This window comes from Crotalus tigris, unplaced genomic scaffold (assembly GCF_016545835.1).
Source record: "Crotalus tigris isolate CLP2741 ecotype Arizona unplaced genomic scaffold, ASM1654583v1 scf7180000017975.10810073628:1450386, whole genome shotgun sequence".
Lineage (NCBI taxonomy): Eukaryota > Metazoa > Chordata > Lepidosauria > Squamata > Viperidae > Crotalus > Crotalus tigris.
This window is the reverse complement of record NW_024096754.1, coordinates 741790-802737: the sequence shown is the minus strand read 5'-3', so window position 1 is coordinate 802737 and position 60948 is coordinate 741790. Positions and strand designations below refer to the sequence as shown.

The 60948-nt window shown below is 46.5% G+C and overlaps 4 protein-coding genes across 6 annotated transcripts in view; 1 reads left to right on the top strand and 3 right to left on the bottom strand.

Annotated features, from left to right (window-relative positions):
• Positions 1–228: 228 nt before the first annotated feature.
• Positions 229–13412, bottom strand: LOC120308988 (carboxypeptidase A1-like). The gene is made up of 11 exons (XM_039345743.1): positions 13266–13412; positions 11066–11147; positions 9144–9278; positions 8131–8232; positions 7892–7993; positions 6747–6848; positions 5738–5848; positions 5539–5629; positions 2772–2971; positions 2441–2525; positions 229–738 (listed from the first exon to the last, which is right to left on the bottom strand). The coding sequence occupies exons 1-11, from the start codon at positions 13328–13330 to the stop codon at positions 551–553; spliced, it is 1263 nt and encodes a 420-aa protein (XP_039201677.1). The 5' UTR covers positions 13331–13412; the 3' UTR covers positions 229–550.
• Positions 13413–18443: 5031 nt separating this feature from the next.
• Positions 18444–37462, bottom strand: LOC120308987 (carboxypeptidase A2-like). Its single transcript, XM_039345742.1, has 12 exons — positions 36981–37462; positions 32899–33111; positions 31894–31975; positions 29604–29738; positions 27913–28011; positions 26862–26963; positions 25425–25526; positions 24604–24714; positions 24240–24330; positions 22643–22842; positions 21426–21510; positions 18444–19386 (listed from the first exon to the last, which is right to left on the bottom strand). The coding sequence occupies exons 2-12, from the start codon at positions 32961–32963 to the stop codon at positions 19199–19201; spliced, it is 1260 nt and encodes a 419-aa protein (XP_039201676.1). The 5' UTR covers positions 32964–33111; positions 36981–37462; the 3' UTR covers positions 18444–19198.
• A 2964-nt stretch (positions 37463–40426) lies between these two features.
• SSMEM1 (serine rich single-pass membrane protein 1) lies at positions 40427–43822 on the bottom strand. 2 transcript variants are annotated; one of them, XM_039345689.1, is made up of 3 exons: positions 42709–43822; positions 41759–41816; positions 40427–41217 (listed from the first exon to the last, which is right to left on the bottom strand). In XM_039345689.1, the coding sequence occupies exons 1-3, from the start codon at positions 43096–43098 to the stop codon at positions 40796–40798; spliced, it is 870 nt and encodes a 289-aa protein (XP_039201623.1). In that variant the 5' UTR covers positions 43099–43822; the 3' UTR covers positions 40427–40795. The 2 variants fall into 2 exon arrangements, with proteins under 2 accessions (XP_039201623.1, XP_039201624.1); XM_039345690.1 differs by having other exon boundaries at positions 43563–43822.
• Positions 43823–45232: 1410 nt separating this feature from the next.
• Positions 45233–60948, top strand: part of TMEM209 (transmembrane protein 209) — a 26658-nt gene continuing 10942 nt past the window's right edge. For both annotated transcript variants that reach the window (XM_039345740.1, XM_039345741.1), the window contains exons 1-8: positions 45233–45362; positions 48150–48289; positions 48999–49057; positions 51788–51919; positions 54220–54458; positions 56860–57064; positions 57961–58136; positions 59818–59889. In XM_039345740.1, coding sequence (XP_039201674.1) covers positions 48153–48289; positions 48999–49057; positions 51788–51919; positions 54220–54458; positions 56860–57064; positions 57961–58136; positions 59818–59889 — 1020 coding nt within the window. In that variant the 5' untranslated portion in view covers positions 45233–45362; positions 48150–48152. The remainder of the gene's footprint in view (positions 45363–48149; positions 48290–48998; positions 49058–51787; positions 51920–54219; positions 54459–56859; positions 57065–57960; positions 58137–59817; positions 59890–60948) is intronic.

The window sequence follows — 60948 nt, the reverse complement described above, 5'->3', positions numbered from 1 at the left end:
CGTGTCACCCCTGGTCCTTCTTTAGATTGGCCCTACCCAGTTCCTGCACCCGTTCTGGATACGTTTTAGTCTCCAGGCCTTTAATCAGTTGCTCTTCTTTGCCAAATCCTGAAATCCAGTATTTCATAAAAGGATTTCACCAATATCCTTTTGCCTCCCGTCACTTGGACTTGTTTCGTTCAAAAAAGTGTGTCAGGCACACACACACACACAAAATAGGTCCATGCGTGACAGTCCAATTAAACTGCTTTATTGCTGAAAACAATCTTGTCACTCTGTCAGCACCTGTTAGGAGTTAGATAAAAGTCAGTGGAATTCAAGGGACATTCGATTAAATTCGCCTGCGACTATCTAGAGATGCCAAGCTGGTTCCTCTTTTGACTCCACCACCTCCCCCAGGTTCTCCAACACCGCCTCCTACAGCTAAGCAGCAGAATTGCAGCAGGAGCAGATTACATGCAGGGGGATTATTCATCAGAATCAGGCGCAGAATCAGAAGGCAGATGTGGGCGGAGGGCCAGGCCGTCGCCCTGAGCCCGGCCCCTCCAGCTTAGTAAGGGTGGTCCCGCGTGTGCTCCATGATGACCATCAGGGCGAGCCAGGTCTCCTCTGCCGTGGGAATGATCTGGTTCGCCGGGAGCAGGAACCCGTGTCTGCCCTTGTCTCTCAGCTCAAAGGTGTAGGAATATTTAATGCCCTGGTCGTAGGTCCAGTCAACGGTGCCTCCACTTGCTTGGTCTAGAGCCGGGAAAGGGGGGGGGGTGCAAAAGAAGACGAGCTCGTGAAAAGCGTCTCTGCTCTCGTCTACCCTTAGAAAAGACGTGCAGAACGAAAGCAGCCATGGCCCCTCTCTCCGTTCGAGCACTGAGGATGTTACCTAGCTGGGTCATGAAAGGTCTGCAAGAAAGCAGTCAAGCTCAGAGAGCACGATGGACTCCATGGTCTCCTCCTCCTCTCCGTCACCCCCTCTCCCTTCTAACACTGATGGTGTTACCTAGTTAGGTAGTGAAACGTCTGCAACCAAACGCAGCACCAAAAAGCTCACAGTTGTTCTTCCTTTCCTTTCTTCCTTCCCTCCCTCCTTTCCTTCCTTCCCTTCCTTTCCTTCCTTCCCTTCCTTCCTTTCTTTGCTTTCCCTTCCTTCCCTCCCTCCTGTCCTTCCTTCCTTTCCTTTCTTTCTTTCTTTCCTTCCTTCCCTTCCTTCCTTTCTTTGCTTTCCCTTCCTTCCCTCCCTCCCTCCTTTCCTTTCTTTCTTTCCTTTCCTTTCTTTCTTTCTTCCTTTCCTTTCCTTTCCTTTCCTTTCTTCTTTTCCTCCTCTCCATAAACCCCACTCCCTTGTAGCACTGCACTGATGATGTTATCTAGTTAGGTCATGAAACATCTGGAAGAAAGCCCCCAAGCTCAGAGAGCACCACAGACCCCAGACATCCGATTCCCAATCCAATCAAGGAACCACCAAGATCATCCCCATCACATGACACCAGGCACTGCAACTATCATAAAGAATGGAATGGAATGGAACGGAACAGAACAGAACAGAACAGAACAGAATAGAATAGAATAGAATAGAATAGAAAATAGGGAATAGAATAGAATAGAATAGAATAGAAAATAGGGAATAGAATAGAATAGAATAGAATAGAATAGAATAGAATAGAATAGAATAGAATAGAATAGAATAGAATAGAATAGAAAATAGGGAATAGAATAGAATAGAATAGAATAGAAAATAGGGAATAGAATAGAATAGAATAGAATAGAATAGAATAGAATAGAATAGAATAGAATAGAATAGAATAGAATAGAATAGAATAGAATAGATAGGAATAGAATAGAATAGAATAGAATAGAATAGAATAGAATAGAATAGAATAGAATAGAATAGAATAGAATAGAATAGAATAGAATAGAATAGAATAGAATAGAATAGAATAGGGAATAGAATAGAATAGAATAGAATAGAATAGAATAGAATAGAATAGAATAGAATAGAATAGAAGAATAATAATAGAATAGAATAGAATAGAATAGAATAGAATAGAATAGAATAGAATAGAATAGAATAGAATAGAATAGAATAGAATAGAATAGAATAGAATAGACTAGAATAGAATAGAATAGAATAGAATAGAATAGAATAGAATAGAATAGAATAGAATAGAATAGAATAGAATAGAATAGACCTTGGAGGTCCAAGCAAGGGACCCTCCACCATTTCTGACAGACGAGTCAGTTGACAAGTGTCTTGAATTTTGACCCTGTGACCACGGGGGATGCTGGAACGGTCCTAAGTGTGAGAAATGGTCCTAAGTCCCTTTTTCCAGTGCCACCGTCACTTCGAGCGGTCCCTAAACGAATGCTCCTCATCCTAGGAACTCCCCGCCACCCCTTCCCCTCTCGGATGGCCAACGGCCTCTGCCTTCCCGTCAGTGGGACTTACAGATTGTGGTGATGATGCTGCCGTATCTGTACTTGGTTCCGTGGAGAGATTCCAGCGCGGTCACGGCCTTCTTTGCCAGGGCGTCCTGGGAAGGGACACCGGGATGGGGGAGGAGAGGACCAGGAGAAATTTAGAAGGTTTTGGCTTTAGTTAGGGGTCAGCAGAAGACGACTTGGGAATAAATAATCATCATCATTATTATTATTATCCCCAACCGGTTGGGTTGTCCAAGCATTCGAAGTTAGCCCTGAAAAAAGTGACTTATATATTTTAATCTTTTGAATAGAATTATGTATATGAATTTTGGGAGGGTGCTTCTCAGGCGACTTACCAGCTCCAGGTGGTCGGCAGCTTTCTCCTTGGTGTAACCGTAAGGATAGAGGAGGAGCTGGGAGTAGCTGTGGATGGAGATGAAAGCCTTGATGTTGCCGTGTTGCCGTACGAAATCCACAATGGCTTTCACCTCCGGTTCGGACTCCGCGTAAGGTCCACGGTAGGTTTCCGAGCACGGGTTCCCACTGGCGCCAGCTCCTGCAAAAGACCAGCCAGAGGCCTCGATTTACAACCCAAAATTTCTGTTGCTGTGCGAGACAGTGGTGAAGTGTCAAAATTCGCTCCATTTTATGACCTTTCTTGCCAGAGATGTTAAGCGAATCCCTGCAGTTTGTTAGGTTAGTAACACCGTTGTTAGGCTTCTTGCCTCCCATGGACTTTGCTTCCCGGAAGGTCGCAAAAAGGGGATCACGTGACCCTGGGACGCTGCGACCGTCATAAATATGAGTCGAAATTTAGAGTCTGAATTTTGATCACGTGACCGCAGGGATGCTGCTGTATGAAAAACGGTCATAAGTCCCTTTTTCCATTGCGGTAATAACTTTGAACAGTCACTAAATCAGGGATAGGCAACCTTGGCTCTTTTATGACTCGTGGACTTCAACTCCCAGAATTCCTGAGCCAGCATGGGGGAACTTTGGCCCCTTTATGACTCGTGGACTTCAACTCCCAGAATTCCTGAGCCAGCATGGGGGAACTATGGCCCCCTCATTACTCGTGGACTTCAAGTCCCAGAATTCCTGAGCCAGCATGGGGGAACTATGGCCCCCTCATTACTCGTGGACTTCAAGTCCCAGAATTCCTGAGCCAGCATGGGGGAACTATGGCCCCCTCATGACTTGTGGACTTCAACTCCCAGAATTCCTGAGCCAGCATGAGGGAATTATGGCCCCCTCATGACTTGTGGACTTCAACTCCCAGAATTCCTGAGCCAGCATGAGGGAACTATGGCCTCCTCATGACTCTTGGACTTCAACTCCCAGAATTCCTGAGCCGGCATGGGTCAGCTTGGAAACCTCTCCCTTTCCCCTCAGCATGGCTGGCTCAGGAATTCTGGGAGTTGAAGTCCACAAGTCATAAAAGAGCCCAGGTTGCCTACCCCTGTCCTAAGTCCTCCTGTTCTAAGCGATGAGCCTCCTAGACCAGGGGTAGGCAACCTTGGCTCTTTTATGACTGGTGGACTTCAACTCCCAGAATTCCTGAGCCAGCATGGCTCAGCTTGGAAACCTCTCCCTTTCCCCTCAGCCTGGCTGGCTCAGGAATTCTGGGAGATGAAGTCCACCAGTCATAAAAGATCCGAGGTTGCCTATCCCTGCACTAAATGAATGGTTGTAAGTCAAGGACTACATGGCCCATGTCTGGAGACTTGAAGGTGGGACAGATAGTCCTCGACCTGTTGTAGGACTGTCGTGGCCCCGGAAATTTCCGTGGTGATTGTAAATCAACACACCCATGTGCCCGTTCCGATTTTGGAACATTACTGTGGCCGTCATTAAGCCAACATCATGGTTGTAAAGCCAGTCCAGTCTTTCCCACAGGTGTTTTTTTAACCAGGAACTAGCCCACAACTCATTCTCACTAACCTTTTTTGAACCTGTTTTAATTTCTCTGAATTTGGCATAACATTTTGATCCCAGATGTGGACGTGGGATTCACCGGGCGCTTCGACAAAGCGTAATAGAACGGAAATTATTATTTCCCGGGAAGAATAATAATAATAACAACAACAACAATAATAATAAAGTCGGAAGGGACCTTGGAGGTCATCTAGTCCAACCCCCTGCTCAGGCAGGAAATCTTATACCATTTCAGACAAATGGCTCTCCAGTCCTATTTTGCCTAATGCAGCTTAAAGATGTATTTTGCCTTTTTTTTTTTTTTGCAGCTACATCACATTGCTGGCTTACACAGGCAGTCCTCAATTTACAACAGTTCATTTAGTGACCGTTTGAAGTTACAACAGCAGCGTTTCACAGCAGCGTTCCCCAAGGTCACAGGACCAAAATTCGGACGCTTGGCAACTGACTCGTACTTACGACGGTTTGCAATGTCCCGGGGGCCAGGTGACCCCCTTTTTTGCGACATTCCGACAAGCCAAGTCAATGGGGAACCCAGATTCACTAACAGCCGAGTGACTAACTTCACTGCGGTGATTCACTTCAGAAAGCTCGCAAAATGGGGCAAAATTCGCTTGACGATCTGCAACCGTCATAAGTACATGCCGGTTGCCAAGAGTCTAAGTTTGGATCATCATATGAGCCGAGGTGGCGCAGCAGTTAGAGTGCAGTACTGCCGGCCACTTTAGCCGACTGTGTTCAGCAGGTCAGCGGTTCAAATCTCACCGGCTCAAGGTTGACTCAGCCTTCCATCCTTCCGGGGTAGGTAAAATGAGGACCCAGATTGTTGGGGGCAATGTAAATATATATATACATTGCTTACTGGTGTACACCGCTTAGAGAGTGCTTGCACTTAAAGCGGTATATAAGTCTCATAAATAAAAAATTTTAAAAAATGTGACCACAGGGATGCTGCAACGGTCAGAAGTGGGAAAAATAGTCACCAGTCACTTTTTCCAGGGCCGTTATAAAGTTGAACGGCCACTAAGCAGAGGTGGTAAGTCGAGGACTACCTGTAGCCCTTTTGAACCCTATCCTGGTTCCTGGTTCTTGCCCCTGACACTGGCTCTCTCTTCCCATGGAGCTGTCCTGCCCGGTTTCAAACGGTCATCTCCAACTTTGGAAAGAGGAAGTCTCCGAACGTTTTACCTCCGAAGCCTGCCGCCCAATTCCGGTTGGGGTCGACTCCGATGCAAGATGACCCCTCTCTCTTCGACCTGGTCTTGCGCCACATCCGGTTCTGCGAATCAGGAAGGCCCATCAACGAACGTCAGAAGGAGCCTGACGCTAAAAACATGGCACGGTGCACCTCACCTTTGCCACCGACGTCCCCACCACGGAGAGGTACCTTGGTGTGGGTGAAGAAGTAGCCATCTGGATTGGTGACGATCTCCAAGAAGATGTCGAACTGGTTCAGGATGGACGTCAAGGAAGGATCCTTTCCGTGGTCTTCAAAGATCTAAAGAGGATCGGAATGGCTTCAGTGGCAACCACAGATGTGCCTTAACGGTGCTTTTAGGGCAGTGGCCCCCAATCTTTGGGGCACCAGGAACCGGTTCTGCGGAAAGAGGTTTTTCCGTGGACCGGAAGGGATGTGGTTTCACGTGTCGCCTGCATCCCGCGGATATGGTTTCGTTTGTTTGCGTGAACTGGTTCATGGCATGCCACGGACCGGTGCTGGGCCACAGACCCGGGATTGGGGACCCTTGATTTATTGGATCACTATTACGGGACATCCTTCACGAGCCAACTTGTTTTAGGAGCTGAGGTAGAAAAAAAAATCTAGAAAATATCAGATTGGCAACGTCTTTTGATTTTTTTCTTTTAGGATTAAGTGGGGGACAGGAGTGGGACGATCATGAAGTGGGGGGGGCAGATAGGCCAGGCATTCCCCCATTTTTCCTGACTTTGGGGGAAATTACGGAATCTCTAGGGAAAAAACAAGATTTCTGTGGCTAAGCAAGACCTTTATTGAATTTTGCTCCATTTTACGACCTTTCCTGCCACGGTCCTTAAACAAATCACTGAAGCTGTTAAATGAGTAAACTGGCTTTTCATTTGACTTTGCTAATCAGAAAGTCACCAGAGGTGATCACACGATCTCGGGACACTCATAAATACGAGTGTCTGAATTTTGATTCCAGGACTGCAGTGGTCGTAAGTGTGAAAAATGGTCATAAATCAGTTTTTTTCAGTGCCGTTGCAACTTGGAGCAGTCGCTAAACGAGCTGCTATAAGTCGAGGACTACCTGTAGTACAATTGGAGCATCGTCAAGCTGCCAAGCTTGAGAAACCCTGATCTAACCAAGATATGATGGTTTAGCTTTCTCCGTTCACAGAATGTTTGCAGCTGTTACCTTGTTGGCAAACCAGACTCCGCTGGCTTGAGTGACCCACTCGCGGGAATGGATGCCGGTGTCAATCCAGATTGCTGGCCGGTTGGTTCCCCCGGTGCTAAACTGTGCAAAGCAAAGAACAAACAGAGGCCTTCAATCCGAGCAGCCATCTTGGCTTCCAAATTCCTCAACATCTTTCCAGCTGGAGATCCACCAGATATCCTGGGCAGCCACTCCCAGAATTCCCAGCTTCCAACCTTCTGCTTGGAATGCTGGGAATAACAGTGCAATTCGGTGGGAGGACACCGGATTGGGAAGGTCTAATCCAGGGGTAGGCAACCTTGGCTCTTTTATGACTCGTGGACTTCAACTCCCAGAATTCCTGAGCCAGCCACGCTGAGGGGAAAGGGAGAGGTTTCCAAGCTGAGCCAGGCTGGCTCAGGAATTCTGGGAGTTGAAGTCCACGAGTCATAAAAGAGCCAAGGTGGCCTACCCCTGCACTAGACCTTCCCAATCCGGTGTCCTCCTACCGGATTGCACTGCTATTCCCAGCATTCCAAGCAGAAGGTTGGAAGCTGGGAATTCTGGGAGTGGCTGCCCAGGACATCTGGTGGGTCTCCAGCTGGGGGAGGAGGAGAAAAGAAGAAGAAGAAGAAGAAGAAGAAGAAGAAGAAGAAGAAGAAGAAGAAGAAGAAGAAGAAGAAGAGGAAGAGGAAGAGGAAGAGGAAGAGGAAGAGGAAGAGGAAGAGGAAGAAGAAGTGGAGGAGGAGGAGGAGGAGGAGGAGGAGGAGGAGGAGGAAAAATAAAGAAGAAAGGAAAGAAGGAAGAAGTAGAACAACACTGTGGGGTCCTTGGTGCTCTCTGAGCATGGTAGTTTTCTTGCAGACGTTTCATGACCCAACTAGGTAAGGTGATCAATGCTGGAAGGGAGGGGGCTTGCTCTCTGTTTATAGCGTTCACAGAGAACGTTCTGAAGATGGATCATGAAACGTCTTCAAGAAAATCACCAAGTTCAGAGAGCAACAAGAACTCCATAGTTCAACCCTGAGCTACAAAATGTTCTCGTCTCTTGGGACTTAGTTAACCACGTTGAAAAGACACAGCAACTTTTTCCCCCATCCAGAAGTCCACCACCCTCCAAAACGACCATCCAAAGGAAGACTGACCTTCAAGACATAGATTGGGCGTCCTTCTGTTGTCTGGCCAATCTCAATTTTGCTGACCAGGAGGGGTTTCGTACGCACCAAGAGGTCCATGAAGTTATAGATCTAGCAAGCAAAGAGAAGGTGCCAAAATGGTGTCTATATTGATGAGTTGTCTTCTGGAAGTCTTCTCCACTACTGAATTCAACGATTTGGAATCGCGAAACGGGTGAAGACCTCCACCGTGCCTTAATTGTACTTACTGTATCCAAGTCGTGGTAAGCAGCAAAGTTAAAATTTGTGAGTGACAATTCTTGGAGTTGACGTTGGTGCATCATGTGACGCCTCTCCTCATCAATCAGTTTCTGAAAAGGACAACAAGGACAGTCACAAAGGTCAGCTGAGCAGAAAGTTTATATTTCCTCCGCGTTTTCCACTCGTACGTCATTTCACTCCATCCTTCTGGGCTACTGTGCAATCGAGCCTGGATCAGATCCGTTCTCCCGTCGATCTAAATTCCGTGCAGGAATTTAAGGAACATCAACCCCAAACCATGTTGGCCAACTCATCTGATGGAAGAATGGCCTAGAATCTCTTCCAAACTACTGTTTCCATCCATAACATTGACTGAAACACATCTGATGAGCTACGGAAGGACATCTTCTTATCCCAGGTTTCAACGTTGGGATAGGCCCGCAGGGGTAGACAACCTTGGCTCTTTTATGACTCGTGGACTTCAACTCCCAGAATTCCTGAGCCACCTGTGCTGGCTCAGGAATTCTGGGAGTTGAAGTCCACGAGTCATAAAAGAGCCAAGGTTGTCTACCCCTGGGATAGGGTCAACCTCCTATACTACATTTTTTGTGATGAGCCTAAAACATACAGAATGACAGAGTTGGATGGGACCTGAGAGGTCTTCTAGTCCAACCCCCTGTACCATTTGAGACAAATGGCTACCCAATCTCTTCTTGAAAGCATCCAGTGATGGAGCGTCCATAACTTCTCTTCCACTGATGGTTTTCACTGATGGGAAATTTCTCCTTAGTTCTAGGTTGGGTCTCTCCTTGATTATCTTCCGTTACTAGTTCTTCTGTCTTCAGGTTGCTTTGACACCCCCCCCCCCTCTTTTTTGTGGCAGCCCCTTAGAATTACATTTCAATATGGTCTCCTCCACAGTTCGCTGGTTCTGATTTCAGACCTCTGGGATCGCAACGGAGGTTCTTTCCAAGATCAACACGCCTACCTACTTATTTTCTCGCGTGGTCAGAGCACTTACCTGAACGTTGTTGATCATGATGGAGTATGCGATGCCATTGGTCTCCAGGAAGACCTTGACCCCTTGAAGGCTGGGGAAGGGCACACGCACATCTACGGGGAGATCGGGATGAGCTGGTGCTCGCCAGAAATCCAGCTGGCCATAGAAATCAGGAGAACATAGACGATTGTTGACATATATGAACTTTGGAAACACAGCCTACATAACTGACCAACATAGGAACGGCTCTGCTAGCAGCCGGTTACTCATAGAACGTAGAATCCAAGGGCTGGAAGGGACCTAGAAAGCCTAGTCCGGGGGTCCACAAGAAGGGATCTAGAAGGCCTTCTACTCCAGAGGTCCACAACCTATGAGTCACAGCCCACTACCGGTCCACAGCCTATTCCCAACCAGGCTGCACGAGTGACTGGCTGGTGTGCACGTGTGTGTCACAGAGGCTCATGGCCCTATTCGCGTGAGCCAGTGGTTCTCAACCTATGAGTCGGGATCCCATTTGGGGTCGAACGACCATTTCACGGGGGTCACCAAACAACGCAGTCCGCTATTTTTTTCCCCCTTTTCCTTAGCTGTGCTACTCCCTTTTCTTCTATTGGCTTTCGAAAGCCAATAGAAGAGACTCTCTTGAATAGAGTCTAATTCTATTGGCTTTCCAAAGGCAATAGGAATTGTCCAGGCTGTCTCTGCCCTGCTGAGCCCGCCAAAAGTCCCATTCTGCAAACGGTGCTGCACCAGTTGAGTAGTCCTTGACTTACAACCTGTTGAGTAGTCCTCGACTTACAACCGGTTGGGGGTCGCGGCATTAAAAAGGTTGAGAACCACTGGCGTGAGCATTACAGACACTACACGCTTCATTCTCGCAGGCACTCGGGGCCTCACTCGTGTGAGCGTCGTCAGTGCTCTCAACTTCACTCGTGCGAGCAACAGTTGCTCACATGCCTGCCCCTCCCATAAAACCATCCCCTCTTTCCCCCCGCTGCAGGCTGCCAACCTGGAAAGGTTGGGGGGCTCTTTAAGCCCAAGCCCTGCTCCAGGTAGGACACCATCTTGCACAAATGGTTGCCTAGTCTGTTTTTAAAAACCTCCAGGGATGAAGCGTGCACAGCTTTACTTTCGCCAATCGTTCTCACTGTCGGGAAATTCCTCTTTATTTCTAGGTTGGGTCACTATTTAACGATGTCCTACCTGTTACTTCTCGAGATCACCTGAGTGGGGCAAATGGGTGTGGAGCCTTCTTGGAACTGCGGAACGGACCGTGTTGTAGACAGGAGATAGATGATGTCTTATTCCTCCCACTTTGTCGAGAGAGGGCGGTTCAATCCACACCCGTTTGCACCACTCAGGTGACCTTGAGGACGCAGACAAACTTCCAAGTGGCCTCAATGACTTCCTTGTTTTTCTTTGAAGACATTTCCCTTCTCATCCAAGAAGCTTCTTCAGCTCTGACCGGATGGTGGGGAAATGGATGGATTTATACTCCTTGCAGACAGCTGGTCATTTGCAGTCTTTTAGAGAGTCGCTGAGGCCACCTGGAGGTTTGTCTGTGTCCTCGGGGTCAGCTGAGTGGTACAAATGGGTGTTCCAGCCCTTTCAGCAGTTCCAAAAAGGCTCCACGCCCATTTGCACCACTCAAGTGACCCCGAGGACATAGATAAACCTCCAGGTGGCCTCAACGACCCTCTAAAAGACTGCAAATGACCAGCTTTCTGCAAAGGAGTATAAATCCGTCCATTTCCCCACCATCCACTCAGAGCCGAAGAAGCTTCCGAAATGAGAAGCGAAATGTCTTCAGAGGAAAAGCAAGAAAGTCCACCTGCCTCCTGAAAAAGCATCCAACCTGGAGGATCTCCATGGCTGAATAACTTCATTATTCAGGCCAGGAACCCATAGTCCTGATCCTACGCAAGGTTCTTGTTTAACCATACCTGAAGATTCTCCGAAGCTTCCAGCTCCTTCAACTTCTCCACCTGGGCTTCATCAGTGGCTGTGATTCTCAGCACCTGATGCCTGCAGAGACAGGGAGTGGGTTGGGGGTGTCTTTACATTAGTTAGGAAAAGGTCATGTGGTCACCTGCAAATGGTTTGGGTGACATGTCCCCATATCAGCCTCCCCTAGTGTGTGTGGGGTGACAGAAACAGAAGCCCGCCCGCCCCCCAAAAAACAGAACTTTCAAAACAGGTAAAAGCAGATACAGAGGGATGGGAAGAGTGTGTGGGGGGGTGTCCCTGCAATGGCTGGCTGGGCCCAAGAGCTAGGAACTGGGGGGATAGTAAAGCAGCCCCTGAGAAGCTAGGAGTGCATTACTCAAAGCAGGGCACCTTCCGGCACATGTGCCTAGGACAGTGGTTCTCAACCTTTTTAATACCATGACCCCCAACCGGTCGTAAGTCGAGGACTACTCAACCAGTCGTAAGTCGAGGACTACTCAACTGGTGCAGCCCCGTTTGCAGAATGGGACTTTTGGCGGGCTCAGCAGGGCAGAGACAGCCTGGACAATTCCTATTGGCTTTTGAAAGCCAATAGAATTAGACTCTATTCAAGAGAGTTATTCTATTGGCTTTCAAAAGCCAATAGAATAAAAGGGAGTAGCACAGCTAAGGAAAAGGGGGAAAAAAATGGCGGACTGCGTTGTTTGGAGACCCCCGTGAAATGGTCGTTCGACCCCAAATGGGGTCCCGACCCACAGGTTGAGAACCACTGGCCTAGGAGCTATTTTTGAATTTTCCCCTATTTTTCTCGCCCAAGTAGACTAGAATAATAGAATGACAGAGTTGGAAGGGACCTTGGAGGTCTTCTAGTCCAACCCCCTGCTCAGGCAGGAAACCCCAGACCAGGGGTCTGCAACCGTAACAACTTCTAAGACTTGTGGACTTCAGCTCCCAGAATTCCTCAGCCATCATAGCTGACTGAGGAATTCTGGGAGCTGAAGTCCACAAGTCGTAAAGTTGTCAAGGTTGCTGGCTGAGGAATTTTGGGAGCTGAAGTCCACAAGCCTTAAAAGTTGTCAAGGGTGCAGACCCCTGCCTCAGACCATTTCAGACAAATGGTTGTCCAGGTGATGTTGTAATGCTTGCTCACCGACATTAGGTGCCGCTAGAGTGCTTTTTGCATCACCAGGAGTCTTCAAACTTAGCCCTTTTATGACTTGTGGACTTCAACGCCCAGAATTCCTCAGCCAGCATAGCTGGCTGAGGAATTCTGGGCGTTGAAGTCCACAAGTCATAAAAGGGCCAAGTTGAAAGACCCCTGGTATATACTGTCTAAAGCAAAGTTTCTCAACCTCGGCAGCGTGGACTTCAACTCCCAGAATTCCCCCGCCAGCACAGACAGATTACAGCCTCATAAACAGATAATACAAAACAATTACAAATACAAAATACAAATACAAAAGAGCCGAGGTGGCGCAGCAGTTAGAGTGCAGTACTGCAGGCCACTTTAGCTGACTGTGTTCAGCAGGTCAGCGGTTCAAATCTCACCGGCTCAAGGTTGATTCAGCCTTCCATCCTTCCGGGGTAGGTAAAATGAGGACCCAGATTGTTGGGGGCAATGTAAATATATATATATACAATGCTTACTGGTGTACACCGCTTAGAGAGTGCTTGCACTTAAAGCGGTATATAAGTCTCATAAATAAATAAAATAAATAAATAAAATAAATTAAAAAGGCTAAAAGATTAAAGGCAGTAGGCTGTAGACAGGAGCACCCCATGGGATCTCTTCTTCAATCACAGCATTGTTAAAGCTTGGGGGAGAGCCCTTCCCAGCCTGACTTGACGGTCAGACGGTTCCTTATTGCTTCTCCAGCCTTGGGGGGGGCTTTGGGGAATAGGTTGACCCCCCCCCTCACTTCTTTCTGACAGCCCCTTAAATAATGGAAGACTGCTATCGTCCTTCTCTTTATTAAACTAGACAGGACCAATTCCAGCAACCTTTTTTTTTTATGTTTTAGCCTCCAGTCCCCTCATCATCTTGGTTGGGGTTCTGCTTAGAGGTTGGTAAGGGAACCCCCCCCCAAATTGTAAAATTCTCCAGCCACTGATGTAGTTAAAAAAAATCCAAAAATGGCACCAGGTAAACACCCGACCGCCGTGCCCTTTTTCTACCAAACACCCGTCTTTACCTACCCCACGAAGGTGTCAATGGCCAACGCCGCAGCCACCCAAGTCGCCAAGACCACCAGGACCCTCATTGTCACCGAACGGGGCACCAAATGGGACCCTCTTTTCTTCCATCGCCTTTTTATACGCCCTCCTAAACGGGCAGCACGTTGCCTTGAACCTCAACCGAGGACGCCCCAGCCGGCTGTCCGCTGTCTCACGGCTCTGTTGGGAAAGACACACAAACACACATACACACACACACACACCTACAATTTCACCTGGCAGGTGTTTGGGGAACACGCCAGCTGTCTTGATGGGAGGGAGAGCGAGGGGTCTGCTCTGTGTGTGTGTGTGCGTGTGTGTGTGTGTGTCTTCTGCCCAAAACTGTGACAAGGATGGATTTCTTGCAAGCACAAACCCAGCATTATCGTATAGGTCAGGGGTCTTCAAACTTGGCCCTTGGATGACTTGTGGACTTCAATTCCCAGAATTCCTCAGCCAGACTCCCTTTTGTTTGTTAGATTTAAGACAGGGGTCTTCAAACTTGGCCCTCTTTTATGACTTGTGGACTTCAACTCCCAGAATTCCTCAACCAGCCTCCATTTTGTTGGTTAGATTTAAGACAGGGGTCTTCAAACTTGGCCCTTTGATGACTTGTGGACTTCCCAGAATTCCTCAGCCAGCCTCCATTTTGTTTGTTAGATTTTAGACAGGGGTCTTCAAACTTGGCCCTCTTTTATGACTTGTGGACTTCAACTCCCAGAATTCCTCAGCCAGCCTCCATTTTGTTTGTTAGATTTAAGACAGGGGTCTGCAAACTTGGCCCTTTGATGACTTGTGGACTTCAATTCCCAGAATTCCTCAGCCAGCCTCCATTTTGTTTGTTAGATTTCGCACAGTGGTCTTCAAACTTGGCCCTCTTTTATGACTTGTGGACTTCAATTCCCAGAATTCCTCAGCCAGCCTCCATTTTGTTTGTTAGATTTCAGACAGAGGTCTTCAGACTTGGCCCTTTGATGACTTGTGGACCTCAACTCCCAGAATTCCTCAGCCAGACTCCATTTTGTTTGTTAGATTTAAGACAGGTCTTCAAACTTGGCCCTTTGATGACTTGTGGACTTCAGCTCCCAGAATTCCTCAGCCAGCCTGTTCCTAAGTTTGTTTGTTTATTAGATTTATTTGCTCTTAGGAGGTTTTCCATCTAACACCGCTGTTGTACAAGCTGCACAGGCTCCCTCCCTCTGCAATTCAAGGGGCTAGTCCTCACTTTTAAAGCCCTCCCTTGGCACAAGACCAGGTTATCCGTAGGATCACTTTTCCCTAAGGTCTACTGGTCCTATCCAGAGATGGTGGGTACGCTCTTAAACCCTGGGGAATTCTGAGAGTTGAAGTCCACCCCTTGCAAAATAGGGCTGGGGAATTCTGGGAGTGGTAGTCCGCACATTTTAAAATGGCTGGGGTTGAGAAAACCTGGCTCTGAAGCCTTGCAAGGCAATGTTGATCCGTTGCTGAAACTTCCAAGGTCTCTCGGTTTAAAAACAGCCCGGATTAACGGTGAGAAAACTCCCTCTGGTGCAACGGAAGATTTTCCAACCACGTCAGGTTGGTTAATGGTTAACAGTTTGATTCCCCTCCCCAGAGGAAAATTCACACCTGTGACATGAACAGATGCTCTGAATATGTGTGTGTGTGTGTGTGTATGTATGTGTGTCTTAAGTGTTTTTTTTACGATGCACCCGGTCGGCCCACATATGGGAAGAAGAAATCTATATATCTATAATATATATATATATAGATTATATTTCTATAATCTATATATCTTTCTCACTTTCGGTCTTTCTCTTTCTCCTTCCCTTTCTCTCTCTCTATCTTTTTCTCTCTTTTCTTTCTCTTTTTCTTTTTTTCTCTCTTTCTCATCCTGTCTTTTACTTTCTCTCTCTTCCTCTTTTTTTCTCTTTTCCTTTTTCTATTTTTTTTCTCTGTCTTTCTTTCTTTTTCTTTCTTTCTTTCTTCCTTTCTTCTTTCTCTTTCTCTCTCTCTCTTTGTGAATGTACACAGACATTTTTATCACCCGGCAGGGTGTGTTATTTTTAAAATGTTCCAAAGCCACAGGCCAGACCGAATTTTGCCACATCAGCAGTGTCTGAATGAAATCTATCTTTGGAAGCGGCTGACCCAGAGACAGGTGGCTTTGCTGGAAATGTACTGCATGCAAATGCATGCATAAAAATATAATGTATTTTCAAGAGAGATTGGACAACCACTTGTCTGAAGTGGTATAGAGTCTCCTGATTGAGCAGGGGGCTGGACTAGAAAATCTCTAAGGTCCCTTCCAGCTGTGTTATTCTATTCCGCTTTAAAAAAAAAACTTTTCTGCAGAAAAGAAGCTTTGCTTTACAGATGAGTAAACCAGCAGGAAATGGGACTGGCATAGGGCAGAGATAAAGGGCCCATCTGCCAGGTGACACCTGGCTGGATTTTGTCCTAGGCTGGGGGGGGGGGCCCAGAGTGTAGGCAATCAATGGAATCCACCTGTTTTTTGTGTATGTTTCACATACTGCGAACATCCTTGGACTTGACCTTATAAAGCAGGTTTTTCAGTCTCTGCCATTTTAAAATGTCTGGACTTCAACTCCCAGAATTCCTCAGCCAGCATCAGATGGACTCTGACTCCCAGAATTCCCTTTCCTCAGAAGCAGCCTATTTCCTGTTGGGCAGATCCATCCTGGAGCTGATTCCACCACCACCACCACCCCTATTTTTCTGGCCCAAGTGACGTAATGCTTGCTTTCTGACAGTAGGTGGCACTACGGTATTGTTTGCATCCCTGTTAAAGCAGCCTTTTCCAAGTTTCAGTCAGTTAGGATGTGTGGACTTCAACTCCCAGAATTCCTCAGCCAACTTGGCTGGCTGGGGAATTCTGGGAGTTTAAGTTCAAACGTCTTAAAGTTGCTGAAATTGGTAGACCCTGTCCTAAAGGCTTTTAAATGTATGATTTGCAGGGCCTAGAAATCCAGAAGTGGAGGAATTAAAACTCTCTCTGATATTTTAGGGTTAATGATATGTGTGAGCCCGATCAGTGAGTATCTACATCAGGGGTCTTCAAACTTGGCTGTTTTATGACTTGTGGACTTCAACTCCCAGAATTCCTCAGCCAGCATGCCTGGCTGAGGAATTCTGGGAGTTGAAGTCCACAAGTCATAAAAGGGCCAAGTTTGAAGAGCCCTGATCTACATGAAGAGATGTTTTCCTCTGTAATCTTTCCTCCATTAAGCTTCGGGTGCAGCCAAGTCAAATACAGCAGGGGTCTTCAAACTTGGCCGTAAATACAGGGAGTCCTGGATTTACAAGTTTGTTTAGTAACTGTTCGAAGTTACAACAGCACTGAAAATTCCAGGTTGCTTCTCTCCTCGGTTAGTTTCCATCTGTTGTTTCTTGTCCTGCCTTCAGGGGCTTTGGAGAAGGGGTTGACGCCCCCCCCAAAAAATATTGGAAGATGTGTCTCCCCTAGTCCTTCTTTATAATTTGGTTATAAGTAATCAAACCAGCTGTCTCCCCTCAATTTACTAAGCCACAATAAAACTAATCACTGGAAGATCATTGTTGGATATGTTGAAGGACTTTTTTCAGTGCTGTTTTAACTTGGAACGGTCTGTTGAAGGAAAAGTCTTCATCAGGGTCCAAGTCCAAGCCGGGAATAAACAACATGGTGACTGCTTTAGAAAGAAAGCTGCAGTTTATTGAAGAGCAGAGCCAGACAGAAATGTGGCTCTGGGGCAACTGACCACATGGAGCTGGGAGTGGTGGGTTTTTATACCTTCTTGGGCTTTTGTGTTTGGAGTTGTTCCTGTTTGAGGCTTTGTATTTCCTGTGTCATGTACCGTATATTCCGGCGTATAGGGCGACCCGGCGTATAAGACGACCCCCGAGTTCGACGCCAAGTCGCAAGACGATTGACACCGAGTCGCATGCCTAGAAAGTCGTCTTATATGCCGGAAACTACCAGTATTTCTGGTGTATAAGACGATCGACACCGAGTCGCATGCCTAGAAAGTCGACTTATACGCCGGAAACTACCTTATTTCCGGCGTATAAGACGACTCGGCGTATAAGACGACCCCCAAGTTCGGCGCCTGTTTCAATGCTCTCAAAAGTCATCTTATAGGCCGGAATATACGGTGCTTTGACCTGAGTGTGCCCTTTTGGTATTGGTGGGTTCATCCTATTCTCTCTTGTCTTAGAGTTTGGGTGGGGTATGTAGAAGTTAGATGTCTTTGTCTTCTTAATCTTCTAGCTCAGTGGTTCTCAACCTTTTTAATGCCACGACCCCCAACCGGTCGTAAGTCGAGGACTACTCAACCGGTCGTAAGTCGAGGACTACTCAAATGGTGCAGCACCGTTTGCAGAATGGGACTTTTGGCGGGCTCAGCAGGGCAGAGACAGCCTGGACCATTCCTATGGGCTTTTGAAAGCCAATAGAATTAGACTCTATTCAAGAGAGTCTGTTCTATTGGCTTTCAAAAGCCAATAGAATAAAAGGGAGTAGCACAGCTAAGGAAAAGGGGGGAAAAAATGGCGGACTGCGTTGTTTGGCGATCCCCGTGAAATGGTCGTTCGACCCCAAATGGGGTCCCCACCCACAGGTTGAGAACCACTGTTCTAGCTGGAGGGCTCCACCTTCCTGAATGGATTATTACATCTGCATTTCTACAGAGCTGGTTTCTGCTTGGTGGAGGGAGACTTGGGGCTATTAAGAAAAAAACCGGGCATGCTTTTCTGCCTCTTTTAAGATCCTTTGAGGAAATATAATATTCTGCCCTTTTAATATATCCTTCTTTGGAGGGGGGCTGAATTCCCACAGATACAAGATGGGTGACATATACATTTTATCCCTCCATCCCTCCATCTCTACAGTTCAGGGTTGAGTCCTTGGTGCACTCTGAGCTTGTAGTCCCCTTTTTCAACCTTCTGATGAGCCAGGTCCACGGGGGACTTAAGAGCTGCAGCGATTCACTTAACAACTGTGGAAAGTAAGTTTGTAAAATGGGGCAAAGCCAACTTAGCAAGCATCTCGGTTAGCAATGGAAACTTGGGGCTTAACTGTGATTGTAAGTCAAGGACTGCCTGAATAGCCAAAGTAAGAGCAGAAGTCACATCATTCGGAGCATCAGAGTGAAGAAAAAGGAAGACAAAGTCCAGATGGCCACTGGAAGCAGGATTTATTGAGAAAACTGCTGAAGAAACATCTGAAGAAGGTTTAATCCAAAATCTTGGATGTCTCCTCGTCTCAGAAGCCACAGGAGAATTATAACAAAAAGAGGAAGATTTAGGAAAATATTTGCCTTCATTCCTTAACTGATAACTATGCGAGAACTCGGCAACTTTAAGACTTGTGGACTTCAACTCCCAGAATTCACCAGCCAACATGGCTGACTAGGGAATTCTGGGAGTTTAAGTCCACAAGTCCTAAAGTTGCCGAGTTTGGAGATTCTGGGCTAGAACATTTTTGCTCAGTGGCCTTCAGACAAGCTGGGACTCCAACTCCCAGAATTCTCCATTGGTGTCTGGGAATGCTGGGCAATGTAGTCCCAATCCACTCAGGCAGGAAGCTTGCTGCTAAATATGCCTCCCTGTCGTTTAAAGGATTCTGGGAATTGTAATCTAAACACACCAGAGGCCACCATGATGGGATCGTCCGGTATTTAATAAGTCATATCGGATCTGGGCCGCAGAAAATTTAGTGACCACCAGGGGGCAGCAACGGCATAGAGATTTCTGCACCTCTGCTGCCCCCAGTGGCCATTATCTGAATTAACTGATTGGTGGTTATTTAAAATCTGATTTTTTTTCCTCTCTTTTGGGGGCATCTAAAAGGATCTGTCGCTCCTGTAATCGACTTTCAGCTAGCATCAGAATTTGAAGCCAAAATCCTATCTTCTCCCAGATCTTCTTAGTTCTCAGTAGGGGTGATCCCGCACGTGCTCCATGATCTTCTTCAGCCCCAGCCACGTCTCCTGAGCGGTGGGGATGATCTCTTTGGCGGGCAGGAGGAAACCGTAGCGCCCCGTGTCTCTCAGCTCGAAGGCGAAGGAGTACTTGATCCCGTAATCGTAGCTCCAGTCGATGCTTCCACCACTGGCCTGGTCTGGAATGAAGACCATAGGAAAACATGGGTTTAATCCAGGGGTAGGCAACCTCGGCTCTTTTATGACTCTTGGACTTCAACTCCCAGAATTCCTGAGCCAGCATGAGGGAACTATGGTCTCCTCATGACTTGCGGACTTCAACTCCCAGAATTCCTGAGCCAGCATGGGGGAACTATGGCCCCCCCTTGACTCCTGGACTTCAACTCCCAGAATTCCTGAGCCAGCATGGGGGAACTATGGCCCCCTCATGACTCCTGGACTTCAACTCCCAGAATTCCTCAGCCAGCATGAGGGAACTATGGCCTCCTCATGACTCGTGGACTTCAACTCCCAGAATTCCTGAACCAGCCTGGCTCAGCTTGGAAACCTCTCCCTTTCCCCTCAGCATGGCTGGCTCAGGAATTCTGGGAGTTGAAGTCCATGAGTCATAAAAGAGCCGAGGTTGCCTACCCCTGGTCTAACCAAATTCAGTAGGTTGGGATCTCTACTCTACAAGGACATCCGAGTCTTAGACCAGGGGGTCTTCAAACTTGGCAACTTCAAGACTTGTGGACTTCAATTCCCAGAATTCCCCAGCCAACATGGCTTTCTGGGGAATTCTGGGAGTTGAAGTCCACAGGTCTTAAAGTGGCCAATTATGGAGAGCCCTATTTTAGACAAATCTAGAACATCTGCACCATCTTCCTGATGAGCAGACTGTGGCTGTCCCAAAACACCTGGACAGCATAAAGGTCATGAGGTTCTACACCCTGCGTTTCCATTTGCACAACCTTCTTAACAAGGTGGTTGAATTAATGTTTGTTCTGGATTTTAGAGGATCTATTGGGTTATATGCCAACGGGCTACATTCATCCAGAAGAATAGGGAACCTCCCAAACAATCCAGGTTAAAACTAACCCAGCTTCGTATGTGGTAGGAATGCATCTGCTAAGTCTTGACCTGGACTGTTAAGTACGGTAGGTTGTCTAAATAAGGGGTTCAAAAGAATGGGGGGGGAGAGAAAAAAGGGTTCAATTTAAACAGACCAATTTTTTTTTTAAATTTCGTTATCCTGTAGATGCCCTGTGGACTGCAGATACCATCCTGATAAATTTTATATATATATATGGATGGGTGGATATCTGGATGGATGGATGGAGATAGATAGATAGATAGATAGATAGATAGATAGATAGATAGATAGATAGATAGATAGATATAGAGATACAGAGATTAAATTTGTATATATATCACTATATCTATCTATCTATCTATCTATCATCCATATATTTACCTATCATTCATCTATTTACCTATCATTCATCTATATATCCATCTATGATCGATCCATCCATCTATCTATCTATCTATCTATCTATGATCAATCTATTTACCGATCATTCATCTATTTACCTATCATTCATCTATGTATCCATCTATGATCCATCTATCTATCTATCTATCTATCTATCTATCTATCTATCTATCTATCTATCTATCTATCTATCTATCTATCATCCATCTATTTACCTATCATTCATCTATTTACCTATCATTCATCTATGTATCCATCTATGATCCATCTATCTATCTATCTATCTATCTATCTATCTATCTATCTATCTATCATCTATATGTTTGTGTGTGTGTGTGTATGTATATATGTACACACAGACACACACACACACATATAAAATCTATCCATCTGTCATCTTCTATATATACAGCTTCCTGCAACAGGGCAAGGCCTGAGTATCTTCTAAAGGTACTACACTGTCCATAATCCTCTAAAAACGCAACGGGCTGTGACTTCAATTCCTGGAAGAGGACTTCATCTGCACAGACCCATGTTTCGCACCCAGGGCGGCCTGAAGAGGCATGGACGTCCATTCCCAGAATTCCTCCGCAGGCATTAAGGCATGTGGACTTCAACTCCCAGGATGCTGGCTGGGGAATCCACGCCTCTTTGAGCTGCCAAGGTTGAGAAACACTGCCCTGGACCCCTCTGAGCCCCCCCATCCCAAAAGAGTCCCATGCTGAAATACGTCCCCAAACTTACAAATGACCGAGCAGATGGGCCCGACTCTGTAGCGCGTGCCGTACAGCGACGTCAAGGCGTTAGCGGCCGATTTCCCCAACGTATCCTGGGAAGAAAACCAGAACTGTACCATCTGGATTCCCTTGGAAGCAGAGATACTGACTCACCGCGGGAGTCAAAAAAAGGCAAGATGGCGGCGACGACGCTGCAGCCGAATCGCACACACACATCCACACCCATTTTTTTTTTTATGTGCGTGGACTTTCTTAGTCCACTAGGAGCAGAATCGTGCAAGCCGTGGTGTTCCCCGTGAAGTTGGAAGGTGAAGAAGCCGGAGAGTACAGGGCGTCCTTGAGTTACGACCGCAATGTCCATTGCTAGGCAAGGCGGTCGTCAAGTGAATCGTGCCCGATTTTACGGCTTTTTCAAATTATTTATTTCAGTTTATTGGCTGCTGTCTTGACCCAGGGCTATTTTGGGCAGCCGACAACATTAAAATGAGAAACCACTCATGTAGGTATAAATAAAGATGGGGAGGACGGGAGGAGTCCTTTTTTTTTGCTATTGTTAAGCGAATCATGCCGTCGTTAAGCGATTCCGGCTTCCCCCGTTGACTTTGTGGGAAACTGGCTGGGAAGCTCACAAATGACGATCTGGGACACTGCAACCGTCATAAGTACATGCCAGTTGCCAACCCTTCACATTTTGATGGACATGACCACGGGGGATGCTGCAGCAGGTATAAGTGTGAAAACTGGTCATTAGTTACTCGCTTAACAGCTGCAATGATTCCTTTAACCACTGTGACAAGAAAGGTCATTAAACGGGGCAAAGCTCACTTCACAATTGTCTTGCCTAGCCCCAGAAATGTTGGCGCTCAATTGTGGTTGTAAGTCAAGGACCTACCTATATTTGACTACCTCCTACCCACCTAGCCAATAATATTAAATCTACTAAATCTGCATGGCAAAAATTCGGGCTATCATTAGGGGGCAGCAGAGAGTTCTTTTCCCGTATCTCTTTTGCGCCATCTAGTGGTCGTCTGTTGTTTGGCAGCAAATATCTGGTAACCCCTGAACTAAAAAAACCTCAACAGGCTGGCTGGATGGATGGACGGGTGTAAAAACTAAGCGGGGGAAAAAAAAGCGAAACCTAATTAAAATTAACTTGTGTGAATGCAGATGACCTGCGGAAACAGCCGCTCAGCGGAATCGCAAGCCAACCTACGGGGGCCTTACCAGTTCTTCCGCGTCTTTTGGCTTGGTGCATTTATAGCCATAGGGGTACATTAGAAGCTGGGAGTAGCTATGGATGCTGATAAAGGCCTTGACGTTCCCATGCCTCTTGACGAAATCCACAACGGAGCGAACTTCGATTTCCGAGTTGGCGCTGGGTCCACGGTAAGAATCGGAACAGGGGTCGTTGCTGGCACCGGGTCCTGCCATGGTGAGGAATGCAAACGCACCCAGTCAAAACACAACAAGAATCCAAATGTCTGTGGAGATTCCCAGTCGTCCCAAAGGTGCTTTTTTCACGAGGCAATTGGACTTTCTTATTTGAAGATGTTTCGCTTCTCATCCAAGAAGCTTCTTCAGCTCTGACTGGATGGTGGGGAATGGAAGGATTTATACTCCTTGCAGAGAGTTGGTCATTTGCATTCTTTTAGAGGGTCGTTGAGGCCACTTGGGGGTTTACTTGTGTCCTCAGAGTTACCCGAGTGGTGCAAATGGCTGTGGAGCCTTCTTGGAACTGCTGAAAGAGCTGGAACATCCATTTGCACCACTCAGGTGACCCCAAAGACACAGACAAACCCCCAAGTGGCTTCAACGACCCTCTAAAAAAATGCAAACGACCAGCTCTCTGCAAGGAGTATCAATCCTTCCCTTCCCCACCATCCAGTCAGATCTGAAGAAGCTTCTTGGATGAGAAGGGAAACGTCTTCAAAGAAAAACAAGAAAGTCCAGTTGCCTCCTGGAAAACCATCTTTGGGGTAACAAGAATCCAAGGCTGCTTATTCAGAGACTCCAATTTTCAACTGGATACTAAGATGCATTTAGCTCTTATCCCTGTCTAGGGCTGTAGGTCACTCAATAGAAAAATAGGTAGTCCTCGACATACAACTCTTCATTTAGCGACCGTTCAAAATTACAACGGCACTGTAAAACGTGACTTACAACCCATATTCCCACTTATGACCATCATAGCATCCTCATGGAGTATTTTCTGATTTTTTCCCCCCTATTGCTCTGGCACAGGTGGACTTGTAATTCTTGCTTTCTGCCACCAGGTGGCAACAGAGTACTGTTTGCATCTATATGTGTTTGGCCTTCTTCAACCTGGTCAGCTTTAAGTAAGAGGAGGACTACACTACGACAATTAAAACACACACCACACAGGTAGTCCTCCACTTAGGGCCACAACTGGGCCCCAAATTTCTGTTGCCAGGTGAGGCGGTTGTTAACGGAGTTTTGTCCCATTTTTACGACCTTTCTTGGCACAGTTCTTAAGTGAATCACCGCAGTTGTTAAACTTAGTAACACACTTGTTCGGGAATGTGGTTTCCTATTGACTTGGCTTTTCAGAAGGTTGCAAAAGGGGATCCCTTGTCCTCAGGCCACCGCAACCGTCACAAATGTGAGTCAGTTGCCGAGCATCTGAACTCTGATCGCTTGACCAGGGGGATGCTGGAATGCTCGTATGTGTGAACACCGTCGTAAGTCACTCTTTTTCGGTACCGTTGTTACTTCAAACGGTCACTGTCGTAAGTTGAGGACTATCTAAACCAGCATCAGCCAATTCAAGAACTCGCTCCAGGGAAAGCGAAGCCCGGTTTACCTCCAAAACCCGCATCCCAGTTTCGGTTGGGATCAACTCCGACACACTGGCTGCCTGGTCGTCTGGACCGGGTTTTTCGCCACATACGATTCTGGATACAGAAGAGAAGGTGGTGCCATTAGAAGCGACCAAAAAACCAAGAATGAACGTCATTGCAAAAGACTGAGAGACTCTAGATTGATGCTCGTTCATCTTGGGAACTTTAAGAGGAGTGGACTTCAACTCCTAGAATTCCCCAGCCAGCTGTGCTGGCTGGGGAATTCTGGGAGTTGAAGTCCACCCTCTTAAAGTTCCCCAGTTTGACATATATTGATCTAGATTGAAAGACGAGCCATCGCGTTGTAACTGGTGATCAGATCCTCACTGTGGTGTGAGAGTAGACGTATCCGTCGGGATTTGCAACCACCAGCAGGAAAATATCCATTTTGTTGAGGAGGGAAGTCAGCGACGGTTCTTTCCCAAAGTCAGAAGCGATCTGGGGAAACCAAAAAAAAAAAATTCAACATGGGGCGCAACTCCAGGGCCCCCACTTTCTTTGGGGGAAAAGTCCCCCATCTGCCCCGCAAGCATGCTTTTGCAGCTGTCGACCATTCTCAGAAACCCTTTGTGGGTTCACACCCAACTTTCATATACACTCAGTTCACATCCAGCTTGGGAGGGGTGAGGGCTTTATTCCCGTGGAGGAGGGTCAGACTCCCGCCCATAACTCTTTGCCTTGTTTTACACCCCCAAAATACTCCCATTTCCTTGTACACATAAGCGAGTTTTGTTCCATCTTTATTTTTGCACTTTCTTTGAGGAATAATGTTGTGGGTGTATACACCAACTATGGAGATTTTGCAACCTCAGCAAAGAAGCTCATCAGCCCCTCTTTGCACCCCGATATGCAAGTGTTCCTTGACTTTCAACAGTTCATTTAGGGACCATTCAAAGTTACGACGGTACCAAACAAAAGTGATATAGCCTGTTTCCCATTTACAACCATTGCTGCACCTTCTGGGTCATGCGATCAAAATTCAGATGCTTAGCAACTGACTCATATTTATGGCGGTTTGCGGTGTCCTGGGGTCACGTGATCTCCTGTCACAGCCTTTGTCACCTAACCCGAGTGGGCGTGGCCAGTCCCAAAAGTGGGCAGGGCCAGACAGAACCGCCTCCCACCGTAGCCATTCTGTACCAGCTGACCTTTTTAGCAGTCCAAAGAGCCGTGGCCTGGGTCACCCATTCTCGCGCGTGAATGCCGGCATCAATCCAGATGGCAGGGCGTTTGTTTCCCCCGGTGCTGAACTGTCAGACAGAATGTGGACTTTACAAATAATCCTTTTTTAAAAAAAAAAAAATTTTCCAACAAAGCAGCGCCACAAAACGGTAATACCGAACGAGGGCCAGGGGATACCGTCAAATAAAATATCAGTAAAATCTAAATCTAAAATGTATCCCATTAGAGCAGGGGTCTTCAAACTTGGCCCTTTTGGGACTTGTAGACTTCAACTCCCAGAATTCCTCAGCCAGCCTCCATTTTGTTTGTTAGATTTAAGACAGGGGTCTTCAAACTTGGCTTTTTGATGATTTGTGGACTTCAACACCCAGAATTCCTCAGCCAGCCTCCATTTTGTGTGTTAGATTGAAGACAGGGGTCTTCAAACTTGACCCTTTTATGACTTGTGGACTTCAACTCCCAGAATTCCTCAGCCAGCCTCCATTTTGTTGGTTAGATTTAAGACAGGGGTCTTCAAACTTGACTTTTTGATGACTTGTGGACTTCAACTCCCAGAATTCCTCAGCCAGCCTCCATTCTGTTTGTTAGATTTAAGACAGGGGTCTTCAAACTTGGCCTTTTGATGACTTGTGAACTTCAATTCCCAGAATTCCTCAGCCAGCCTCCATTTTGTTTGTTAGATTTAAGACAGGGGTCTTCAAACTTGGCCCTTTTGTGACTTGTGGACTTCAACTCCCAGAATTCCTCAGCCAGCCTCCATTTTGTTTGTTAGATTTAAAACAGGGCTCTTCAAACTTGTCCCTTTTGTGACTTGTGGACTTCAACTCCCAGAATTCCTCAGCCAGCCTCCATTTTGTTTCTTAGATTTAAGACAGGGGTCTTCAAACTTGGCCTTTTGATGACTTGTGAACTTCAATTCCCAGAATTCCTCAGCCAGCCTCCATTTTGTTTGTTAGATTTAAGACAGGGGTCTTCAAACTTGGCCCTTTTGTGACTTGTGGACTTCAACTCCCAGAATTCCTCAGCCAGCCTCCATTTTGTTTGTTAGATTTAAGACAGGGCTCTTCAAACTTGTCCCTTTTGTGACTTGTGGACTTCAACTCCCAGAATTTCTCAGCCAGCCTCCATTTTGTTTCTTAGATTTAAGACAGGGCTCTTCAAACTTGTCCCTTTTGTGACTTGTGGACTTCAACTCCCAGAATTCCTCAGCCAGGCACGCGTGCCTGGCTGAGGAATTCTGGGAGTTGAAGTCCACAAGTCACAAAAGGGACATGTTTGAAGACCCCTGCATCAGAGGGACCATAATTTATTCTGCCAAAATACTGGAAGGTAGGCAAGAATTCGCTCCAAATTTGGGAATAATTCTTGGCTCAGGATTTTAAGATACAGGCCCAAAATATTACCTTGAGGACAAACAGAGGCCGTTTTTCATAGGTCTGTCCAATCCGGAGTTTGCTCACAATCTGAGGGTGCTCAGCCAGGATACTGTCCATCGCTCGGTAAATCTAAGGAGGACATAAAGGAGGAGAGAGGTGGAATTTGGGGGGCAGGCAGAAAAGGATACACACCCCGTGATGTGAAACCATCTCGTACAAAGTTAAATTCACAGGTTTGATGTAGAAGCTGCCTTTTTAGTCGAGACTAGTGTTTCTCAAACTTGGCAAGTTTAAGATGGGTGGACTTCAACTCCCAGAATCCTCCAGCCAGCTTGCTTTAAGATGGAAGCAACTCCCAGAATTCCTTAGCCAGCCTCATTTAAGATGGGTGGACTTCAACTCCCAGAATCCTCCAGACAGCGTGCTTTAAGATGTGAGCAACTCCCAGAATTCCTTAGCCAGCCTGATTTAAGGTGGGTGGACTTCAACTCCCAGAATCCTCCAGACAGCTTGCTTTAAGATGGAAGCAACTCCCAGAATTCCTTAGCCAGCCTGATTTAAGGTGGGTGGACTTCAACTCCCATAATTCCCCAGCCAGCATGCTTTAAGATGGGAGCAACTCCCAGAATTCCTCAGCCAGCCTGATTTAAGATGGGTGGACTTCAACTCCCAGAATCCCCCAGCCACCAATCTTAAAGCTGGCTGAGGACTTCTGGGAGTTGAAGTCCACCTGAGATGATACGCAATCACGTCAGCCTCTCCACAATTACGTGATCCAAATTTGGATGCATCTTCCCATGACGGCTATTGGTGACTTTCCAAGCTGGCTTCTGACCAGCAAAGTCAATGAAGTTCACTTAACAACCAGTTGATTCATTTAACAACCTGCAACGATTTGCTTAACGACCAACACCCCCCCCTCAAAAAATTCGTAAAATCAGGTGTGGGTCAATTAACAACCACCTTGCTTCTGGATGTAAATTCGGACCCCAATGGTCGTCGTAAGTCAAGGACTGCCTCTATATAACGGTCCACCTAAGTGAGAGACCCAGGCGCAGCGCATTCTCAAGTGACTCACCGTGTCCAAGTTATGGTAAGCGCCGTAGTTGAAATTCTTCTGGCCGACTTCCCGTTGACGGCTAAGGTGCATCTCTCGAGCTTCTTCATCCAGCAGGGCCTGCAACAAGAATTGGGGTCACGGGGACAGTCGGATTTGCGCGCAGCAGGTTGTTCGTCACTGATTGTGGGTGAAGTTGTGCGGGCCACACACTCTCACCGGTGGCGATTGTGGAAAAAATTAGTGGGAAGAAGGCTGGGTCCCCCAGCTTGGCTATTCAGAGCAATGTTCCTTAATTTTAACCACCTGAAGATGGGTGGACTTCAACTCCCAGAAGTCCCCAGCCAGCCATGCTAAAATCCACCTATCTTAGAGCTGGCTGGGGAATTCTGGGAGTTGAAGTTCATTTATTTTTAAAGCTGGCTGGGGGATTCTGGGAATTGAAGTCCACCTATTTTAAAGCTGGCTGGGAGATTCTGTTATTGTGTTAAAGCTGGCTGGGGGATTCTGGGAGTTGAAGTTCACCTACTTAAAAGCTGGCTGGAGAATTCTGTAAGTCCATCTAACTTAAAGCTGGCTGGGGATTCTGAGAATTGAAGTCCACCTATTTTAAAGCTGGCTGGGGGATTCTGGGAGTTGAAGTTCACCTACTTAAAAGCTGGCTGGGGAATTCTGTAAGTCCATCTAACTTAAAGCTGACTGGGGGATTCTGGGAATTGAAGTCGACCTATCTTAAAACTGGCTGGGGGATTCTGGGAGCTGAAGTCCACCTATTTTAAAGCTGGCTGGGGGGTTCTGGGAGCTGAAGTTCACCTACTTAAAAGCTGGCTGGGGAATTCTGGGAATCCATCTAACTTAAAGCTGGCTAGGGGATTCTGGGAATTGAAGTCTACCTATCTTAAAGCTGGCTGGGGGATTCTGGGAGCTGAAGTCCACCTATTTTAAAGCTGGCTGGGGGATTCTGGGAGTTGAAGTTCACCTACTTAAAAGCTGGCTGGGGAATTCTGTAAGTCCATCTAACTTAAAGCTGGCTGGGGATTCTGGGAATTGAAGTCCACCTATTTTAAAGCTGGCTGGGGGATTCTGGGAGTTGAAGTTCACCTACTTAAAAGCTGGCTGGGGAATTCTGTAAGTCCATCTAACTTAAAGCTGACTGGGGGATTCTGGGAATTGAAGTCGACCTATCTTAAAACTGGCTGGGGGATTCTGGGAGCTGAAGTCCACCTATTTTAAAGCTGGCTGGGGGGTTCTGGGAGCTGAAGTTCACCTACTTAAAAGCTGGCTGGGGAATTCTGGGAGTCCATCTAAGTTAAAGCTGGCTGGGGGATTCTGGGAATTGAAGTCGACCTATCTTAAAGCTGGCTGGGGGATTCTGGGAGTTGAATTTCACCTACTTTAAAGCTGGCTAGGGAATTCTGTAAGTCCATCTAACTTAAAGCTGGCTGGGGGATTCTGGGAGTTGAAGTCCACCCATCTCCAAGTTGTTAAAACCGAGGAACCCTCATCCAGAGGAACACAAGTAAACCTCTCACAAACCAACACATAAACCCACCCTCACCGTACTCCACCCAATGCCCAGACAAAGCATGATTGTTATTGTGCTTCTTAGGAAGAGGATCGATGGGACATGTGGTCCAAATACAATGCAGGGAGAATCTTTCCATATAACAAATCCCGTTTATTGATTCCCCCCCCCCATTCTATCATTGTACCTGCACATCTTCAATCAGGATGGAGTACTTAATCTGGTGTGACTCCAGAAGGACTTTGACAGCCTGGAGACCAGCAAAGGACACCTGGAGATCCACAGGTTCGTCGGGGTACGAGGGAGACCGCCAGAAATTCAGCTGAGAAGAACGAATAAAGACGGTGAAGGAGGCAAGGTAAAAGCATGGCATAAAAATGACAGAAAAATCCCCATTTCTAAAGGAAAAGGGTACACGTAGTCCTTCTACAACAGTCTGTTTAGGACTGGGGGCTAAAACATATAAGGAACGGTTGATGGAATTGGGTATGTCTAGTTTAATGAAGAGAAGGACGAGGGGGGACATGATAGCAGAGTTCCAATCTCTCAGGGGCTGCCCCAAAGAAGAGGGAGTCAAGCTATTCTCCAAAGCACCTCAAGGCAGGACAAGAAGCAAGGGATGGAAACTCGTCAAGGAGAGAAGCAACCTGGAACTAAGGAGAAACTTCCTGACAGTGAGAACAATTAGCCAGTGGAACAACCTGCCTCCAGAAGCAGTGAATGCTCCAACCCTGGAAGTTTTTAAGAAGAGTGTCAGGAAATTCCTCCTTAGTTCCAGGTTGCTTCTCTCCTGGATGAGTCTCCATCCGTTGCTTCTTGTCCTGCCCTTCTGGTGCTTTGGAGAACAGCTTGACTGCCTCTTCTTTGGGGCAGCCCCTGAGATATCAGAACATGGCTATCATTTCACACGTTGTCCTTCTCTTCGTTAAACTAGACATACCCAATTCCAGCAACCGTTCCTTATATGCTTTAACCTCCAGTCCCCTGATCATCTTTGTGGCTCTTCTCTGCACTCTTTCTAGAGTCTCAACATCTTTTTTTACATCGTGGTGACCAAAACTGGAGGCCCTATTCCAAGTGTGGCCTTATAAAGGCCTTGTAACGCGGTATTAACCCTTCACCTGATATTGATTCTAACCCTCTGTTAATGCAGCCCAGCACTGTGTTGGCTTTTTTGGCAGCTGCAGCACACGGCTGGCTCATATCTAAGTGATTGTCCACTACGACTCTGAAATCCCTCTCCCAGTTACTACTATTGAGCAAGGTGCCACTTATCCTCTTCCATGACTGCAATCTTTTGACCCACTTATTTTGGGGTACAGAAGGCCAACCCAACAAGTGCACACCTCCACCCTCACCAGCCTGTTAGACAACTTGGGTGGAAGTTAAACCAGCTGTTCTACACACTATCATCCCATCCTGGGACGGTTCACATCCTAGGTGTGGGTGGGTCACTTAAGGTCAGCACTGTTAATTTAATCAGAATGCAGGGAGTCCTCAACGTATAACCATTTGCTTAGCGACTGCACCGAAAACAAAAATGACTTATGACCGTTTTTCACACTTACGACCGTTGCAGCATCCCCAGGGTCACACAATCCAAAATTCAGACGCTTGGCCACTGACTCGTATTTATGACGGTCGCGTCCCGGGGATCACGTGATTCCCCTTTTGCGACCTTCTGACAAGCAAAGTCAGTGGGGGAAGCCGGATTCGCTTAACGACCGGGTTACTAGCTTAACAACTGCAGTGATTCACTTAACAACGGTGGTAAGATAGGTCGTAAAATGGGGCAAAACTCACTTAACAAGTTGTCTTGCTTAACAAGAGAAATGTGGGGCTGAATTGTGGTAGTAAGATGGAGGATTACCTGTCCCGGAATTGTTACCCTTGTGCAAATTCCTGCCTGAGCAGGGGGTTGGACTAGATGACCTCCAAGGTCCCTTCCAACTTTATTATTATTATTATTATTGATCATCGCACAGTCAGCCAGATGTTCAGACTGGATTTGGCATTTTATCTACCTATCGAGTCCTTACCCAGGACCTGGGATAGGCAGATGTGGATGTTTGATGGTATTACAGGTATCGTCGCAGGATGGAAACAGTTCCTAGTAAGGCCGCCTTTTGCAATTGACTAATAGCAAATTTGTCAATGCCAATGGTGTTCAAGTGGTGCTCCAGTTGTTTTGGGATTGCACCCAAGGAGCCTATGACTATTGGTACTACCCTTGCTTGCTTTTGCCACAGTCTTTCTATTTCTATTTGTAGGTCTTTGTATTTTGTTATCTTCTCCAGTTCTTTCTCGTCTATTCTGCTGTCTCCAGGCACTGCCACGTCCACTATCCAGACTTTTTTGTCTTTCTTATTGACAAGGCACCTATTACTATTGGTACTACCCTTGCTTGCCTTTGCCAGTCTTTCTATTTCTAGTTGTTGTTGTTATTGTTGTTATTGAATTATTATTAATTCACACACCTGGAGATGTTTCAGGCTTCCCAATTCTTTCAGCAAATCCACCTGCTCCTCGTTGCACGGCTTCAGGTGGAGAACCTGGTCACTGAAAGAGCCCAAAATCAAAGCAATGGGATTAGTGGTTTGTCCAGTTTGCCCCGTTGTTGGGCGTTGTGTATTCATTCGCCCCGGTCATTGGGTGTCGCCCTTTAGTAGGTAAATCCAACTGGCGGTGGAGGCCGTTTTGGGGATAATTACACCATGAACACAAGAGGGGGGCCATTTGCACAGGTATTACCAGGCAGTCCTCGACTTACAACTGCAGTTGAGATCAAAATTTCTGTTGATAAACAAGACAGTTGTTAAATTATTTTCCCATTTTATCACCGTCCTTGCCGCCGTTAAGGGAATCACTGCCATCGTTAAGTAAGACAATGGTGAAGTGAACCTGGCCTCCTCGTGGACTTTACTAATTATGTAAAACTGCCACCCTTCCTTTCTATTTGTCCGAAACGGTATAGGGTTTCCTGCCTGAGCAGGGGGTTGGACTGGATGACCTCCAAGTTCCCTTCCAACTCTTGTTTATTCCGTCTTCTGTGTTTTACTGAACTCGTGAAACACACGACTATAGTAATCCACAATCAAGCAGGCCACGTGACCGCTCAGCACAATGCAGGAATCCAGCCGGTACCTACCAGGTCTGAAATCCTAGGAGAGTTTGAAGGAGCCCTGAGGTCATCTAGTCCAACCCCTTGCTCCCTGCAGATGTCCGAATTAAAGCAACCTCCGCAGAGTTGTAGCATCAACTTTCCCTTCAACAAATCCAGGAAAGAGAACCCACCAACACACCACACCAGGGGTCTCTCAAATTTGGCAACTTTAAGACTGGTGGACTTCAACTCCCAGAATACCCCAACCTGGGGCATTCTGGGAGTTGAAGTCCACCAGTCTTAAAGCTGCCACGTTTGGAGACCCCTGCCCTAGGCAACGGGTGCATTCTGACCCAGACCAGCATACAAGCCAGCTTACCCTACAAAGGTTTCCAGGCTCCAAGTGACCCCAAGCAAAGCTCCCAACCACAGGATCAGCTTCATGGCGGAAAGTTCCAGAAACAGGAGAATTGAGGTCCAGGTGGGCTGTATTTATAGGGACCGTGTCCCCGCTAATCTAGTCCTAGGTCATGTTCCAAAAGGGCTGCATCTGCTCAACTTCCCAGGTACGAGCAACGCCCTTGCAGGACTCCTGGCCAAGAACAACGCAAGAGCGATAATGAAAGGTTAGAAGCATTGTTTGATTAGCAATACCCGTGTAGCCACACACCCCATCCTCCGTCCTCCAATTGCCCAAGGCTAGTTCGGCAAGAGTGGATGTGACTCACAACCTTTTTCTCCTCCTCCAGGCGGGAAACACATATTTTTCAGGGGAGGTTGAGTTGTGGGTCCAGCTAACCACACAAAAGAGTGAAATAACAGCTGAGTCAGCTTTCTTGTTGTCTTCATTCGATGGGGGCAACAACTCTGAGGGGCAGACAACTTAAAGCAGGCTGGCTGGGGAATTCTGGGAGTTGACGTCCACCTGTCTTAACCCGTGATGGCTGGGGAATTCTGGGAGTTGGCATCCACTCCTCTTAAAGTAGGCTGGCTGGGGAATTCTGGGAGTTGAAGTCCACTCCTCTTAAAACAGTCTGGCTGGGGAATTCTGGGAGTTGAAGTCCACTCCTCTTAAAACAGTCTGGCTGGGGAATTCTGGGAGTTGAAGTCCACTCCTTAAAACAGTCTGGCTGGGGAATTCTGGGAGTTGAAGTCCACCTGTCTTAAAGCGTGATGGCTAGGGAATTCTGGGAACTGAAGTCCACCCATCTTAAAGCAGGCTGGCTGGGGAATTCTGGGAGTTGAAGTCCACCCTCTTAAAGCGTGATGGCTGGGGAAATCTGGAAGTTGACATCCACCCATCTTAAAGTGGCTAAGTTTGAGAAATACTACGTTAGAGCTTATCCTCTCCCTTACTAAGTTTTGAAAAGATCTGGCTTTCTGCTGGACCAAAATCCCTTTGGGTTTGATTGCTAATAGGATCTTGTGTTATTGTAACTATACATTTCTATGTATTTTGTTTTTAATCCAATTAAAGTATCAGTTATGTCAGAAGTAAGTCTTCATCCTGGTTCATCCAAGCCGGGAATAAATAGGCAACATGGAGACTGCTTTGGGAAGAAGGTTACAGTTTACTGAAGAAGCAGAAAGATGGTCCTTGCAGGAAGGAGCAGAGGAGATGAGGGCTTGATCACATGGTCAGTAGGTTTTTATACCCTCTCTAGCCTTGTTTGCTCTTTAGAAGGACAGATCCTGAAGTTGAAACTCAAGGACTTTGGCCACCTAATGAGAAGGAAGGACTCACTGGAGAAGAGCCTAATGCTGGGAAAGATGGAGGGCAAGAGAAGAAGGGGACGACAGAGAAGGAGGTGGCTGGATGGAGTCCCTGAAGCAGCAGGCTTGAGCTTAAATGGAATTTAATTTAAATTTAAATGGAATTGAAAAGAATGGAGGCCTTTGAACTATGGTGCTGGAGAAGACTCCTGCGAGTCCCCTGGACTGCAAGGCCATCAAACCGGTCAGTCCTGGAGGAGATCAACCCTGACTGCTCTTTAGAAGGCCAGATCCTGAAGTTAAAACTCAAGTTCTCCGGCCACCTAATGAGAAGGAAAGACTCACTGGAGAAGAGCCTAATGCTGGGAAAGATGGAGGGCAAGAGAAGAAGGGGACGACAGAGAAGGAGGTGGCTGGATGGAGTCACTGAAGCAGGAGGTGTGAACTTAAATGCATTCCAGAAGATGGTAGAGGACAGGAAGACCTGGAGGAACGTTGTCCATGGGGTCGCGATGGGTCGGACACGACTTCGTAGTTAACAACAACAACAACAACAAGCCTTGTTTGGAATAGTTTCCTGTTCCTGTGGCATGAACCTTGAGGCTATTTCTGAATGATTTTCTAGGCCTTGATATCTGTGGTTTAATCCTATTATCATATCCTGCTTCCAGGTGATGGGGCTAATGACTCCTAGAGTTTGGGTGGGGTATGCAGATTTTCTCTTTGTCTTTTTGATTGCTCTGGCTTCAATTTTCTGATGGTTTACATCTGCATTTGTATGGGCCTAGCTCTTGCTTGGGGCAGAGAGATAGATTTGGGGCCAGGTTTGGTTTTAAAAAGTCCTTTTGAGGAAAAATATATTTTTCTGCCCTTTTTAATATTTCCTTCTCTGGGCTAACTTCCCCCAGTTAATAATGTTCAGAACCGCAGTACCTAATCTCAGCAAATAAATGTGCTGATTTCAACTGCAAAATGAAATATACCACGATCAGGTGTGCAGAACTGCTGCAAGAGAAAGAACAAGCTAGCAAGGTTTATGCATCACATTAAATTACAGTGTGGATTATTCAGTTTGGGTTTAAGGGGTTCAGTGACCCCACAGTTATTGTGGTTTACAAACAGGGTTTCTACTTTGAAGAAATCCACCATAGTTAACAAGCCATGACACAGGAAAGTGTGCAAATGCGGACACTGACAAAGAACACATACACTCAGAATTCAAATGTATTTGCGGCCTGAACCTGTTGCTTCCAAGTGTGTGGGCATTTTCCTTTTCTTGAGAATTTTTTTTTTCCTTTTGTTTTAAAAAAAGGAAGGAACGATGCCCAGTGCTAGTTCTAAGAAACTCAAGACACTTCGGACTGTATTGCCATTCTTTTCCAATGATAAAGTTTATATAAAAAATGTTTTTGGGATATTTAACTAAACACAGAGCTTAAACCTAATGCATATGCTGCACAGCTGTCACAATTCACAGCTTGTCCGGCCTTGGGAGGGGATCTAGCTGGAAAAAAAAATAACGCTGCATGCTGAATGTAGTAAACGCACAGACACACACACAGGCACACAAACTGACACATTCACGACACACATACAGATACTTCAAGGTCAGGCTACAGAGTCTTGCAGCCTACCTTCACTTTTAAAAGCAAAATGTTTGTGTTGCAAGTAATTGATGAAAGTTAGCCCAGAAGGAAATATTAAAAAGGGCAGAAAAATATATTTTTCCTCAAAAGGACTTTTTAAAACCAAACTTGGCCCCAAATCTATCTCTCTGCCCCAAGCAAGACTTTAGCCCTATACAAATGCAAATGTAAAACCATCAGAAAGTTGGAGCCAGAGCAATCAAGAAGACAAAAGAGAAGGTCTGCATACCCCACCCAAATTCTAGGAATCAGCCCCATCACCTGGGAAGCAGGATATGATAACAGAATTAAACCACAGATATCAAGGCCTAGACAAACACTCAGAAACAGTCTCAAGGGTCATGCCACAGGAACAGGAAACTATTCCAAACAAAAGGCTAGGGGGGGGGTATAAAACCTACTGCCCATGTGCTCAATCTCTCTCTGTGCTCTCTGCCCTTCTCTCTCCTCTGCACTTTCCTGAAGAACCATCTTTCTGCAATAAACTGTAACCTTCTTCCCAAAGCAGTCGCCATGTTTGCTTATTTATTCCCGGCTTGGATGAACCAGGATGAAGACTTTACTTCTAACAATTTGGCACCCCGAGATGGGACTCCAAGCTAACCTCTCCAATGGACTGAGACTGGTAAGCCCCATCTTGCCGGCAGCAGACCCCCTTGTGTCTGAGGATGGGTCTCCCAGGCCTTGCCCATGTGGAGCTAGGGTAGTAAAGGGAGTTTTGAGTGTTTGAGCTCAAGGGCTGCTTTGGAAAGAAGGTGAAGGTGAGTACCTCTAAATTTTAACTTTAAAGCCCAGGGGAACAAAGAAAATGTGTGTATTTCTGTTTGTGTGAGTGAGAAGATCTTTTTTTTCCCAATCACAGTTGGATTTTGCTGCTTCTGGCCTTTCCTAGCCGCAGAAAGGATCTGTTTAATTGGCAGAACCTGGAAAGCATGGGGGTTGGTCAGAGCACAGAACCTTTTGTTAGGGAAAAGGGAGAGGCTGTGTGAAAATGAAATGGAATGAGTGAATGAAAGAATTGGATTTGGGCAACTAGCTGGTAAGGCCCTGTAAGCAAAGCAAAGTTAGGAAATTAAGCCTCAAGAAGGGAGCGGCCACTTACCTCCGAGAGCAAGTGGAGGTGCCCACGGACATTAGAGGCGTCCGTAAACAGTGGTGTGAAGCCGGCCGGTCGAAGAGTAGCCAGTACCTTCTAACGAGGAAACCAGAAGTGTCTCTGCAGACCCCTTTTTGGTCTGAAAACGTGGCAGGATCCCTCGGAGGAGCCCACGAACTCTGAGGGATCCAGAGAAGCTCCGTGAGTCCCCTTTTTTTTTGGACTCACAAAATCGTGATAGTAGGAAGAAGTCTCACAAGGAGACTTCTGACGGATCGTGCCCTTTAGTGGTAGGGAAATCCCATTATAGAAACATGGGAAGTTCTAATTCAAGGGCGGAAGTAGGTTTCCTGGTTGAGAGCTTGCTCGGGGCTGGGACAGGAACCAGTTACCTGTCCAGGCCGGAATGGAAAAGAGGTAGGTAAAGAAACTATATGGGGGAAAAGAAAAAAAAATACAGACTTTGCTTAGGGCTTTGCTGGAAAACCAATTTGTCTAAATAAAGGTACTTAAAAGGGAAAATAAGAAATAGTGATTCTCTCTCTCTCTATCTCTTTCTCTCTCTCTCTTCTCTATGCAATCACGTGGTATGTTTAAAATATGTGCCTTCCCTAACTTGAGTTATCTGAAATTTATGGTGGGAATGACTAGGATGTGTAAAACTAAGACTTCTGTTCTCTTGTCTTTGTGTATATATGTTTGTCAAAGTCTGCGTGAGAGGTAAATGACTATTAACTGTTTCAAATCCAAAGGAAAAAGAATTTTAAATTCTGCTAGAAATTATGCTTAAAAATAAGCCACAAAAAGGAAATACCTCACTCTGTTTGTCTGGCCAACAAACAGAGTGAAGAAAAAAAAATGTGTTTGTTTGTTTTTGTTTGTTTGTTTGTTTTTCTCTGTCTCTGTGTACGCTCAAGAACAGCCTTAAGTTACTTGGAGGGATTGTTTTAAGTTTATCTGTTGGAAAAGTTTCACTTGCATTTACTGTATGTGTTTTATCTATCCTTTTCCTGAAAAATGTGTGTCTATCTACAAGAGCCTTTTGAAACTCAAGTCTGCTTGTGTGGGGAAATAATTTTTTAAAGTTACTTTTCTTATCCTATCACTTACTGGTGAAACTACTATGAAGCTTCCTGAAACATAAGCATTTTCCAATCTCTAAAATAATGTTATCTATTTTAGAATAAATGTTAAAAGGCAGATCTTCCTACCTTTGGCAAGTTGCACATCTTAAAATATTAGGCTTTTAAAATTATTTGGAATTTTTAGCATTCTCAAGCTGCCTAGCATTTTTTTTTCCTTCCAAGTTGCAAGTTCTTGTCCTTAATATGTTGCAAATGGTCAAGTTCAAAGGTGAAACATTTCATTTTGTTGTTCCCCATTTGTCTATGTTTAATAACTGCAGTATTAATGCCCTTTTCAAACTGCCTGCAAGCTACCCCCCTTCCAATTCTTTTCCTGTCCTTTGTTCTCCATACCTTTTGTCTTCCTCTCCTGGTAGAGTCCACCCAGAAAGGGGGGGGAGACCTTGTTCTTGTATCTTTCAGCCCTGCAATCCTCTCCCAACCCTTTGGAAGCAGAACACACAGACCCAGATGCTGCCTCCATCCATTTGAGCCATGGAATTGAATTGAATCCAGCCATCCACTAAAAAGCCACCATGCAATCTGAGTGGAACATCTTCCCAAGTCCTACCATTTACCCAGATGCCTGTGAGAGCTGCAGAAGGAAGATTCCTGATGCCATGTGAAGCCTCAGAAGAGAAAATTAGACTGTGGGGGGAGGGTGGAAACTCATTGTAAACTTTTCTTTCTTGCCCCATCTGTATTGTAACAAGCCAGTTGAATTTATTAATGGAGAGATGGCATTTAGGAATATGTGGCAGAACAAGTACTGAACACCTTGGATTTCTATCTGGTGGGAGGGAAAATTTATCCAGAATGTTTGTATTGACTATTTTGTAAAAATAGCTGCATATGCATACATACACCATTCACCCCATTCAGAGTCTATCCCCTCCACCTACCTTTAGTAAAGTTCCTCAGGCTGATTTTTGCTCTGTTGCACCAAAGCTTTGAGGGATCAACTTCCAACAGATAACAAGGGGGAGGAACTAGGCCCCCTCAGGTGATTTGCAATTCATATGCCATGACTAAGGAAGCAATAGGAAAAATCCCAAACTTATGCCCTGAATATTTTGCACTGTTGAGCTCAGATTGCGATTCCTAGAACTCATTATGTGCAATTTAAAGAAAATTTAATAGCCTGGCAGTTGGGCATTACAAACCTGGATGCACTGAATTAAGAGCTAAGGCAGGAAACAACCCTTGAAACTGGGCAGCCAGTGGTCATGTACTAAGGAGAACCATGGCTGTGAAGAATTTTGGGGGGTATGCAAACTTGACTGGAAGCTAAAGGGGACATCCAACATTTAAGAGAACTAGCACAAAACATTGGGCACAACCAGTCATCCTGGAATCTTTCCTGGCTCTTTTCATGGTTACCAGACTTCCATTGGTTGAAAATTCTTATTGTTAGTATAATCACAGTCGCAATAGGTGGAGCCCTCCTTTGTTGCCTATGCCAATTAGCACCTTTAGGGTTAAAATGCCTAAAGGTCTGCACAACTCCCATCAGAAGCAAGGGACAGAGCAAGAAAACATCTCTTATGATGTGCCAAATTGATCACCACTACCGTATATATGAACCAGTTGGGCTAATCACTGATACATCAGTAATAGCCCAAAATGGGGGAATTGATGAGAGTTGGACACCCCCTCCCCAGCCCAACTAAGAAATAATCTAGGAACACCCCAACTAAACTGGGTCAACAGCAGCCTGAGGCTAAAACAGCAAACACTTGACACACACAATGAGGAACCAGCTAGCAGCAATCAGGACACAACAATAAAAGTAATTAACACCTTTTAGGCAAGAAAAAGGAACTAACAATAGTCACAAACCAGCAAATCAAGAAAGACAAATTTTAACTCACCAATTAGAAATGGTAAGTTTGTTACCAATCAGAAATGACAAGTTTGGAAACCACAAAAGGGTATAAAAACCCCTGTTTAAAGATCACTCTGTCTAGCTAGCCGGGGACTCGAGCTGAATTGTCACTCAACGCTGATCCTCGAAATAAAACCTCTTTCTGGCAGCTGGCTTCACGATCTATTCTGCACTGTGCCGTCAAGGAGAATCCCGGCTGGAAGAACCGAACGGGGGAGTTCCTCCCAACATAATGAATGTGATGCCAAACTAGCAAGATCCAGCAGTGTTGTTAGACCATTGTAAAGTCAGACAACGCCCACCAGAGGTCCCCCAACTTGGCAACTTTAAGATTTCTGGACTTCAACTCCCAGAATTCCTCACCAAGAGTGGGGAATTCTGGGAGTTGAAGTCCTCATGTCTTCCTGTCTGGCTGCCTTGGGCATTCTGGGACTGGAAGTCTCCACAGCTTCCTGTCTAGCCTGCTGAGGGATTCTGGGAGTTGAAGTCCTCACATCTTCCTGTCTGTCTGGCTGGGGAATTCTGGGAGTTGAAGTCTTCACATCTTCCTGTCTGTCTGGCTGGGGAATTCTGGGAGTTGAAGTCCACAAGTCTTAAAGTTGCCAAGTTTGGGGAACCCTAATGTCCTTTAACCAATCTACACTTTTACAGCCATGTGAAAAACACCACCATTACTTACAATGCATCGCTATCTTTTATTGATACGAGTCATCCGGGGCTCCAGCCCAGCAGGCCCACCGGCCCACCTAAAAGTGCCCCCCAAAGTGGCTTGGCCAGCACGGGGATCCCCAAAAAGCCTCTTTGACCAGGCCTCAGTTTTTCTTGCTTTGCAAGGGTAAATCTTTGTTGTAAAAGTGCTGCACCAGCCATTCGCGCGTCCGCTTCGCTTTGCAACGCATGCAGGGCTGTTGCCTCATCCAGGAGGAATCGGGGTCCCGGGGGGTCTTGGCCGTCCGCTGCTGCTTCTTCTTCCGGCTGGCCAGGCTGACACTGTCGCCCGTCTGGCTCCACTTCCAGGAGGATAACTGGGAATCCGGGCTGCCGGTGCCCGAGGAATCGCTGTCGCAGAAAGTCTGCTGGCTGAGCAGGGAGAGACGCTTCTTCAGGCGTTTTTTGATGGGGGGCGAGACTGGGGGTTCCCCGGCCTCCGGGTTTCCTTTCCCCCCAAAGATCTTCCTGAACAGACCACAGAGGGTGATCTTGCAGTGACACTGGCAGCTGCACCCTTGGCCCCCTAAAAGCAGGAGAGAAAGGGACAAATTGCAGGTGGTCCTCAACTTACGACTGTTCGCTTAGCGACCGGAGTTACAACGGCACTGAAAAAAAAGAGACTTACGCCCAGTCTATCCACATCATTTGTTAATTTATAGTATAAAACACGGGTGTTAATTTTAAGACCACTGGATTTCAACTCCCAGAATTCCCCAGCCAGCATGCTGGGAAATTCTGGGAGTTGAAGTCCACAGGACTTCAAGTTGACAAGATTGCATGGCTGGCTGGAGAATTCTGGGAGTTGAAGTCCACAGGACTTCAAGTTGACAAGGTTGCATGGCTGGCTGGAGAATTCTGGGAGTTGAAGTCCACAGGACTTCAAGTTGACAAGGTTGCATGGCTGGCTGGAGAATTCTGGGAGTTGAAGTCCAGAGGTCTTAAAGTTGAGATGGTTGCATGGCTGGCTGGGGAATTCTAGGAGTTGAATTCCAGAGGTCTTCATGTTGACCAGGTTGCACACCCCTGATGTGAAACATGCTGCTTGAAGGAACATAAGTGTTTACCTTTTGAATGGGCCTTCCAGTTGCAGGTCAGCGTTCCACAAGGTTGTCTGAGGAAAAACTGTGCCAGGAAATACGGAAACTTGAATGATCAATTTTGAAAGAAACATGAAAATGCATAGGAGAAAAACATATCATTTTTGCTTTATTAGTTTACAGTTTGAGGGTCCAGTATCGTGTGAACTTAGCATAGTGGGGTTTTTAAGAACCATAGGCCGCGTTCGCACCACATTCCAAACCATTGTTCCCTCAACAACGGGCTTAGCATGTGGTGTGAACACAGCTTGTGGTTTTGAACCAGCTTTTAAGACGAGATTTGAAGCCCTGGTGGTTCCCTTTGGGACATGTGGAAGGGACGCTGACAAGACTGGCCTACAGGTAGTCCTCGACTTAACGACCACAGTTTCTGTCGCTAAGTAAGACGGTGGTTGCGAGTTTTGCCCCATTTTATGACTTTTCTTCCCACCGTTGTTAAGTGAATCTCTGCAGTTAAGTTATGAACACGGTTGTTAAGTGAATCTCGCTTCCCCTGTTGACTTTGCTTGTCAGAAGCTCGCAAACGGTGATCGCATAACTCGGGGACACCGCAACTGTCACAAATATGAATAGGTGGCCAACGCCCGAAATTTAATCATGTCACCATGGGGGTCGTAAGCATGAAAACCGGTCATGAGTGACTTTGTTCAGTGCCGTTGTAGCTTTGAACGGTCACTAGGCGAACTGTTGTAAGTCGAGGACTACCTTTATGATGGACTGTTTGTCACAATGGCTACTATGAGGCTCCACGTGCAGCAGCAGTCTATCAGCATATTCCTGCAACCGCAGCGGCGGATTTGAGGGCTGGCTGCATGAAACTTTCTTGGATGTTTTGGTTGCCCGTTTTGGGGACAACGTGGCCGAGCTGATCCAGTGGGGTTTTTATGGCTTGAGGTCCTCTCCTCAAATAACCTTACCCTCTTCGCCCCAAGGGAGCCGAGTTTTAGAAAGATGACGGCCAAACAGTAAAAAAGCAGCATTTCTCCCAGGAACCAGCAAACCTCCTCATCTTCCTCTTCCTCTTCCTCACAGGGGATGTCCTTGCGGGGGGCAGAGGGCATCTGCCCCTTGTCAAAAGAATGCCACCAGGAATAAAGAAAAGGGAAGGCCATTTGACAGAGAGAGAGAGAGAGAAGGAGAGAAACTTGCTTTGCAGAAATGTCCAAAATCCTGGGCCAAAAGTTAGAGAGGCGCCCAGGAAAATGGGAACTAAGGCAGCAGTCCAGTGGCCAAGGCAACGGATTGTGTTGACACGGATCGTTTCCCAAGCGGTGGCCTGCAAGACCTAGAACCCTGTTCCGGAGCATTCTTGTAACCACGGAGATGACCAAACGTCCTTTGAAGAACCTGTCCACTTTTGGGGTCTGCCTCAGAAGACTAGCCTTAGGTGGAAAAAGTCAAGGTCCAGCGTGGTGCCGCATTTGCTTTCTCATAGAGGCTTCTGGGAAGTTCTCAAGCAGGAGATGGAGACCCACGTCTCTTCCACAGTTGGTCTTCTACAGTTGATATTTGGAAATACGAGGCCCTCAACCTAGACGTAACATGGAGTCTTCACGGCTGATGGCACTCAATGGACTTGTCCTTCATGAATTTATCCCATCTCTAGTTAAAAGCTGTCCAAGATAATGGCCCACATTATTGTTCTTGTTGGAAGTTCAGGAAATCTAGGAATCGGTTTGTTGAGTCAGGCCAACGCCTATCCTAGTTCAACATGTGGTTTCTCCTTAACTTGATACCTGCAGATGTTCACCAGGAGAAGATGGAGACTCACCTCTCTCCTCCTATGGTTGATGTTTGGAAGCATGCTAGACCCAACCTAAAGGTAACATGGAGTCTTCGCCCTTGTGGCACCTGTCTTTTTGAGTGTATTCAACCTTCTCTCAAATTGGCCATCTTGGTGGCCATCACATCTTGTAGCAAGGAATTCTGCCGATGGAGGATGCGCTCTGCATATGGATTGTTGCCCATGGATTGTTGCATAAGATCGTTAGAAACGCCTGGCAACCAAATACAGGTTAGTTTGCTCTATCATGTTCCCATATATAGCTACCTACAGTTGTTAAAGTTGGACCTTAAAAACGCAAGACGGGAAGAAAGTCGACTGGTTTGAGCGGTGCTGCTAAAGAAGGCCCCTGTGTATTCCTTGGACAGGAAAGGGGACTAACAAGCAAGTCCTGGAGTGCATCACACCAGACATGTCACTGGAAGGCAAAATCACGAAATTGTGTCTCACTTATTTTGTGTCTCACTTATTGTGTCTCACTTATTTTAAGACCTCACTTGGAGGTCTTCTAGTCCAATCCCCTGCTCAAGCAGGAGAACCTATGCTATTTCAGACAAGTGGCTGTCCAATCTCTTCTTAAAAACCTCCAGGGATGGAGCATCTACAACTTCTGGAGGCAAGCTGTTCCACTCATTAATTGTCCTCACTGCCTCACTGTCAGGAAGTTTCTCCTTAATTCCAGGTTGCTTCTATCAATAATAATAACAACAACAACAACAACAACTGGTTGACTGTGCAGTGATCAATAATAATAATAATAATAATAATAATAATAATAATAATAATATTCCAAAACAACTGGAGCACCACTTGAACACCATTGGCATTGACAAATTTGCCATTAGTCAATTGCAAAAGGCGGCCTTACTAGGAACTGCTTCCATGCTGCGACGAGATCTGTAATACCATCAAACATCCACATCTGCCCAGCCCAGGTACTTGGAAAGGACTGGATAAGTGGGCAGAATTGTCAAATCCAATCTGAACATCTGGCTGACTGTACAATGATCCATAATAATAATAATAATAATAATAATAATAATATCCCAAAACAACTGGAGCACCACTTGAACACCATTGGCATTGACAAATTCGCCATTAGTCAATTGCAAAAGGCGGCCTTACTAGGAACTGCTTCCATCCAGCTTGGGATTGTAAAGATTGGATCAATGGCTTTCAATACCTGTTAAAAGAAGCCATGGTTTAGATCCTGTGTGAACATAATTGGATGGACAGAACTTTAGAACTGTGTGAACATTATTATGGTTAGATAAGGCATGTCTGAGTAAACCCAGTTAGTGATTGTACACTTCGGCTGGATTGTACACTTCGGCTGGATGGATGATTTCTGATATTGTGTGAATGCTAGCATGGTTAGACAAGCCATGGCTTAAGTCTTGTTTATTTCCTTTGTGCTTACATTCTACTCCTTGGAGATCTATCACAAGGGCGGATTCCCCTTGCAACCCTCCCTCTCCATGAATCCAGCCAGGATCCCAAGCTCAGCGCCTCATAAAACATTTTTGAGGAAATCTCCCGAAACCCATCAAAAGGCTTTTGATCCTTTTACATTCTTCCCGCCAAAACGTCAAAGAGAGGCTCGGCCAATCGGAGCTGACCACGAGGACGGCCGCCAGTCCCCTCCTTCGCGCCCGTCGCCTCGGCAACAAAACCCGCCTTCGCCGTGGCGTCCTCGTTCTTCCTCGCATCCAATTAGACTGAGCAGGGAGGTGGAGGCAAACCCCGCTGCGCAGGCGCAGTTCGGGCGAGGAAGGCGAATCCGTGCTGGTAAGCGAGGGGAATGTTGCGGGATTTATTTGGGGGGGGGGATCGATTGTTATTTTCTCCTCCGTCATAGGGAGTGCGCATGCGCTCTTCTCTCCCCCCACGCTGCTTTGACGCTGGGGGGTTCCCTGCCCCGTAGCCCCCTCAAACCGGCCTTAGGTTAAAGAAGCTAATCCAGGTGAGGCCCCGCCTGCCAACATGGCGCCCGCGAGACCACTTGGACCACATTTCCCAGGATCCCTCGCGCCACGGACCGGTCCCCACGCCGCTCTTAAAGGCGCCGTCCCAATTATGCCTGCGTCATTTAAACGCGCCGCGTTTGAGGGGGAAACCCTCCCCATTAAATCAGATTCGTTCGTTCGTTCGTCTATGGCAACCTTGGCTCTTTTATGACTCGTGGACTTCAAGTCCCAGAATTCCTGAGCCAGCCTGGCTCAGCTTGGAAACCTCTCCCTTTCCCCTCAGAATGGCTGGCTCAGGAATTCTGGGAGTTGAAGTCCATGAGTCATAAAAGAGCCAAGGTTGCCTACTTCTGGCCTGGGCGTAGGCCGTTTTATGACTGGTGGACTTCAACTCCCAGAATTCCTGAGCCAGCATGGCTCAGCTTGGAAACCTCTCCCTTTCCCCTCAGCGTGGCTGGCTCAGGAATTCTGGGAGTTGAAGTCCACCAGTCATAAAGCCGCCTAGAGCAGGGGTAGGCAACCTTGGCTCTTTTATGACTGGTGGACTTCAACTCCCAGAATTCCTGAGCAAGCATGGGGAAACTATGGCCTCCTTGATGACTGGTGGACTTCAACTCCCAGAATTCCTGAGCCAGCCTGGCTCAGCTTGGAAACCTCTCCCTTTCCCCTCAGCACGGCTGGCTCAGGAATTCTGGGAGTTGAAGTCCACAAGTCATAAAGCGGCCTAGGCCTAGGGCAGGCAACCTTGGCTCTTTTATGACTGGTGGACTTCAACTCCCAGAATTCCCGAGCCAGCCATGCAGAGGGGAAAGGGAGAGGTTTCCAAGCTGAGCCAGGCTGGCTCAGGAATTCTGGGACTTGAAGTCCACGAGTCATAAAAGAGCCAGGTTGCCTACCCCTGTCCTAAGTCCTTCTGTTCTAAGCGGTGAGCCTCCTAGCCCAGGGGTAGGCAACCTGGGCTCTTTTATGGCTCGTGGACTTCAACTCCCAGAATTCCTGAGCCAGCATGGGGTAATTATGGCCCCCTCATGACTGGTGGACTTCAACTCCAGAATTCCTGAGCCAGCATGGCTCAGCTTTGAAACCTCTCCCTTTCCCCTCAGCATGGCTGGCTCAGGAATTCTGGGAGTTGAAGTCCACCAGTCATAAAAGAGCCAAGGTTGCCTACCCCTGGTCTATGGAGATTCTCAGTCATCCATAGAACTGAAGAAGCTTCTTGGATGAGAAGTGAAACATCTTCAAAAAAAAAAACAAAGTCCAGTTGCCTCCTGAAAAAGAATCTTTGGCATTCATTCATTCATTTTGTTCAAGGCTTCTGTGCCGGAGACAAATTCCTTGTGTGTCTAATCACATTTGGTCAAATAAAGTATTCTATTCATTAGGAAGCCTATTTTTAGAGCTAAGTGTCAGAAAATTAGTAAAAGCATTAGAGAATGTGTTGGGGAAATCCAAGAATTGAAATAGCCAGGATGAAAAGGCAGTCCCAATCGCACAACCTCTTCACATTGTTTAAATCAGTGTTTCTCAACCTTGACAATTTTAAGGCATGTGGACTTCAACTCCCAGAATTCCACAGCCAGCAATGCTGGCTGTGGAATTCTGGGAGTTGAAGTCCACATGCCTTAAAATTGTCAAGGTTGAGAAACACTGGTTTAAATGAAAAGCAGTGTGTGCTCTGAGATACGGGTAATCCTCAACTTATGACAGCTGATCCCAAAAATTTCTGCTCCTAAGTGAGACCGTTAAGTGAGTTTTGCCCCATTTTATGACCTTTCTTGCCACAGTTGTTAAGTGAATTTTTGCAGCTGTTCCCCATTGACTTTGCTTGTTAGAAGGTTGCAAAAGAGGATCACCTGATCTTGGGATGGTCATAAATATGGACCAGTTGCCAAGCGTCTGAATTTTGATCACAAGATCATGGTGGATCCTGCAACGGTTGTTAAGAGTGAAATTTCTTTTCAGTGCTGTTGTCAGTTTGAACACTCACTGAACAAATAGTTGTGGGTCGAGAATTACCTGTGATTAGTTCGCTGCTTCCTTCGTTGGGTTATTGGCGGAGGAGATAGAAAGGTGGGGGAACCAAGGAAAAGATGGGCTGAAAGATAGATTAATAATAATAATCATAATAATAATCATAATCATAATAAAGTTGGAAGGGAGCTTGGAGGTCATCTAGTCCAATCCCCTCCTCAGGCAGGAAACCCTATACCATTTCAGACAAATGGCTATCCAGTCTCTTCTTAAACACTTCCAGTGTTGGAGCATTCACCACTTCTGGAGGCAGGTTGTTCCACTGGTTAATTGTTCTCACTGTCAGGAAATTCCTCCTTAGTTCCAGGTTGCTTCTCTCCTTGATTAGTTTCCATCCGCTGCTTCTTGTCCTGCCTTCAGGCGCTTTGGAGAATAGCTTGACTCCCTCTTCTTTGGGGCAGCCCCTGAGATACTGGAAGACTGCTATCATCTCCCCCCTCATCCTTCTCTTCATTAGACTAGACATCTCCAATTCCAGCAACCTTTCCTTATATGCCCAGAGTTGCTAGGGATACTCTAGAGGACAGCATATACATTTAAGAAAAATCAAATAATCTTCTGTTCTTGCTCTTTCTAGACAATGCAGGGGGAACCAAATCCCTCCGAGTCGCTCATCGACAGGACCATCAAGATGAGGAAGGAAACGGAAGCGAGGAAAGTTCTCTTGGCCTGGGGATTCCTCAACCTGTCACTCGCTGGCATGGTCTACACCGAAATGTACGTTGGAGAGCTTGCTTGAGTGAGTAACACAGGGATCTTCAAACTTGGCCCTTTGATGACTCGTGGACTTCAACTCCCAGAATTCCTCAGCCAGGCACACGTGCCTGGCTGAGGAATTCTGGGAGTTGAAGTCCATGAGTCATCAAAGGGCCAAGTTTGAAGATCCCTGTCTTAAATCTAAGAAACAAAATGGAGGCTGGCTGAGGAATTCTGGGAGTTGAAGTCCACGAGTCATCAAAGGGCCAAGTTGGAAGACCCCTGTCTTAAATCTAAGAAACAAAATAGAGGCTGGCTGAGGAATTCTGGGAGTTGAAGTCCATGAGTCATAAAAGGGCCAAGTTCGAAGACCCCTGGAATAACAGAATAGAGTAAAACAATGACAGAGTTGGAAGGGACCATGGAGGTCTTCTAGTCCAACCCCCTGCTCGGTCAGGAAGCCCTACGCCATTTCAGACAAATTAGGGCACTGTCAAGGGTGGGGGACAGACCATGTGATTCCCTTAACAGCTGCAGCTATTTGTGCTTCGTAATGATGATTAAAATAAATAGGTCCTAAAATTGGGCATCACTCACTTAACCCTCGCCTTGCTTAGCGACACAAATTCAGCTCTAAATTGTGGTGATAAGTCGAGGACTATGTTACGGTATTGTGAAACTCTGAAAAACAGAAATATGAATACTAACCTTTGCCTTTCTCTCATTCAAGGTCTGGAAAACTAATCAGTTCCTATTACAACATTTCGGGCTGGGTCCTCTGGTACATTGGTAAGTATCCTGCAGTCTCCAGCAAAGGAATGGTGGTTAGTTTCAATGCCTTAGGACAGGGCTTTTCAGCCTTTTCACCCACTGTACCACTTTTAGGATATGGCAACCTCCGAGTACCACCAATCGCCTAGCAAGGTGTCAAAAACCTGATGACCAAAAAAAGGAAAAAAGTGGTAAAGTACAGGTAGTCCTCGACTTACAACAGTTCACTTAGTGACTGTTCAAAGTTACAATGGCACTGAAAAAAGTGCCCCCCAAGCCACAGCCGAGCAAGGCGCCTGCCTGCCCACCCGGCCGCGCTCTTCCTCCTGTTTGAGGTTTTCATTGTTGTGAGCATTTCTGTTGAGGATTGGCAGCGGAGGTGGGGGGGGGGTGTTTGGTTTTTATTCCCCCCGTCTGCTGGGTGGTTGCAGCAGGTTTTGGTCACTTCACATGACCCTGGGACACTGTGACCGTCATAAATATGAATCCGTTGCCAAGCATCTGAATGTAAATCACAAGACCCTGGAGAGGCTGCAACATTCCAGCTGATCGGCGCTTCTTCTGGGCTCAGCAGAAGCGCCAGGGTCAGTGCTGAGCTCCAGCTGGAGCCTGATGCTGATCCTGGCGCTTCCGCTGAGCCCTGACAGCCCCGAAGAAGTTCTGATGCTGGCGCTTCCGCTGAGCCCTGCAGCTCCAGCCGTCTCTCGCTCAGGCTTGTGCGGTGCTGCCACCGGTTCAGCTCATTCCCCTCCCCTGCTATCACTTTTCTAGGGTGGTCACATACCACCTGCCAGGTGCCAATGTAGCACAGGTGGTACCCGTACCACTGGTTGAAAAGCCCTGCCTTAGGATGTCTGCCTTATCTGGGTTTGGTTTTTTTTAAGCAAGTTGGCAGCCCTGTGTGTTTAACATGTTGCTGCATTTGAAGACTTCTGTTCCATGAACGAAGGCTGAATGTAGGTGTCCCAGGATAACGTTGCCGAATCCAATCTGGGTCGGTCACCGAGACCAGTGGTTTTGTCTTCTGAGCATTTGGACTCGTGCCAAGCCCATCCTCGGGGAACGTCTCCCTAGCCTAGAGAGAGATTTGGCTAGAGAAAAGTTCCCTCAGGATGGCTCTGAAAATCCGAAAGCTTGGAAGACAAAACCTCTCGTCCCGCTGACTGGCCCAGATTGGATCCTGCCACTTCTTTTCCATGTTCTTACAATCCATCCGTATTACATTGGGCCTGTGTGTTAAGTTTAAGTAGTTCCATCCACCCCTCTGGTGAAATGAGCCGAGGTGGCGCAGCAGTTAGAGTGCAGCACTGCAGGCTGCTTTAGCTGACTGTGTTCAGCAGGTCAGCGGTTCAAATCTCACCGGCTCAAGGTTGACTCAGCCTTCCATCCTTCCGGGGTAGGTAAAAAGAGGACCCAGATTGTTGGGGCAATGTAAATATATATACATTGCTTACTGGTGTACACCGCGTAGAGAGTGCTTGCACTTAAAGCGGTATATAAGTCTCATAAATAAATAAATAAATAATTTCCCCCTCTACTAACCTTATTTAGCCCCCATACAAGAGAATATTTGTAGCTGAGGACTGGATTGTTGGACACCTCCCCACCAGCAGGGAAATAGCCTGATAAGCAGAGATTAACACCAAGCAGTAAACAATACCCCAATCCAGGAACTACCAACTCAGATGAACAAGGGAACAATAAACCCCAGCCTAATCAAGGAATCACCAAGGACATCCCCGTCAACACTGACAGGACAAGCCACCAATATGTAAACGGACCATAACCCCCCTTCTTTCTAGCACGTTCTCTAGTTTTCTGCGAGAAAACCACCCAGCTCAGAGAACACCAAGGACCCCACATTCTTCGTCGTCCTCCTCCTCCTCCTCAAACTCCACTCCCTTGTAGCACTGATGATGTTACCTAGTTGGGTCATGAAATGTCTGAAAGAAAACCACCCAGCTCAGAGAGCACCAAGGACCCCACAGGCAGTCCTTCCTTCCTTCCTTCCTTCCTTCCAGCACTGATGATGTTACCTAGTTGGGTCGTGAAATGTCTGCAAGAAAACCACCCAGCTCAGAGAACACCAAGGACCCCAGAGTCCTTCCCCGTAATTCCTTCTCTTTCCTTCCTCCCCTTCATTCCTCCTTCCTTCTCATCCTCTTCCTCCCCTTCTCCTCCTCTATTATACAAACCCCACCCCCTTCTAGCACTGTTGAGGTTACCTAGTTGGGTTGTGAAACGCCTGCAAGAAAGCAACCCAGCTCAGAGAAAACCAAGGACCCCACATTCTTCGTCGTCGTCCTCCTCCTCAAACCCCCCTCCCTTGTAGCACTGATGATGTTACCTAGTTGGGTCATGAAATGTCTGAAAGAAAACCACCCAGCTCAGAGAGCACCAAGGACCCCACAGTCCGTCATTCATTCCTTCCTTCCTTCCTTCCTTCCTTCCTTCCTTCCTTCCTTCCTTCCTTCCTTCCTTCCTTCCTTCCTTCCTTCCTTCCTTCCTTCCTTCCTTCCTTCCTTCCTTCCTTCCTTCCTTCCTTCCTTCTAGCACTGATGATGTTACCTAGTTGGGTCATGAAATGCCTGCAAGAAAGCAACCCAGCTCAGAGAGCACCAAGGACCCCACAGCCTTATTTAGCAATGCCTTTCCTTCCATCACCAACCAATCTGATCTCTTTTTAATGGTTCGCTGTAAATTTATGTGTTTGTGTGTGTGTGTGTGTTTTGTTTTTTTAAATTCTAGAACTTGGCTTTGCCTCTTTGTTCAGCCTCAACGCCTTATTTGATTTCTGGAGGTACTTCAAATACACCATGGCTCCTACCAGCTTAGTTATGAGTCCTGGACAACAGACACTCCTGGGACTGCAGAACGCAGGTGGGCCTGTTTTGCGTGTTCGTTTAGAGCAGAGCACCTTAAGACTTGTGGACTTCAACTCCCAGAATCCACCCGGCCAGCATTCTGGGTGTTGGAGGTCCACTCGATTATATTGTACACCACCCAGAGTCCCTCGTATTTCTTAATATGAAATATAAACAGACAAGCCTCATTACTATAGCATCCCCAACAGATGGCCCTCTGGACTCGGGGTCAGCATCTCTTAAAACGGGTCCCCAATCCCCCCCCCAGTCCGTGGACTGGCACCAGTTCGCGGCAAGCCCGAAATTGTTCTACACAAACGAGTGAAGCCCCAGGACTGTGCTAAAGCAGTCTATTCCATTGATGGATAGCTCTGCACATGAAGGAGTGCAGAGAAACATACAGATATTTCTTGATTTAGGACTAGTTGTTTAATGACCAGGCCCAGCATGGGGTGCTTTGTGGACCGTAAAGCACTTCAACCGCCGTAAAATGTGGGCACCCTCCTCCTGTGCCCCCCCCAATATGTTTCAGGCACCTGGCTCACCTTTATAACTGTTGCAGCTTCTGTGAGGATACTTTGTGACTCTTTGCCAATTTCCAGCCTGCCCCCCCCCAAAAAAAACCCTGCCTATGGGGAAGTCTGAGTTTGCACTTAACAACCATAATTTTTGCTTAATGGCCATGATGGTTCACTCTGCCTCAAAAGTATAAAAATAGATAATTAATAATAATAATAATAAAGTTGGAAGGGACCTCGGAGGTCATCTAGTCCAACCCCCTGCTCAGGCAGGAAACCATATACCAGTGGTTCTCAATCTTTTTAATGCTGCGGTGCAGCACCGTTTGCAGAATGGGACTTTTGGCGGGCTCAGCAGGGCAGAGACAGCCTGGACAATTCTTATGGGCTTTTGAAAGCCAATAGAATTAGACTCTATTCAAGAGAGTCTATTCTATTGGCTTCCAAAAGCCAATAGAATAAAAGGGAGGAGCACAGCTAAGGAAAAGGGGGGGAAAATGGCGGACTGCGTTGTTTGGCGACCCCTGTGAAATGGTCGTTCGACCCCAAATGGGGTCTTGACCCACAGGTTGAGAACCACTGCCCTATACCATTTCAGACAAATGGCGTCCAGTCTCTTCTTAAACACTTCCAGTGTTGGAGCATCCACAACTTCTGGAGGCAGGTTGTTCCACTGGTTAATTGTCCTCACTGTCAGGAAGTTCCTCCTTAGTTCCAGGTTGCTTCTCTCCTTGATCAGTTTCCATCCGTTGCTTCTCGTCCTGCCTTCAGGGGCTTTGGAGAATAGCTTGACTCCCTCTTCTTTGGGGCAGCCCTTGAGATATTGGAAGACTGCTATCATGTCCCCCCTCGTCCTTCTCTTCATTGCTAGAAATAGAAGAATTATTATAACTAGAAAAATAAGAATTGTAATTCGAATACGAGATTTTGGTACGAGATGGGAGACAGGAAAATGCTAAGAGGTTTGAATAAGGGAAGCTGTTGCTTGCCCAAATATAACTTACTTTGGAATGATAAATAACAGAGGCATTTTGAACACTGAGGGGAAATTAATTTTTTTTTTAAAAAAAAAGCGAAAACGGGATACTGATTGAACTTATGGATGTTAAGTGCAAATGCAATTAAGATGTGTTTTGGTTGGAAAAGTTATCTAAAAGTGACATCATTGATATTATGAGAAAAATGTAACAAAGAGGTTGATATTCAGTGGTGTATTTACTGATAACAATAAGAATTGTATTTGCCCAGTTTGGGAAAACAGGCACTGTCGGAAGAAGAGAGTAAATATTGGATGGTGTAATATTGGATCTAGATCAGTGGCTGATCTGTGGAATTCTGGGAGTTGAAGTCCACATGCCTTAAAATTGTCAAGGTTTTTGAGAAACACTGATCTAGATTGAAGAAGTTAATATAGACACCTGAATTACAAATGGACCCAGACAGCACGTTGTTTATTAAGTATTTGACTGTAAAACTAGAAAATTAATAAAAATTTTTTTTTAAAAAAGTGTAAAATTGGGTCCGGTCCCATGTGTGTTTCGACTTACGATCAGAAATCTGTTCCAGTTACGGTCGTAAGCCGACGACGACCTGTTCTTCTTTAGCTGCCCTATTTCTTATCACCCTGAAAGGTTTTTCTCTTCCGGCTTCATTCAGAAAGTGGTTTTTGTTTTTTTTCGCCCCAACAATTACAATTTTATAGTAGTGGCGAAAAAACAAACCATCATCCTCGAATTACACTTAAGCTTGTTGGTCTCTTTGTGGTTCTTCTTTATCTTTGGAAACGGTTTAATTTCAGCGGTCCAGACTACACCGCCCCGTGAGCTGGTGCCCAAGAAGACGCCTCCTTCGACCCCCTCCCCTCCCATCCAGGGGCAGAGTGTCCTGAGTTACAGTCCATCCCGCTCCCCCAGCACCAGTCCCAAATTTGCAACCAGTTGTATCTCCGGCTACAGCCCACAGCTGCAAGCCTTGTCAGGAAGCAGTGGATCCTACAGCCCAACTGCCAGTTTCTCTCCGGGAAGCAGCTACAGTAAGGTATGTGTGAGCTGTGGTCCCATTTACCAGCAGTCCTCGAAGCATGGCCAGACTTGGGCATCGGAGTCTCCGTCGCTAAGCGAGGCGGTTGTTAAGAGAGCTGCGTACGCTTGAAATCCACCCGTCTTAAAGTGGCTGAGGTCCAGACATCTCCAATTCTTACTTTAAGTGTACAGCACTATTTCCTACCATTTGACGAGGACAGCTTAACAACTTAAGTACAACTTAATGGCCCCAAGTTTCCGTCACTAAGCGACACATTGAGTTTTGCCCCGTTTTACGTCTTTTCTTGCTACCTTGCTTAAGCGAATCGCCGCAGGTCTTAAATTAGGACCCCAGTTGTTAAGCGGATCTGGCTTTCCCTCTTGACTTTGCTTGTCACACGAGCCCGGGACCCTGCGGCCGTCGTAAGTATGAGTCAGTTGTCAAGCATCTGAATTTTCGGCAGGGACCCTGGGGAGGCGGCAGCGGTCATAAGTGTGGAAAACGGTCATACCTCACTTTCTTTGGTGCTGTTGCATCTTTGAACAGTCACTAACTGAACCGCTGTAAGTCGGGGACTTACCCCTACTGTATTTCAGACTGCAGTGAGTTGTTTTGAAATGTTTCCTAACAATCTGTACAGTGGCCAGATTAATTATTTTTATTATTACTACAATTGAAAGATGTTTGAAAACCTGCACTGCTATCACAACATTGCAGGTAAACAGTAAAAGCCTGACTCAATCGGCTGAGAAAAATTTACAGCCACACTGGAAAAAGTGACATATGACTGTTTTTCAAAACTTAACAACTGTTGCAGCACCCCTGTGGTCACATTAAAATTTAGACAGACAGATGTTGGAAATGTAAAAATAATTCAGGCACGTATTATCATGTTTGGTGGACATGTGATAAAGTAAAGAGCTGTTGGAAAATGATACATGAAATTCAATGGTGAAAAAAGCAAGGTTCTACATTTAGGCAAGAAAAACCAAATGCACAAGTACAGCATAGGTGGCACCATGCTCAATAGTAGTAACTGTGAGAGGGACCTCGGAGTCCTAGTAGACAATCACCTAAGTATGAGCCAGCAGTATGCTGCAGGTGCCAAAAAGGCCAACACAGTGCTAGGCTGCATTAACAGAGGGATAGAATCAAGATCACGTGAAGTATTAATACCACTCTTTAATGCCTTGGTAAGGCCACACTTGGAATCCTGCATCCAGTTTTGGTCACCACCATGTAAAAAAGATGTTGAGACTCTAGAAGGAGTACAGAGAAGAGCCACAAAGATGATCAGGGGACTGGAGGCTAAAACATATAAGGAACGGTTGCTAGAATTGGGTATGTCTAGAAGAGAAGGACAAGGGGGGACATGATAGCAGTCTTCCAGTATCTCAGGGGCTGCCCCAAAGAAGAGGCAGTCAAGCTATTTTCCAAAGCACCTGAAGGCAGGACAAGATGCAACGGGTGGAAACTAACCAAGGAGAGAAGCAACCTAGAACTAAGGACAAATTTCCTGACAGTTAGAACAATTGACCAGTGGAACAACCTGCCTCCAGAAGCAGTAAATGCTCCAACACTGGAAGTTTTTAAGAAGAGACTGGACAGCCATTTGTCCGAAATGGTGTAGGGTTTCCTGCCTGAGCAGGGGGTTGGACTAGATGACCTCCAAGGTCCCTTCCAAGTTTACTACTATTACTATTACATACTTGGTTAGAAAAGATACTGGGGAAACGTAGATTTTAAACCTGAACTTTTTTTTACTAGGTATAATGCCAGAAAAGGCTGATAAACAAAGCCTATATTTGATATTACACGTCACAACAGCTGCAAGAATAATGTTTGCGCAATACTGGAAAAATGAAGGAATACCACCAGAGGAAGAAATAATTTAAAAAAATACTGGAATGCGCAGAGATGGACAGATTGACTCTGAGATTGAAAGAAAAAGAAGAAGCAGAATATTATCAAACTTGGGACTTACTTTATCAGTGGCTAGAGAGGAAAGATTGAAGGATTAGGAATTAAATGTGTATTAGCGTTTTTTTAAAACCCAGATAGCACGTTGGTTGAAAAAATTATCATATGTGTGTAAGAAAAAATCAATAACATCTTAAAATTTAGACACTTGGACACCTATATATGACGGTCGCAGCGTCCCGTGCTCACGTGATCCCCTTTTGCGACCTTCTTGACAAGCACAGTCAATGGGGAAGCCAGATCCTTTTAACAACTTAACAACTGTGGCGAGAAAGGTCCTAAAACGGGGCAAAACTCAGCAACTTTCACGCTTAGCAACAGAAACGTTGGGTTTGGTCGTGGTCGTAAGTTGAGGACTGCCTGTGTTGTAATAAACTTCAGGAACGATTCAGAAAGAGAAAACGCTGGATTCCCAATTTCGTTTGGTTCCGCGTAGGTGCCGCCGTTCACTCCTTCTCCGGGTCCCTTGATGTACCCGGCTAGCATTGGGCCCGTGGACAGCGGCGGGATGAGGTCCAGATATCGCTCCTCGCCGACCGTCTACAATTCCCCCACGGGCAAAGCCGACTACATGACGGATTTGAAGTCGCTCGACAGCTTCCTTCAAAACGAGGAGGAGAAACAGCACCGGGTCCAGCTGGGTGAGTAGTGGGCTGAAAGAAAGGCGGGGCAGATAACGCACAGCACATTCATCAAAGTTATTCAAAAGTTAAGTCAGTGTGTATTGTGGTCTATTGGTTAAGGCGCCAGGCTAGAAATCGGGAGATTGTGAGTGCTAGGACCGCCTTAGGCGTGAAAGGAGGCTGGGTGACTTTGGCCCAGTCACCAGGAGACAGGGAGTTCTAGTGCCGCCTTAGGCATGAAAGCCAGCTGGGTGACTGTGGGCCAATCACCAGGAGATGGTGAGTTCTAGTCCCGCCTTAGGCATGAAAGCCACCTGGGTGACTTTGGATCAATCACCAGGAGACGGTGAGTTCTAGTCCCGCCTTAGGCGTGAAAACAGGCTGGAGGACTTTGGGCCAATCACCAGAAGAAAGGGAGTTCTAGTCCCGCCTTAGGCATGAAAGCCAGTTAGGTGACTTTGGCCCAGTCATCAGGAGACAGGGAGTTCTAGTACCGCCTTAGGCATGAAAGCCAGCTGGAGGACTTTGAACCAATCGCCAGGAGAAAGGGAGTTCTAGTCCTGCCTTAGGCATGAATCCAGCTGGGAAACTTTGGACCAATCACCAGGAGACAGAGAGTTGTAGTCCCGCCTTAGGCACGAAAGCAGGCTGCATGATTTTGGGCCAGTCACCAGGAGACGGTAAGTTCTAGTCCTGCCGTAGGCATGAAAGCTGATTTGGTGACTTTGGGTCAATTACTAGGAGTCCGTGACTTCTAGTCTGTTTGAGTGATTAGCCCAGTCACCCAGCTGGATCTTGTGCCTAAGGCGGAACTAGAACTCACCGTCTCCTGGTTTCTAGTCGCCCTCAAAGCCAAGGAGACGGTAGGAGGATCCGGCGGCCTCATTTTTGTCTGTTTCTTTTGATCACCACAGGCAGCTCAGATTCCAGCTCTCCTTCAAACAGTCCGACTTTTTGGAACTACGGTCGCTCCATGGCGGACTATGCCCAGATGCTCAGGAAATTCCAGTACCAGCCAGCCTACAGATCCCAGGCCCCCTCCGCTCACAAGGATGAAGCCGACTTGAGTTCGAAGCAAGCCGCCGAAGAGGTAAGCAATGTTGGTGGGGACGGAAAAAGAGGTATTCCTCCACGGTTTTCCATAGGTGTCGATCCAGACTGCACATCCTTCTAAGTCAGGGATAGACAACCTTGGCTCTTTTATGACTGGTGGACTTCAACTCCCAGAATTCCTGAGCCAGCCATGCTGAGGGGAAAGGGAGAGGTTTCCAAGCTGAGCCAGGCTGGCTCAGGAATTCTAGGAGTTGAAGTCCACCAGTCATAAAAGGCAAGGTTGCCTAGCCCTGGTTTAGGAGGCTCACCGCTTAGAACAGGAGGACTTAGGCCAGGGGTAGACAACCTTGGCTCTTTTATGACTGGTGGACTTCAACTCCCAGAATTCCTGAGCCAGCATGGCTCAGCTTGGAAATCTCTCCCTTTCCCCTCAGCATGGCTGGCTCAGGAATTCTGGGAGTTGAAGTCCATGAGTCATAAAGCGGGCTAGAGCAGGGATAGGCAACCTTGGCTCTTTTATGACTCTGGAGTTCAACTCCCAGAATTCCTGAGCCAGCATGAGGGAAACCTTGGCCCCCTCATGACTCGTGGACTTCAACTCCCAGAATTCCTGAGCCGCCATGGCTCTGCTTGGAAACCTCTCCCTTTCCCCTCAGCATAGCTGGCTGAGGAATTCTGGGAGTTGAAGTCCACCAGTCATAAACCGGCCTAGGCCTAGGGCAGGGGTAGGCAACCTCGGCTCTTTTATGACTCTGGACTTCAACTCCCAGAATTCCTGAGCCAGCATGGGGGAAACTGCCCCCCTCATGACTTGTGGACTTCAACTCCCAGAATTCCTCAGCCAGCATGGGGGAACTATGCCCCCTCGTGACTTGTGGACTTCAACTCCCAGAATTCCTGGGCCAGCATAGCTCAGCTTGGAAACCTCCCTTTCCCCTCAGTGTGGCTGCCTCAGGAATTCTGGGAGTTGAAGTCCACGAGTCATAAAAGGACCAAGTTTGAAGACCCCCTGATCTAGTGTGAACTACAGATAGGCAGTTGGCGTCCCTGTTCAAGTTAACTGGCCTTCCTGGTTGAGGAGGGATTGGAAGAACCTTTTGGGGACTATGGTGAGAAATATCTGGGGCTTATTGCTCCGATCCTCCAGCTGCATAATAAAGGAGAATATTTGCAGCCCAGGGTTGAAATGAGAGCTCCTTGGTGGTCTGTGAGCTGGGTGGTTTCCCCGCAGACATTTCATGACCCAACTAAGGAACATCATCAAGGCGGTGTTGACCACAATGTTGACTAAGAGATGGTTTTGTTGGTCTAGTTGAGCCACACGAAGAAGAACCGAATAGCAGAATTGGAAGGGACCTTGGAGGTCTGCTAGTCCAACCCCCTGCTCAAGCAGGAGACCCTGTACCATTTCAGACAAATGGCTGTCCAGTCTCTTCTTAAAAACTTCCAGTGTTGGAGCATTCACCGCTTCTGGAGGCAAGCTGTTCCACTGGTTAATTGTCCTCACTGTCAGGAAGTTTCTCCTTAGTTCTAGGTTGCTTCTCTCCTTGATGAGTCTCCATCCATTGTTTCTTGTCCTGCCTTCAGGGGCTTTGGGAAAATAGGGTGACCCCCTCCTGCTCTTTGTGGCAGCCCCTCAGAAGGTCTTCCTCTTACTTTTACACACCCTCCTGCCTGGAGTTGTTGTATTTCAAAACCTCTTTGTCTTCCTGGCTCAGGTCTGGGCACGCGTGTCGATGAGCAGGCAGCTGTTTGATCACATGGATTCCTGGACCGCCAAATTCAGAAATGTGAGTTTGGCCTTTGGCCTGAGGGTGTGTGTGTGTGTGTGTGTGTGTGTGTGTGTGTGTGTGTTAAATGTGAGCCAGCTCTGGACATTCCTTCCTAAGTTCGGAGCTTTAGGGAAGAGACTCCGGTTAATTAGGGGTGCTTGAGCCTGAAGTCCATGCAGCCCTTGACTTGAGGACCAGCCGCTTAGTGAAACGTAGAAAAACCAACATCAGAAAAGCATCCAGTGGCCCATCAAGTCTACCGTCTGAACATTTTTTTTATTTTTGTTTTGTTTTTAATTTAAAAGGTCACGCTTTCCCCCTGTACAGTTGTGCCCCACTTTAGGGGCCCTGTGCTCATCTCTGTTTAATGATCGATTGATTATTTTTTATTATTATTATTAATAATAATAATAATAATAACCATCGCACAGTCAGCCAGATGTTCAGACTGGATTTGGCATTTTTGTCTACCTATCGAGTCCTTCCCAAGGACCTGGGATAGGCAGATGTGGCTGTTATATTATTATTGTTATTGTTGTTGTTGTTATTAATTGCTTTTTGTCTTGTTATTCTTTTTATCATACTCTTTATTTAATTTTCGGCAGGCTGTCAAAGACAGACCTTCCCAGGGCTACTTACGGCCCAGATTTGAAGTTCCAATGGCCACACACACACACACACACACACACACACACACACACACACACCACTTTCCTTCCGGCAGTTCCAATTGCGTTTTGAGCATTTGACAAGCGACCCCACATTTATGGCCATTTGCAGCGTTCCGCAGTCACCCGATTACAATTTACAATGTTTGTTTGTTTGTTTGTTTATTGCAGGAAACTAGGGTTTACTTCTGGTTTTTGACCAAAAAAAATAAAAAAAAATATCCCATTGTGGACAATCTCGTTTTACGACCGTAGTGTCTGGCTAATGACCACTGCAAAAAAAAGGGGGGGGTCAAAATTGGGTCAAAATGATCAAATGGGGAACCGCTTAACAACCAGCAGGACTTATAACCATATATTTCAGACTCAGTGATAGTTGTAAGTTGAGGACTGCCTGTAACCCATTGCT

What these genes read in the sequence shown, in the direction of transcription:
- SSMEM1 (XM_039345689.1), bottom strand. Translation starts at nt 43,098, where the DNA reads ATGCTCCGGAACAGGGTTCTAGGTCTTGCAGGCCACCGCTTGGGAAAC. An exon ending in GCTCCCTTGGGGCGAAGAGG is followed by an intron (nt 41,817 to 42,708) that starts GTAAGGTTATTT and finishes TTCCTGGCACAG; the next exon opens with TTTTTCCTCAGACAACCTTG. An exon ending in CTGGAAGGCCCATTCAAAAG is followed by an intron (nt 41,218 to 41,758) that starts GTAAACACTTAT and finishes TCCTGCTTTTAG; the next exon opens with GGGGCCAAGGGTGCAGCTGC.
- LOC120308987 (XM_039345742.1), bottom strand. Translation starts at nt 32,963, where the DNA reads ATGAAGCTGATCCTGTGGTTGGGAGCTTTGCTTGGGGTCACTTGGAGC. An exon ending in CTCTTTGGACTGCTAAAAAG is followed by an intron (nt 24,715 to 25,424) that starts GTCAGCTGGTAC and finishes TGGTTTCCCCAG; the next exon opens with ATCGCTTCTGACTTTGGGAA. An exon ending in ACGTCTACTCTCACACCACA is followed by an intron (nt 24,331 to 24,603) that starts GTGAGGATCTGA and finishes TTCTGTATCCAG; the next exon opens with AATCGTATGTGGCGAAAAAC.
- LOC120308988 (XM_039345743.1), bottom strand. Translation starts at nt 13,330, where the DNA reads ATGAGGGTCCTGGTGGTCTTGGCGACTTGGGTGGCTGCGGCGTTGGCC. An exon ending in GAGTCTGGTTTGCCAACAAG is followed by an intron (nt 5,849 to 6,746) that starts GTAACAGCTGCA and finishes GATCCTCTTTAG; the next exon opens with ATCTTTGAAGACCACGGAAA. An exon ending in TTGGGCGGCAGGCTTCGGAG is followed by an intron (nt 2,972 to 5,538) that starts GTAAAACGTTCG and finishes GGTCTTTTGCAG; the next exon opens with GAGCTGGCGCCAGTGGGAAC.